Source organism: Cornus florida, unplaced genomic scaffold (genome assembly GCF_030987335.1).
Source record: "Cornus florida cultivar Cherokee Brave unplaced genomic scaffold, ASM3098733v1 CherokeeBrave_3.0.0_Hap2_Chr03, whole genome shotgun sequence".
Lineage (NCBI taxonomy): Eukaryota > Viridiplantae > Streptophyta > Magnoliopsida > Cornales > Cornaceae > Cornus > Cornus florida.
This window is the reverse complement of record NW_026775573.1, coordinates 49,868,442-49,940,530: the sequence shown is the minus strand read 5'-3', so window position 1 is coordinate 49,940,530 and position 72,089 is coordinate 49,868,442. Positions and strand designations below refer to the sequence as shown.

General features: G+C 35.2%; 3 protein-coding genes across 4 annotated transcripts; 1 reads left to right on the top strand and 2 right to left on the bottom strand.

Annotated features, from left to right (window-relative positions):
* The first annotated feature begins 32,539 nt into the window (after positions 1-32,539).
* LOC132300480 (probable sodium/metabolite cotransporter BASS1, chloroplastic) lies at positions 32,540-45,456 on the top strand. Of its 2 annotated transcripts, none has more exons than XM_059797575.1 (7): positions 32,540-33,161; positions 33,860-33,976; positions 37,751-37,906; positions 37,999-38,120; positions 38,241-38,402; positions 43,564-43,624; positions 43,879-45,456. In XM_059797575.1, exons 1-7 carry the CDS (start codon positions 32,700-32,702, stop codon positions 44,071-44,073), a joined length of 1,275 nt encoding a protein of 424 aa, XP_059653558.1. In that variant the 5' UTR covers positions 32,540-32,699; the 3' UTR covers positions 44,074-45,456. The 2 variants fall into 2 exon arrangements, with proteins under 2 accessions (XP_059653558.1, XP_059653557.1); XM_059797574.1 differs by having other exon boundaries at positions 32,541-33,161; positions 33,836-33,976.
* A 951-nt stretch (positions 45,457-46,407) lies between these two features.
* Positions 46,408-49,424, bottom strand: LOC132301586 (glyoxylase I 4-like). Its single transcript, XM_059798825.1, has 3 exons — positions 49,219-49,424; positions 47,487-47,821; positions 46,408-46,499 (listed from the first exon to the last, which is right to left on the bottom strand). Exons 1-3 carry the CDS (start codon positions 49,422-49,424, stop codon positions 46,408-46,410), a joined length of 633 nt encoding a protein of 210 aa, XP_059654808.1.
* A 9,462-nt stretch (positions 49,425-58,886) lies between these two features.
* LOC132300479 (uncharacterized protein At5g49945-like) lies at positions 58,887-70,596 on the bottom strand. The gene is made up of 3 exons (XM_059797573.1): positions 69,454-70,596; positions 59,639-59,842; positions 58,887-59,552 (listed from the first exon to the last, which is right to left on the bottom strand). The coding sequence occupies exons 1-3, from the start codon at positions 70,516-70,518 to the stop codon at positions 59,325-59,327; spliced, it is 1,497 nt and encodes a 498-aa protein (XP_059653556.1). The 5' UTR covers positions 70,519-70,596; the 3' UTR covers positions 58,887-59,324.
* Between the last annotated feature and the right edge of the window lie 1,493 nt (positions 70,597-72,089).

Here is a 72,089-nt window from a genome sequence, read left to right as displayed (position 1 = left end):
TCCACCTTTATCAAGAATGAAAGCTTTCAATGCACTGCTAGCCCAATTGGGATATAACCAATTCAATAATCAACAAAGCATGTACCCCACAAATGAATGCTAGTGTGCGCCTGTGCTAGTGTAGAATCCTAAAGTGAATCTCAAAATAATCACAAAATCAGGATGATGTGGACCACAAACGTAAGCAAGATATCAATCTTTCAAAAAATTTACTCCTAAATGGCATCCATAAGGCATACAAGGAGTATTGGACTCTCAAGTCAAGCAATATAGTCCTCAAAAGATCAAAATCATAGCTAGTCATGGACCAATCATGGATATATCCCTCAAATACACAAGTCATGCTCAAAAGATATGCAATTTAAAGCAAACACTGCAAAGCACCATTCCCCCCAAACTTAAATGGCACAATGTCAATGTGCAAAGAGAACAAAGGAAAGAATATACCAGTGCAACTAAGGCATAAAATGATCGGGACTTGAAATATCCGAAGTGGGTGGCATTACCCCCCAAACTTGGGATGAACTGTGGTCCTGAAAATTGGCACTTGGATAAACTCATCAGATAACAAAATGGGATAATCAGTGCACAGTGGACATGCAAGTGTAAATGGGATAATCAGATAAAGAGTGAGAGAGGTATAAGGGTGGTCCTGAAAAATAGGGTAGCACTCACTCACTGAAGTCACTGGAATGCACTTGATGGAGTCAAACACACAGATATAAGAATATAAGAATATAACATCCACAGCATAAATAAAGAAAATAGAGTATACAGTACATCAAAAGAGTAAAGCCGACATATCCGGCTACAGAGAATATACAGTGACAAAAATGAAATATAAAGCACAGAGGTGTAGTATGAAAAGATAGAAGAAACTAGGAATCTCAGGATGATGAGGTAGGTCGGGCTCCGCGGATATCTCTGGATAGATCTCGAAGTATTGTCGTGACCTCCGTGCGAAAAGTAGCAAAATCAGCTCGGTGGGCCACAAAATCAGATCTATGGGCTGTAAGATCAGATCGCATAGCAGCAACAGTATCCTCAAGAGTCTGCAGGCGTACTCCAAAGCCAGGGGTCTGATCGGGAGACTCAGGTATAGAAGAATCAGAAGAAAGATCCTGAGTCTGCTCCTCCTCATGTACTAGTGACCTAGCTGGAGAATGCTGCTCTGCGTCATCTATAGGTCGCTCGAAATCTATATCCATATGCTCGGCAGCCGGATCGACTGGTGCGTCGTCCGCTGCTGGATCTGCTGCTGCCTCTGCCTCCTCCTCCTCAAGCTCATCTGCAGCCACTACTGCGCGGTCCTGCAGTCTCGTGATAATGGCATTGTAGCTCTTATCCCAATCCTTCTTCACGAAGAAACATGAACCTCTCTCAGGATACTCCTGAGGATGAAATGGATAGCGTTGATCAATCAATATCTAGGTGATGAGATGGCCAAAAGGAAGAGACTTAGTCCTTTCGAGCTTTTTCTTGCTGATATACTCATCATATAGTTTTCTCATCACGCTCCAGATGAGCACGGGGATAGATACCCAGTGGCCTATATAAAATGCGTAGAGGGCTGTCAAATAGTCTCCTCGCCGCTGTATCTTGTAGCCAGACATATAAATGTTCCGAAAGAGAACGGAATCAATAAACCACAGGTCATCTGGAAGATATGTGCGGGTGGCGAAAGTCTCGCCATCAGCATGGTGTCCTGTCAAGAAAACTGCCATGTCGGCATAAGAAGGCCTGTGTAGCCTCGGATATAGCTCCTGTAGTTTCGGAGGGCGTCTGTGTGGACAATGGCATGATCTGGAAAGTGTGTCCACAGTGATAGTAATCTGGTGGCCATCAATAGAAGTGACTAGCTCTGCCCTATGACGCGGGGACGGTCGAAGGTTCTGGAAGAATACTCGGACTAGCCTCGGATAAACTGGCTCGGTAATTGGGGCAAGAATAGCTACAAGGCCCCTCTGGATAATGTCATGGTAAGCTGATCGGGTCAGCACTGATCTGGAGAAGAAATCTGTATCAAACAGTGACTCATGGTCCACTGCCATACTCCCATATCTAGGCGTAGGCCTATCACGCTCTCGAACTGGCTGAGCTGGCTGATGTGGTGGAGATGGAGATGGTGTAAACGCAGGCTGAGCCGTAGAAGTAGATGGAATATGATCATCCTCAGTCTCATGAGATGGTGACTGAGGTGATGTAGCCTGGGCTGACTCCTGAGTATGAGAGGGCTCTGCTGGCTCCTCTGTCCTAGGCCTGACACGCCTCTGCTGTCTCTGATGTCTCGGAGGTCCATGTCGCCTGTTGGCAATAGTCTTTGTCCTCGGCATGGCCTGTAAAATAAAAAGAAAAACTTACAATGGAAGTTAGTGCTAAGATAAAGAATTAAAAGCACAATATAGAAACATGTAAGTCAAATAAGATAGACAAATCACAAATGACATGAATCTATGTAGGTGATAGAGTATGAATCATGCTAAGCAATATAAGTATGAAATGCATTCAATGTGGAATATCACAGGCATTGGGCATAAAGAAGATAGCATGAATGCAAAATATGATGAATGAAGTGTATGTATGAGATCTGTGAAATTCGATCGATCATAAAAAGAAATGAGATCGATCCATGTTGGATCGATCGAAGGTAAGTGAGATTGATCTCACTTAAATCGATCAAGGCACAAGTTCGATCGATCGAACTGTACGACGATGAAAACAGAGAAGTCACAGATCTGTGACGATGGAAGCATGGGGCCCACACGAACGTGTTCGTGGGCCCTACAACACAACAAATCAACAACAACAATCACCCAAACATGACCCATACTCCAAAATCGAACAAAAACATAAAATATATACAAATATATACACATATATATTCACATATATACAATGCTTCAAAGCTTCATCAATGGAGGATTTAATCTCTAAAATAGCATGGATTAATCATCTAAAGCATGAATAATTAAGATTGAAGCTTAAATCTTCATGATGGGGTTCGGATCTTACCTCAACCGAAGAGATAAGAGATGAAATATGAAGAGGGTGAATCCGAGATGAGAGAGAGAGATTTCGAACTTGGATCTCGCCGGAGATGGTGAAGACGATGGTGCTCAATGGCGGCGACGAGAGAGAGATAGGGTTAGGGTTTGAGAGAGTTAAGATCGATCTTTAGAATCGATCTCATAACTCTCAGATCTATTTTTAAAAACATTTTCGACATAGTTCGATCGATCGAATCTCAACTGAGATCGATTGAACTTCTCTCTTCAAAGTATATATATATATATATATATATATATATATATATATATATATATATATATATATATTTTGAATAATTAAAAACTAGAATTAAAAATTAAAAATTAAAATTGAAAAATGGGAAATATTTTTGGATTTTTGAAAAATAAAATAAAATCTTTTTGGTATTTTTGGAAAATAAAATAAAATAAAATATTTTTGAATTTTGCATTTTTGAAAAGTCAAAAACAAAGTCAAACAATGAAATGAAAACTGAGATCGATCAAAACAAAAGTTCGATCGATCACACAGAGAACGAAAAATATGCAGGTTTTTGGCTCAGAAATTTGGCTAAGTGTTGGAACTTGAGATCGATTGAACTATGAAGTTGGATCGATCGAATGTTCTATGATCAATCTCAGAATGAATTCGAACGATGGGACAAAGAGCTGAAATATGCAGGTTCTGCAGGCTCAAAAATATTCTAAGTGTCAAAACTCAAGATCGATCGAACAGGATAGTTGGATCGATCGTATAACTTCAGATCGATCTGGAGATGCTTTCGATTGATCTAACAGAGAGGTGATTTGGATGCATGTCGAAATTTTTTCTAAGTGTTGGATGCAATCCACAGTTCGATCGATCGAACTCCAATTTAAGATCAATCGAACTTGTGCCAAATGCTCAATTATGACATGAAAGCTCATGCAATCCTCACCAAAGTTCCTTTTGATGCATATGAACCAAAAACAAGTATCTAGACTTCGCAAGAAATGAAATGTAAGATAGAAATGGGAGAGGAATAGGGTTTTGACACCCTACGAATGCTTTTGCTAGTCTTTAACGTCTCTAGCAAGACATTGGGCTCTTTTAGCCCGGATCAAAGACCTTGTTATGCATCCCCTCCTTATTGGGGTGATAGATGTCTTGAGTTCCACCAAATAAATGGTTCCTGGAAAAAATTGTTGGATCAAATTCAAAAGAAGATTTTGTTCCTTTGTCAATGCAATCTAAATTTTTGGGCTTCCATACCCTTTCAAAGCAAGAATTTGAAACAATAGTCTTAGAATGCAATGTTGAAGATGGTCCCTTTGAAATTTTAGCCTTACCTAAAAGCTCAAGTTCTTCACAAGTAAGATCATGACATTTTTCCACAACATTAACCTCTCCTTCATACTTGTCAAATGAGTTAGGGGTTGGATTGAATATATTCAACTTCATTTTCATGTGGCCAAAAGAGATCTTCATCACCCCCGTCCTACAATTGATGTTGGTATTTGAGGTTGCCAAGAAAGGACGGCCAAGGATAACGGGAATTTGACTCTTAGGATTGGAAACCGGTTCAGTGTCAATGACAACGAAATCAATGGGGAATAAGAATTTGTCAATCTTAATCAAAACATCTTCAATGACACCCCTAGGCTTTTTAATGGATCGGTCGGCAAGTTGTAAAACTACCGACGTCGGTTTCAATTCTCCCAAGTCTAGTTTGACATAAACCGAGTATGGAAGAAGGTTAACACTTTCTCCTAGGTCAAGAAGCGCCCGATTAATGATATGCTCACCAATGATGCATGATGTAGTGGGTGAACCGAGGTCCTTAAACTTTGGAAAAGTGTTGTGTTGCAAAATTGAGCTTACTTGCTCGGTCAAAACCACTTTCCTTGGTGTTTGGCTTTTGTTCTTCCGCTTTTGGGTGCAAAGATCTTTTAAAAACTTCGCATAAGCCGGTATTTGCTTGATTGCATTCAAAAGTGGAAGATTAACTTTCACTTGCTGAAACATTTCCAAGATTTTATTGGCTTTAGCCTTTTGCTTTTCTTTTGAAATGGACCATTTCAAGGTGTCCGGAAAATGGAGCTTTCTCAAAAACTTTTTCAGAATTTTCTTTTGAACTCTCTTCAACACAAGAAGTTTTTGAATCTTGTTTCAAATCATTTTTCAACAAAACTTTTTCAACATCATTTTTCAGAAAATCTTTTCCAAATTCATTTTGCAAGACTTCCTTCAATGAATCATTTTCAAGATCACTTTTCAAATCACATTTTGAAGCTTTCTCATTCATATGGTCATGCATGTGCAATGAAGGAGGAATAAAATGTGAAACGGGACAGGTGACAACTTGTGGTCGCACCGATTCACTCTCTTCATTGGACACTTCAACTTGATTGTCCACAACCCTACCACTTCTCAAGGTAGTCACCGCATTGACATGTTCTATGGTACACCCTTCCAATGAGGATTGGGTTTCCACAACGCATTGTTGCTTTGGTGGGGCATTCATGGGCATCTTTCCCTTCTCTCTAGCATTAAGAGTGCTAGCTATTTGCCCTACTTGGGTTTCTAGCTTTGCAATAGATTGAGAGTGAGAATGAAGCAATTGTGTGTTTGCCTCAAGAGTGCCTAAAGCATTCAAAACTTTTTCTTCAAAGGTGGGACTTCTAGAATTACCTTGGGAATATGATTGATTGGAAAAATGAGAATTCGAGAATTGATTCCCTTGTGATTGATATGGCCTATAGCCTTGGGATCCTTGGTTTTGCATTGGAGGTGGAATGTATTTCCCTTGAAAACTGCCTTGGGAAGGGTTTAAGCCTTCCCCTTGATTTTTCCAAGAGAAATTCGGATGATTTCTCTAACTTGGATTGTAATGAGTACCATAACTATTGTTCCCTTGATTCATAAAAGTTGCATTGACCTGCTCATTAGGTTCATTTTGCACTTGTCCATGAGGACAATGAGAAGTAGAATGAAGAACACTAGAACAAGTCATACAAGATTCATTGGATGCACGATGAGAATGGTTAGGGTAGGAAGATACTTGGTTCACCGAGTTTTGGTTGATCAAAAATTGATCAAACCTTTCAGATAAAGATTTCATCTCGGCGGCTATGTCATTAGAGTTGTCGACTTGATGTAAGCCAACACTTTTCCAACCTTGTGTATTTCTACCATTCTTTGAAGACAATGTTCTATGCAATGAATTTTCACTCATGCTTTCATAAAGATGCCACACATCATCCTCATGCCTATCAATGTAAGAACCACCCATGGAAGCATCAACCATGCCCTTATAATTGTCCGATAAGCTCTCAAAGAAATATTGAACTAATTGCCATTTTGGCATGTCATGGTGTGGACACTTCCTAAGCAATTCATTAAAGTGTTCCCTTGCCTCATGAAATGTTTCCCCATCCCCATGTGAAAACTCTCTAATTGAGGTTCTCATGGCATTGGTCTTTGAAACCGGATAGTACTTCTTCAAGAACTCTTGTTGCATTTCTGCCCAAGAAGTGATTGAAAAAGGCCTAAAATTGTTGAACCAATATTTTGCCTTGTCTTTAAGGGTGAATGGAAAAAGTTTAAGCCTTAAGACTTCTTTCGGCATGTCCGTGTTTTTCACAGTAGAACAAACTTCAAGAAACTCATCCAAATGCTTGTAAGGTTCTTCACTTGGAAGTCCATGAAAGCTAGGAAGCATTTGAATGGTTTGTGCTTTGATTTCATAATGATGTGCTCTAAATGGTGGAAATTGGATACATGTGGGTGAATTATACTCATTTGGCACATAATGGTCTCTTAAAGCAATTGGTGGGTTAGCAACTTGAGGTGCAAGATGAACACCTTGATTTTGAATTCCTTGATTTATGATGGGAGGTTGTGGAGCATATATTGGCCTTGGCATTCCCAATGGAACTTGGCCTTGTTGTTGAGGTTGGTGAATGTATGGTCTAGGCATGCCTAGTGGTACTTGCACGTTATCATTGTGCACATTAGGATGGAGGATACCTTGTTGATCTATGTGACCAAGGTCCTTAACATGATTATCATTATGGTCATCCATTGATAGATTGGCTCTATTTGAACTTTCTCTTCCCCAAGGATTTCTAACGGTAGATTGAAGATGCAAGTCTAAAGGGACAAGAGTAGGTCTCAATGAACGACGACCATGCATGCATAATGCTAAACACAACAAATGATAAACACTATGCCTTCACAACAATGCAATTAGACTTCTTCCACAAACACAAATCCCATGTGTGAAACAACAATAATGTAATGCCTCCACACGGGCTCACGATTTAACTACAAATGAAATGCAATGCCTCCACGTGGGCTCACGATTTAACTAAGAGATTAAGTCAAGAAAGTCTCACAAAGGTCCTATAGCACTTCAACTCCAAATTAATAGCTTAACTTAGCAATTTTTTTATTTTTAGCTTTTTCCTTTGTTTTGTTTAGCTTTGCTTGATTGCTCCTTTGTTTGGCTTTTCTTCAACTCAATGCACCTAGTCAAGTATGAACAAACACAATAAGTAATCGAATGAAAAGTAAATTAAAATAGAATAAAAACACGATCAAAAGAGTACTAATCCTAATTGACTTCCATAAATTTGACGTTGCCAATCAAATCAATCAATCAATCTATTAATCAATCCCCGGCAACGGCGTCAAAAACTATGGTGTGTCGCCGTACCACAAGCTTAAGAGAATACAATTTAGGCGAGGGCCAAGTCTTACATTTATAAAGCCACTACCACCTTCACTAAAAATATAGTTAGGGCAAGTAGGGATCGTCCCAAGGGATTGTGTGTTGTGCTGGGTCGAATTTTGTCGTGGAAATGCAACTAGGGCTAGTAGGTCGAATGATTAAACAAATGGTTGATTGGTTGATTACACTAGAGAGCAACTAAATTAAGCTAAGTATGAATGCAATTACGAGTAAGTAAAAGAGATAGAGAGAGGTCTTGGGGTTTAGAGGTCACCACCAAGTAATGCATTTCTATACCATTCACAAGTGACTAATGAGGGTAAGGTGTGTTGCAACATTTGTGTGTGTGTGATTGGTTGATTCAACAAGTAAGGATGACCAATTGAGCATGTATTGTCTAAACATCATGTGAAAGGCACAATATATCTAATCAATTAAGCATATATTGTCTAAACAACATATGAAAGGCACAATAGATCAAAACAAGTCATTAATCCTTTCATTAAGCTCACAATCCAAATACACCATAAGGGTAGAGATATATGCTATTTTCATTCAAAAGCATGGAACATCAAACAACAAGTATGGATTGTCCTCCCATTTATCATCTACACTACAACTACACTACATCTACACTACTAGCATGAAAATAAACTAAGAGAGAGGCACAACCCATCAAGAAATAAGTATGAACCATCAATTAAACTACAATAGCATTCCATTAAGCACTATGTCTTGACAATCTCTAGATCCATAGCATCAACACACATAGACATGTATTAATAACACAAAATCTAGAGACAAGCACATGAACATCTATTATAGCATACATACATATGGATAGAATGAAATGAACAATTGGAAGCATTAAACCATACAAATCATTGAATAAACAAGATTTATATAAATCAAAGTGTCAAAACATGTATTACAACACTAATCCCTCAATAATACACAAGATTAAGGTAAAGAAAGCATGCTTGGGGCTAACTCTACCCCCAAGAGGATGTCTAGCCACTCATGGTGATGCTCCTCCAACCCTCAAGGGTAAGCTCCATGGATGAAATCTGCTCCTTGTTGATGAAGAACTCTCCAATGGTGTCTCTAGCCTTCTCCTCCTTTTCTTCTATACTAAGACTTGCCTCCCTTCAATTCTCTCCCTAATGTATCTCTTGTATTGTCTTGTATTGTATATCCCTCAAAAAGTGCATCATATTCCTTTTATAGGTAGGTCAAGTAACACACCAAATGAGCTGGGGTCGTACACCCAATATTCTCTATTGATTGGAGAGAGGACAACTTTAGTGAGATGGTGTTTTAACTTTTTCGCACTGGAGGAAGTTCGATCGATCGAACCTTGTACTTGGATCGATCGAACTTGGCTGAGATCTATTGAACTAAGGCTGGATCGATCCAACTGGGTGAGGTTTTTGGGAAAAGAAAAATCTGAGATATTTTGAAGATATTTATGGGGAAAAGGACAAAAGTGGTAGGTGGGTGGATAGCTGTGGATAAGATCAATCATTTGGATGAGGACAAAAGTGTTCGATCGATCGAAGTATAGTGTTGGATCGATCAAACTTTGGGCTTTCTATTTTGGGTCAAGGTTTGGATCTATCTTGAAGTGCTGAGATCGATCCATGTTGGATCGATCGAACTTTCATCTTGGATCTATTGAGAATCTTGAATGACCACCTTTCTTCCTTTTTGCTTCTTTCTTTCTCCACTTTGCTCCTTTCTTTGTTTAATCTCATAATTGCTCCTTTTAAGCTCTTATTTGGCTGAGTTAGCTTATTTTCGGGATAAGTGCCTGAAAATAGAATTAACACGAAATTAATCTAAAATGGTAAAGTAAGATAGATAAATGTTCTAGAATACCTAAGCTTAACGGGTTTAAATACGCACTTGTCAGTGCTCGTCAACAACTCATACCTCACATACCACCGGTCAAGACTACTCTCAAAACAAGTACCACAAAAACCAAAGATTCCACCTCCCTCCATGGGAGTGATTTGACTCATTCAACCAAACATTTACCGGTGAACTCTAACAGCACCACAAACCACATACGAGTCAGCCCATCTGCGGACGCGCACAACTCCTAGATAGAGGACAAGACATATGACCAACGACGTCCTTGTCAGGACTAGAACAAATGGAAGGGTAATGAACCCCGCACTTACCAGAAACTGACAACTCGTACCCGAATGCACCCGACACCCTGTCATGCGCTACTCACTAATCATCCAACCGTGGACACCCAATTTCACTTGAGATGAACTAAACTCCTTACACACCAGGGGAAGAACCAACCGAATACCCATACAAAACTACAAACTCAAATCTAGGCGATCTCACCACTAACAGACCGTCATACACTATCAATACTAAAACCTCGCACATGAAATTTTAAAATGCTAATGCAAAAAGAATCAAACCGAACATACAATACATGCGCACCGAGTGCCAAGAATGCCATACACAAATAAAATAAAAGAAAATAATACAGTATAGAACGAAATAAAATAAATGCTCCCACGTAAAGGCATCAACATACACAACGTAATAATGCTGGGAAGTAACTAATACTACCCAGGATATCGTATCCTACTCAATTTAAGGAGAAGTCCCTCTCAATCTCCATCACGTGAGAACGATGACCTATCGTTAATCCATGCCACTACAGCTCCCCAAGGTAACCTCAACACCTACACAATGCACAAATATTATGACATTTGTCACGACAACCTACCGACTCCTCATAAGGAGTGGTGCGCCTATGTGGCAACACCATCCTAACCAAGTCCAAGCAAAAATGACAAGCTACAAATGTCACCATAATACTAAACCACTTCACAACCTCACTATAGACAACAACCAATCACTACTTCCTACCCGAATACTTGGGTCACCCCTAAACCAACTTACTCTTCAATACAAGAACCTCAAGTTCCAATACCCCCATGATCGTCCTTTCCGAAATAACTGCATAACTCCAATCCCCTGGAAACAACGAGCCTCCACTAACCAACCTCTCCCCCTAAAGTGATGCAAACTTGACATGAAAACACATATCACTCATGATACTTGACAACATGATCAATAATCCGCTACAAAAATAAGAATCCTACGTGGCAATGCTACAGGAACAATCCCTAAGAGGGACAATAGACACCACGCCAAATGGCCAATCACATAAACTGCACTTTATAGCAGCTACAAAACAATGGACTATCATTGGTAGCTAACTGGACATTTGGGTCATACATCCTAAACAATCTACCCGACCAAACAGAAGGTCGTACAACTCCAACGCCTCCATCACTATCCTTTCCCAACTAATCGTCATGACTACCATCCAACATAATGGGATGTCCACATCGATTTCATCTGAGTTGTGTGCCCGTAGCTCGCCCAGTGTGGTAGCCTTCCATTGCCACCTGCACACGCTCGCGCATACCCGCCCACAGGGCCACAAAACAAAGAAATCAAATAGAACAGGCCACCAAACCCAAGAGGTCACTCCTTATACTGGCTCAACACCTTCTGTGACCCGCACTCTATGGTCACTAAACAACATCACGCCAAGCTTTTACCTTCCTCACTTGGGATCAAAACAAAAAGGTGCAATCTACCTATGTCGTCGCCAACTCAAGGTCAACCTCTACTCTTACTCCCAAAACGGCAATCTAAGGGATAAACTCGTGACCTTAAACATCAATGAACTTCTAAATGAAAATCCAAATACAAATCTTGCTCAACCCGCACAACACATGTACCTCACAAGTCATACACCGCATACACTACCTCACGTCCCGTGACATCTATTCAACTCTGCTCACATGAAAGGAACCTATGACTCATACACTATACCCTACTAGTCTATCATCCCACGAGTCCACTCATTATACCGAGGGAACACAACACAATCTCTCGCCCGTGCAAGAAAATGAGGAATTTCGTCCGGGAAGACACCTAAGATCATACCCTATCACCGTCACTAGTCTCTAAGGGAAAAGACTCTTAATGGAACAACGCGTCCAAAACAAACCAAACTTAAAAGATAGTACTATTCACGTCACCCCTACTCACAACGCTGATACCTTTCCTAGTCATAGGTGATAACTCACAAAACTAATACCATATAGAGACGCGCCTACTATACAATTACATACCGAAAACATAGCACCTACTCATGGATTATTTAAGTCAGTACAACACACATATAACACCTAAGCATGCATGGTACTTAGCACATAGTCATACTCGTCATATAACATATTTCATAACTTTAACACATAGTGGATGATTCTCATACTCAGTTAATTGTCATCTTAACAGATATAACATGCTTGTACAACAATAAACAACTTAGCAAATAAGCACATAATCTGGTAAGTATACCCATATACATGATAAACAACTCAATCAATAAACACCTTGTCATTTCAGTATGCTTTAAAAATTTTAATCATGGCATTAATCTCATAAATATTATCATTTATTATGAAATAATTCAAGCATGCTTTAACTCAATAAGTAATTAACACATAAGCAAGTAAGCAATTAGTCATGCTTCTCAAAAAAAAAATTTAAACACTTAGAACATAAGCATATAAACATGCAATTCAACTTCCCATGCAATCCTAGGTAGGCCTCTACCCGTCGTCCTAATGGTATTCGAACTATCGCTTTGATATCAAATTTGTAACGACCCGAACCCGTGGGTCCGAACCATTAGCCGGGTCCTTACCCGGACCTAAGGTCAACTAAGGGTACAACTATCATTTTCTATGTCAACACGAAGCAAGAATCTCATCCATAAGTTTATAACCCTCCCAAGCCATGAACATCAATAAAGGGTCTCAACGCATGGTGGATGTGATACCCCTGAATTTTTGAATGCGGGTTGGCCAAGCCCACGCCCGAATACCTGTGGATATAAAAAACACATCAGTAATAATCGAACATAGAATATAAAAAGATAAATGAGAATAAATAAAAATGCTGAAATGAAACTAGAATGATAATCCCATAATCCAATCATCAAAATAAATTTCCATTAATAAATAAATTCTTCTGATACAATTAATCCTCCAAATAATACAACTCGGGAATCCATACTATGTGAACCCCAAGAAAATCCAAAACGGAATAATCAACAGTAAAAACTGTCTACCTCAAAAAATTGAAACATAAAAGAATATCCTAAGTAGAATCGGAAGAATGAAGTAGACTGATCCCAGCTCAGCACGAACAATCTCTACTCCTGACAAACACTTGAAAAAAATAATGGGTCAGACCCACAAACAAGTTCTACTCTACTACGGTCCAAACATAGATCCGATACACGTATACATCCTAGTCAACTCAACAATAACTAGTAGTCTGTATATATATATATAGATACACACTAATGGACTCTAACTGGATTACAAGGCGGTCTCAACCTGAATAGTAGGCAACATGCAAAACGCACCTGAAGTGGACATGAGTACCTATACCTAACAGGGTACACCACTAAGCATCATAATCCAGCTACAATTCCCATTGCATATATGCTCCCTAACCACTGATCCTGAGACTCAAGCTCATATCATGGCATATATCTATACATATATAAAATCCGTCTAAAACATAAAACAAAATGTCATCCAATTGATACAGTGGCCTGACACGAATATGTAGGACTTAACCTTTTAGTTAATCTGTCCCTAATAAACACAAGTAGGTAGGACTTAACTTCTTTGGTTAATCCGTCCCTAGAATAATAGAGGTAGGTAGGACTTAACTTCTTTTGGTTAATCCGTCCCTAATATGCCACCGTCCCATACCGGTGCATATAATGCATACAATCTATAAATGATGCAACTGATATAATATTACATCAAATAAATCCAGAAATAAGTATAATAGAAATCAGATATGTACATGATCATATTATGCATCCAATACAAGATTAAAAAATCATATCACAGTCATTTAAGTTGCTAAAATAATATTAAGCAATTAAATCCTCCATATCCATTAACAACATGTAAACTTGTTTAAAATTTCATATTGTTCCAATCATTAGCATATAGATATAAATTATGTATTATGGGATTTTAATATGTCTTTAAAAATCATTTAGAACCCCTATAATCAATACAAATAAGTTTTGGAACCCCAAAACATCCAAACAGTACCTTAAAAACCATTCTATACAACAACACAGTAAGGGAGCATACTCTCAATTTGTGAGAGCAGGCTTTGTCACAAGGGAGCCGACTCCTTTCACCATGGAGCCGGCTCTGCGCTGAAGGAGCCGGCTCTCTCCCTCTCTGAGAGCTGAAATTAAAAAAATAAAAGGGAGCCGGCTCCAACCCCAAGGGAGCCGGCTCTATCCTTGCTGCGACTCTTCCTCTCCGACTCTGGCGGCCTCCGATCACTCCGTTAATGGTCCTAAGCCTCTGTTCTATGTCCCAAACAATCCCAAATAATTATATGAAGTCCATACACCTCTAAATCACAAATTAAAACTAGATTTCATGCAAGAACAATCAAAATCAAGAAAATTCAATTTCATTAATATACTCCCTGTTTTAATCTGATTTAGCATGCATACATGATCAATTTAATGTCCATTAAATCCTAGAATCAACCTAGGTATATATAGAACACAAATCTAAGGGAGAGAGTAGGAGAAGAACTCGCTTCAAGGGTTTTGTATTAAAACCCATCTGCTTCTTCTCTGATTTTTCGGCAACCTTGATTGCTGTCGAACTCTTTGTTGCTCTGTCCCTGTCTACGAGCAAGCCTCCCTTCTTTCCTCCTTGGTCCGGCCTTAACTTTTGGCCGTGCCTTTCATTCTCTCTCTCTCGGTTTTTCTCTCTAAAACCCTATCTGTTACTTTCTTTCTTTGTCTCTACAAACCCACGTAAAAACCCCAGCCTCTAGACATATAACATATATATATATATATATATATATACTACATAATATACAACCCTAATTCTATTCCTTCCCCAACTTTGCTAACTTAATGGAGAAGAAAAGAAAATAAAGAATAAAATAAAAAGGATAATATATATACGTATAAGTGACACACCCCAACTCAATTTACACTACTTAATAAATTGAACAAATTGGAATGTATCTAACCATCTGCATTAACCTCATTCAACATGACATCGTCATACATCAAAGTACCTGCTTTACAATTTACAATTTAAAACAAAATATAGACCTGTTATACAAATTCTGACAAACTAAAGCGTTAACGACAAACTACACTATTAAACTCTACTACAATATTTACATCTTAAATAAAAGATATTCCATTGTTCTTTTCTCCATTTCTACTCAAGATTCTAGACCTGGCAGTAACGACCCAACCTTGTACCTGAAAATATAGATATGGAAGGAGTGAGCTTAAAGCCCAGTGAATGCAACACTATTACATCAGAGTAATATAAACAAATATTATTTGATAACTTCAATTAAACTTCATTAACATATTATATGTATTAAAATATAGTACTCTCCTTCTAGGCAAAAGTATGGACCTTATTTAAAGATGGTACTCTCTTTTCAGGCCAGAGTATGGACCTTATCTATTATAGTACTCTCCTTCTAGGCCAGAGTATGGACCTTATTGAAATATGGTACTCTCTTTCTAGGCAAGAGTATGGACCTTATATAACAAGGTATATATAAATATATATATATATATATATATATATATATATATATATATATATATATACATCTTCATTTCACATAAACAACTTCAATACTTCAATGTAACACATTCAAGTGTAAAACTTTTAGTGAGTACGCTCACCTTGGTTACTTCCCAAATTATTTATTTTTCCCCTGAAAATGTCGAAGTTGTCACGTCATTCTCCTTGCCTATACAACATTATAACCATGTCATATATATTTCTGGAAAGAATTAAATAATAAATCACAAATTTCATTTAAAACCATGACCACAACCATTTATGTGAAATTTCAACTCCACCATTCCAATTAACAACTATCTCCACTCAAAGTATTCAAGTGAGATAACAAAATACAAATAACTACAATATATACACAATCAATCAACCCACTTATCCGTATATAAAAAGAAATAAAAACATCCAATAAGGATAAAAAATAAAAATAAAAAAAATAAAATTCACCTCCAGTACCTCTGTACCAAAAATCACATACCCAGTTTTCTTTCCTATTCTTCTACTTCTCTCTCCTTCAATCTCATTTCTCATTCGATTTCTATAATCTCAGATTACTAACCATATATATATATATATATATATATATATATATATATATCAATTTCACCCTAACAATTTCAACTACTTCATAGTTCCTTCCATTTTAGAGAACTGCATACACCTTGACAATTTCAACTACTTCATAATTCCTTCCATTTTAAACAATTGAAATACAATCTATCTAATGAAATAAATAGAAATCCACCAGATTAATACAAAACTCATGAACCAAATTATTCATGGTAAGTTTAAACCTCAATATAGAAATTTAGAAAAACAATAAAAATACAAAATATAAAATCCTTACATGTAGAGTATTTCTTTTCCTTTTCTAAACTTTCTTATACTTCTTTTTCTTCTCCAGCCGAAAACAAAAACCCCTTCTCTCTTTCTATTTTATTTATTTTCTTTTTCCTTTTCAATTGCAGTGTATAAAATATTTAAAACTTTTCAACTTACCATGTACAGGTGTATTGCATGCGTGTGTGGTGCTTGCAGCATCTCCTTAATGAATCACCACTAAATTACTATATAAATATCACTAAAAGATTTCCACATACACATGATAGCATGTCGTGAACCGTCACACCAAATTATTCTCACCCACATGGCCCACAAGTATACTTGTGACCTTTTGGTGTGCACATATGTAAAAAATATATATAGTCAGGTTGAAAAAATCAAGCCTTCTACAAGAAGCTTTACTAACTAATATAGAATATACATATGATATATATCCATATGGGTACTGATAGTTTCTCTAGAATTATATATTCATATATAATTTATGACTATATATTTTATGTGTGAGTCAATATTGTTTACCCACATCAGAACTTTAATTAACCTCATCCACTCACAAGTGCTTCTTACTACACTACATAGTTTTATTTCCTCTTTCCATTTTATTGTTACAAAACACACCAAGTTCACAAAACAACCCACTCCATTTATATATTCATATATAAATCATGTCAGAATTAATATAAAATTAAGCTAATGTAATTAATTTTGTATCGGGGTCTTACAATAAGGGTATGTATGTGGATACATAAGTGTGTGTGTGTGTGTATATATATATATATAATTAAGTTATAATGTATATATATAAATTAACTAATATAATTATTACTACTATTTAATAATAATAATTAAATAAACATAATATCCTTATATGCATATATACCTATATATATGCACAATCCTTCATGGGTAATTATCCGTACCCACTAGCTTCCCATCCAAGTAGTTTAAGCGACCCATTGGGTTGGTCCATTACTACTATCCAAATTCAATTCCTTTTAAAATTAAAATAAAATAAGACAAAACAATTTCAACATTTAACTTAACAAATAATTACAATTAAACACACATCATTTAAGCAAGCAAAACACCTAATTAAATCAAATAAATCACATGAACAAAACACAAATAATACGCAAAGTACACATTAAACACATAGACATCAAGCCACATACCACATAGACACATAAACACAAAAATACAATAAAACAAATAATTAAATCCTTTTTATATCCTTTTGAAAACTAGGGGTATTATAGTGGAAAAAGAGAATCGGCCGGCTGGCAGTCTTATGTCGGCCGGCTGATACTCTAGGTTTGGTCGGCTGACCTAAATGATTTGCCGGCCGAAACGATGCACAAATGTGCATACTCTCGTGACTTCCAAAGAATGGCCTCTTGGCCGACTGGAGATTTGGGGTCGGCCGGCCGAAAGAGAAGGTTCAGTTAGCTGACGAGGTTCATCGGCCGGCCAAAACGACACTTTCAGAGACTCAACTCTCTGGAATACCCAAAACTGCACTGTCTGTGGGCTGAAACTCCTTGTCAGCCGGCCGACAGGCCCTGGAGTGCTGCTAGCTGTAGCTGAAAACACAAGAAAACTGGAATCATTAAAAGCTAAACCTAAAAGACAATCAATCCCGAATTTACGGCAAACGTAAGTAGTGTTCCATAGACATGCATTGATCAACTTCCCAAATTATAACATCATTTTCCCATTCGAAGCATAATATAGACATAGTACCAAATGCATCAAAATACTATCATCAGTCCATTGTTACATTGTGTAAACACCCTTTACAAAATGGATACATTTGCAATGGTATGCTTTACAAAAAGAGAGTGGGATCACATATACAAAAGACAGTAAAATAACTTCTAGTCCACTAAGCTTGTGGTGGACTTTCTTCCGCCACTTCCTTTCCATGCCCTAAAAATATTAAGAGAAGGGGTGAGTATAAAGCTCAGTAGGTCTAAGACATTAGTTTTAGACTCCCTTGAGCCGCGTAACATATAAGGAAAATAGAAAGAAAACGGGGTTGTGCCATGGGAATCCAAACGACAATATGCACATAACAAGTAATAACCATGAACACAAGCACAATTTTATAATCAAAGTGCATGATATGATATGAGATGCATCCCGTCCCAAACTTGGTCTATACCAACCCAACCTTCACGTTTAAAAAAAAAAATCTGCTAACTGACATTACCGAGGCGAGGTTGATAACTATCCCCGGTTCCAATTCTGACAAGGCTTGGCAACCGTTAAAGGGCCTAGTATTAACTTTTTCACGCCCTACACCGGGCTACGCTCCCTCTAGGTCAATCTAGCCCCGGACTCACGAAATTCGGTTCATTTTAGAAAAATATCCCATTTTAAACAACAACATTTCCTTTAAAAGTCATTTTTAAACTTTTTGTAAAATTTCCCTTTCCCTTGCAATGCATTGTAACATCGATGAGATCAACATGACAAATTCTAGATAATAGGCATGATAAAGCATTCCATTTTCATATTCAATAACAATATTGACATGCTCATGATAGAATTACTCACACAACAAGAATTACTCAATTCATAAGGTTTTCATACACAATTCTTCGCATACTTCTAATACAAAATAGAAAGAAATCATGTCCTCAACATTTAGCACATCTTTTACATATTTAAAACAACATTTCCAAGTCATAATTCAAAACTTCAAACATAGAGAAAAGAAACTCAAATTTTGCTCAATTAAAGTCAAAACTTAGACATTAGGGAGACCCCTACCTCAATTAGAGATTAAGCCAAGCAAAGCCCCAATTTTAGCCCAAGAACCCTAGAATTTGAAATCCCCAATGGTGGCCAAACAGAGATTGGCTTCGATCAAAACGAAGATCTTGAAGTGCTCACCAACTTTGCCTTAAGTGGTAACACCAAAATCTCAAAGGCTTGAGAGAAATCAAACTTAGAAGGTTGTAAAAAGGAAAAAGAAAGGGAAAGTGAAGAGAGAGAGAACCTGCCGAGAGAAAGAGAATTTGAGGCTAAAATTTGTCAGCCAAATGGCTTTAAAGCCACTAAAAGGATTATATGTGGGTTCCACCACATAAAAAATCTTTTCTTTTTAATATATATATACTTATATACACAAATTACTTCACCACCACATCATTAATCATTTAATTATATAAATAAGCACAATAAAATAATGCATGACATGCAATGGACCCATGACACAACCCTCGTGTACAACAATCCCGGTAGCTGGTCCCACCTGGGACCTCCCGGCCCGAAAAACAGAAAAATACCGAAATGACAACCAATACAATTCCAAGAGTCCTGAACTGAAGGAAATGTCCCAAACAACTCTTTGACACATCCGACACACCCCATGGTGTCCAACACACAAAACGAAAAAAGATGAAAATACCCTCGAAAATCAAAAAATTCTAGAAAATAGAAAATGACAAAAATCGGAAACATTACAGCATTAGCAGAACTGATCGAAATTTGTACATCTTAGGCAACAATTCTATTATTCCCTTTGGATCTCTGCACTGTAAAACCTTCCATATCATCCTGCACCACACCATTGGGACTTGCATTATCTGAACGTTGATCACTCACCTCTTTTCCCTTAACAGTTTTCTTCACCACCCATTGTTCCTTTGATTTCACAACTTTGGCCTTATTCAGTGGACACATATTTTCATTGTGTTCCATTTTCTTACATATACCACATACTTGTGGTTTCCATTCATATTCAACATGAACTTGAAGCTGTAATCCATGAAGCCTTGTTTTGATAGTTTTAGGGAAAACCCCATCCACCTCCATCTCTGCCAAGACACGCACATATAAACCTTTCTCACGACTGAGAGTAATTGCATCCATATAAAGCGGTTTAGTAATGTTTGACACAATCTTAGAAACAGAAATCCCAGTTTGCCTGTCGTTGAAACGTATGGAATCGTGATAATATCTTTATCAAATCCTCCTCAGATGGGAATCGAACTTGAAAGAAGTCGTCCTTCATAGAAACCACCACAGCGTCCTTGTGTTAGCGTTTCTGTATAAAAGCTTTGAAATAGGGAAAATATGGTTTGCTTCCCAACACATAACACACTACTGAATTTTCCCAATACTTCAGTTCATCCGCAATATCTTCATCATCTATCTCAATGCACTTTTTGTTACAACTTTCGCTATAATATGTCAATGGAGTAAAGTTTGTAGATGTAGAATTCACCAAAAGTGAACTCCATGTTAGGCGAGAAGAGGATACAGTGACAGGGGTGACACTACTCGCGGTAGAGGAGGGTTGCCCCTCCTCCATGGATTTGTCTTCTACCTCGTTAACTCTAGTTAATGTATTGCCCTAGCCAGAGAGAAAAGGGTAAAAACGTCTAAAAAGTTTCTTGCTCGAACTTTTTTTTACCCCATTGTTTTAGTTAGTGAGTTCTAAAGAGGTTAAAAAAATTAATTCCATAATTTAAATACGTCAATTTACAAGTCAAAAGATAACAATGTCAACTCACCATTGGTGATAGTTGGGGTGTCTTTGTTAATTTTACCACAGTGATAGCGTGTTTTTTTTTTTTTGTCTTTTTAGAGTATGTGTATTGGCCTCACAACACACGAACCATTCAAGTCAGGAGTGCGATTTGAAAGCGAGACCTCAAAGACTTACTTTTAAGATCCCTGTCAACGCCATTATGCCCTGGGGCCTAATTTACCCTTTTTAAAGCAAAAATATATACAAGGGTCCACCAATTGACTCAGATGCTACTATATGGAGAGTGTAAGGTAGACTCTAGCAAATGGAGAAGCCTATGCCAAAATTTTTGATTGGCCACGCCTCTTTATATCAAATTTAATTCTTAAGGTGAATGTTTGTTCAAAAGTAAAAGTAAAAGTAAAAGTAAAAGTAAAAATAAAAATAAAAAAATGGGAATTTGGGAAGATGATTATAATCATTTCATTAGTATTTGAATAATTGACCATCATAAATGTATTTGCATGTTTAATATTATCGAATTACTTCATAAATAGAGTTGTCAGTCACATAGCGGACAATGAACTAAGAACCGATGTAATTGTTGTAGTCATTTTTAATTTCAAAATATATAGTATCACAACCATCTTAACCCCTTCGTACTCTTCGGTCGTTTTTTCTATAACAGTCTCTTCCTGCTCTCTCAGAAATTCTCCATTTTTATTTTTCTAAAAAATGAAAATGGAGATCCAGCCTATGTAAATGTATTTCAACGTGCACCGCTGGCAACTTGACCATGTAAGGTCCTTCAGCAAGTCCTGTCATAACCCCAACCTTATTATATAGGTCAGAGCCTTATGATGAATGGCTAAAATCTGTACATGTATCTACCATCTAATGATTTGGATGAGGTTTTAGAATGCTTCAAAGAATAATCATTATAAGTTTACATTCTAAAATGCTATAGAATGCTCCAAAGAGATGTGGGCTTCAATTGATTAATTGGTTGTTGTTAATTCTATAACTTTTTTTCTCCAATTCAATATTCTTTGGGTAAAAAAAAAAAAATAATTAATAAATAAATAAATACCCGCTATATAAAAAATTTACAAGAAACAACCCATTTTTTATAAAGTGCATATACATCTCTTTTTTGAAATTTGTAGCAAATTGACCTAATCAACAATTTTGACAAATTTTTTTAATAAAACCCTCCAAAATACAATTTTGGGTATTTGTTTTTTGAAAATAAAAATAAAAATAATAAATAAATAAATTAAATTAAACAAAAAAATAAAGAGTTAAAAATTCTTCTAAGGTGCGATTATAGTGCGAGCTCTGGGTGGACTAGTTATGTATGGGCTTGGGCTGAAGATTTTCTATATGGGCTGAGCCCGAGATGAGTGCCCAACCCGCTCGAGTTACAGTCCTAATAAAAATGTATGTTTTGTTGAGCATGAATCACAAAATCTTTATATGAGAGACTGTCTATAAACTCAATAATTGGAGCAATACATGTGAGGGTATAAAAGTTGAAGGCTAAAATGGTATTTTGAAATAGTGAATAAGGTTTATTTGGACATTTTGCAACCAGGAATGATAGTTTTGGCATTTTATTTTTTAAAATTATCTGACTTTTGACATGGCTACCGGTCAACTAACATAAACAGGTGTGAGGACAAAGTAAACCAAACCTGAGAGAGGAGGTTTTGGCTTTTTTTGTCACTAATTTAATCTATGAGCACTAAAGCAAACCTAATAAGGTGTTACTTGTCACAGCATTTAACCGAAAAATAAAAGATAAAAACAAAATAAATAAGTAACAAAATTGGGATTTCTATATATTTTTATAAAAATGCCTTTATTTATTATTATTATTTTTTATCACTAGCCAACATGAAAAACTACAAAGAAATAGAAGAGAGATGAACATAAATGAGATTGAGTAACCACTATTACCACCTATGAAGCACGGACACGGACATGGGATACGGGTACGACACGACACGGATATAGCGACACGGCAAATTTTTAAAAAATAAGATACGGACACGGCGGGGATACGCCTATAAAATAATATAGGGATAATTTCACTTACCTCCCCTGAGGTTAGGCGTAATTACAAGCGGTACCCCTTACGTTTCAAAAATTACACCGATCTCCCTCAAGGTTAGGTCCAGCATAACACTTTCCCCCTTCCGATGAAAGTCAACGCCGGTCAATGCCTTTTTTGTTGGCATCATTCAATTTTGAACATGAAATACCATTTTTGCCCTTACTATAATTACTTTTGAATTCATAATTACCCATATATCCTCACAATTAATTTTTTTTTTTTTTTAAATTCAGAATTACACCTTTCCATACAGTATATACATAATAGACTATATATATATGTATGCAGCAAGTCACCATCTGTTGATCTGCGGTTTATTATGGTTGCTTCTTCTTCCTCCATGCCTTCTTGGTTTGAGTTCTTACGGATCTGGTCTCTGACCCACTTCTTTTTCAGCTGGCAACAAGAAATTGCAGATCTCGTATTCTCTAATCGACAAGAACTCGGCGACGGCAATGAAGAGGATGGCCGTCGCGGAGGTCCTCATCGCTGCATTAACAACCACCATGGATGGTATTCCATCCTTCAGGTCGATCGCCACTCCGACAAGGTCGATCTCACCAAGAGGCAGTACCGTCTGCTCGCACTTATCCTCCACCCTGACAAGAACAAGTTCGCCTTCGCCGACTCCGCCTTCAAGCTCGTAGCTGACTCATGGGCTGTCCTCTTCGATCAGGCGATAAAATTACTTTACGAACTAGAAAGAGAGAGCGGGGGCTCAGATTTTGGATTCAGACCATTTTCTAATGCCAAAACACTTGCAAGCCTCCGTTACGTGCCGGAGATGTCGCTACTTTTGTTCCATGCCATCATCGGAGGTAAGTAATTGTGTTATGGCGGTGGTGGTGGCTATGGCCGTCGTGATAGCGGTGAAGATGGTGGTTTTGTTGTGGCAGCGGTGCAGATGGTGGCTTTGTTGTGGCGGTGGTGAAGATGACATATTCTGCAAATTGCTCAAGAAGGTTAAACTTCAAGAAAAAGAAAAAAATAAAATAAAATAAAATAAAATAAGAGCTCAATTTTAGAGAAAAAAATGTTATTAGGGTAAAAGAGTAATTTAACAATTAATTATCATTATTAATATAATATGGGGGCATATTAGTACATTCACAAAAATTTCTAACATAACTAACCGGCGATGACATTGAAGGGAGGTCAGTATAATTTTTGAAACGTAAAGAGTACCGCCTGTAATTACGCCTAACCTCAAGGGAGGTAAGTGAAATTATTCCAATAATATATATAATTATATATTCAAAATATAATTACTAGAACCTTGCACATTCATTTTCCTAATAACAAACAGATGTATATATATACAAAATTACAAATAAAACAACAACAAATAACAGGACCAATTTCAATAATTTCATCTGTGTTATAAGAAAAACATAGACAAGGTAAAATAGAAAATAAATGAAAAATAAAGTTAATCCAAATTCCAAATGAAAATGTGCAGAAGAGACATAGCTATAATGGGTTAAATATGTACTTGAATAAACATATATACTTTCAGTCTTTCACAAAGTCTTGTTCATGTAACTTAAAAAAAATGTCTTGTTTTTTTATTTTTTCAAAATTTTACTTTTAAATTTCTAAAATTAGTAAATTACATTAAGTACCCCATTTATCTTTTAAAAAAAAAATTACAAAATATACCCCGCCGTATCCCCCACGTGTCGTCCGCGTGTCCAAGCCGTGTCCACCCCGTGTCCTCCGCGTGTCTGAGTCGTGTCCACCCCATATCCAATAAAAAATAATTTCTGGACACTTCACAGAAATGTCGGAGCCTCGGACACGTGTGTCCGTGTCAAAAAAGTGTCCGATATTGGTACAGACCCTCGTGAGGAGTGTCTGTGCTTCATAGATTACCACATATCTCACCTTCTGCCTCCATGTTTACATTTAAGAGCCCGCTGACGAATGCAACTTAAAGTCTTTATTCTAATTAAGAAGTATACATTTGATATCTTCAATCACTGTATGGAGATATTGTCATTTGGAGAAAGAGCCATAGCTCCTTGACAGTCTCCTTTAAGTTCCACATCTGAGTAACCCGAATTGAAGAATTGTCCTTATTTGATAAACTGGATGCACATCTCTAAATAATAATAATAATAATAATAATAATAATAATAATAATAATACGTCGTGAATTAAAAAATTAGCAGTAAATGCATTCTGAAGCAAAACTAAAAGTTGTAAAATTTCAGCCTATGATTAATTTTTGAATCTTTTGGAGACATAATGCTAAAAAGTTGATGTTGATAAGAGATTCCCTAACCTGATTGATTAAGGCTCATTGTACCCAATCATATATATACAACCCTAACCAAATCTTAGATATATATAGAGAGAGAATCGAGAGCATGATTGAGAGGGCCGTTATTTCATAATGTCAAATTGGAATTAAACTTAGAGCAATTTTACCCTTGTACATTAATTAAATCTATTAGCGCACACAAGATATCACATGTGGCTCTGTTTGGGGGAGCTTTCTAGTTCTAAAATTCCTTCCATTTGAAGGTCTTTGCAAAATGTCTCTCAATGAAAGGAATTTAAAAGAAAAAATTGTTTGGTAGATGCATTTTTTAAATTCTTTATATGCATTCCGTCTAAAACAACTTTTGTGCATAATTTTTTTTGTATCTTTTGTACCAACATACATACACACACATGTATATTTAAACAATAGATTGTAGAGAAAGCGAACCTTGAAATTGAAAGTTTTAGAATCTAAGGGTTGAATGTAGATGCTACAGAAAAATAATTGAAGAATCTCTTACTATGTGACTGGTATATTGATTCAGATATTTATAATATGTACAATGTTTATGGAATACAAATCAAGGGGGGATTACACTGCACTAAATCTGTAATTTACAAATATAGAAAGTTGTACGATGATAATTCACCCAATAATTTAGCCTTTGATGTTTCAATATGTTGTGTAGTAATAGGAGGAAATCTTGGAGATTTGCAATGAATTCTCGTGTCTATTATCACATCCCTGTAAGGTGATAGGTCATTCACGAACTGAAAGCTTGGTTTTAGAAATCGGAACCATTGTGAGGAGAGACCATTGATGAAAATATCTGCAACTTGATCCTTTGTTGTGATGAACTGAATGTCTAATTCTTTCTAAAGAACCTTTTCACGAACATAGTGGTAATCTATTTCAATGTGCTTAGTACGAGGAGGATTGTTGGCCAATGAAATTACACTGATGTTATCACACAAAATTATGTGCGCACTCTGGAGAGGAATACAAAGATCCCGTAGTAGCATACATGAGACGTCAGCGGTTATATGTGGAAGACAATGATACTCCGATTTAGTGGAGGAGCGAGCAATTGTGGATTGCTTTTTAACTTTCCAAGTTATTAGCAAGACCCAAAGTAGATACAAAACCCATTAGTGGATCGAGATCCCCCGGATTGCCTTCCCAATCTGCATCACAATAAGCAACAAGGCGAGGTGACCCTCGTTGAAGATAAAGACCAAACTGTAAGAGGTTCCTTTAAGGAAGTGGAAGATTCTTTTAACTGTTGCCACGTGATCTATTGTTGGAGCATGAATATATTGGTATGCTTGATTTACAGCAAACACAATCTCTGGTTGAGTCAAGGTAAGATACTGAAGTGCACCAACAATACTTTGATACTCAATTGGGTCAGCCAATGGAGCTCCCAAATCTCGACTGAGCTTGATATGGGGTTGCAACATGTGATGACACTGGTTTGACACTAAGCATTTTAGTTCGAGATAGAATATTCAAAGTGTATTTGGTCTGGGATAGGATAATTTGATCAATTGTGCGAGTGACTTCAACACCCAAAAAATAATGTAAAATACCAAGATCTTTCTGTTAGCACAAAGGTTTTCAACCTATGTTTTTCCCACAAATTTGTTAATAACAAACATTGAAGATATAGCATATAATATTTTCCATAAGCTTGTAGTATTAGGAATAATCATGAAAAGCAATCCAATCATGGCAAACAGAACAAAAAGGAAGGATTCACATCACAAAACTTCAAGACAATATCAAAGGGTAGTATAGACTGGTGAAAGCTAGAAAATTTGTAAACCATTGACTTATATCACTCGATACAAAAGCTCAAGATCAAATCATCTCATGCATTCATCTCCTAGGATCTTATTTCTTTGATCTAAGGGCATAAATGTCTTTTCACATTAAAATCATACTTCTCATAATCATCTAACCGATCAGATAAAAAGAAATAATCAATCAAATGATCTAACCGAGCAGATCATTCGATGTAATCGATCAGATGACCAAAACAGAAAGCATGTAATCTTCATTTGCTATCTAACTGATTAGATTGGACCAAGTAACCGATCAAATGTTACCATTTAATCGATTAGATCGCTTTATGTAGTCAATCAGATGACCAAAATAGAGAAAACTCATTTATCCATTAGTCATCTACCGAGCAAATCATATCATGTAATCGATCAAATTATGCCAAGTAATCGATCAGATTAATTCACGTAATTAATCAGATCGATGAACAAAAAATAGAGAATATATCTTTTATGCAATTCATCATGTAACCGATATGATACCCCTCGTTTCTTGAGCCACGGGTGATCAAGTCCGAGCACAGATCAGAGGGATACCAAACAATTAATATGTAAACAAGTAGGAATAAAAATTGAATTAAGAATAAAATAATAATGCGTTGAATGAAAACTAAAATAAAAATCCTCAAACTTTAAATAATAAATTAATATTATTTAAATCCTTCAAATCCGTACAACTCGGGAATCCATCTAGTGGACCCCTAGTAAATCCAACTGATAAATAAATTTACAAAATAAAATCCAAACTAAAAATAAGAAAGAAAATCCTATACAGTCGGAAGAGTGAGTGACTGTATCTGCATCACCACGATCAAGCCCTAAGCCTGGTACTCACGAACACCTGAAAAATAAAGGTGGGTCAGGCCCACATGCAAGTTCCATCCTACTACAATCCGTACATAAACCCGATACGCAGATACATCCTAGATAGCTCGGCAATATCTAAAATAGTCCATATATATATATACACACACACTATAGGATGCTCACTAGCCTATAACATAGTTCAGCCTGGGTAGAAGGTGACATATAAAACACGCTTTCCAGCGGCCAAGTACCTAGATCTACCAGGGAATATCAGTTATATCTAGCTATCCATCCAATGCAATATACACACCCTAACCGTGATCAGGAGACTCAAGCTCGTATCACGGCACCATAAGTATATATATTTAAATCCTTCCTAATACATAAAAATAAAATAACCATCCGTTATGTCGTTCAATTGTTTTAGTTAATCCATTCCGTATGTATGAAAAGGGTAGGACTTAGCTTTTTGATCTAATTCATCCCTGATATGTCATCGTCCCATATCGGGACATATAATGCAAATGATCCACAAATGATGCACATTCATTAGAATATCAAATAAACCCAGAAACCAGCATAATAGAAAACAGATATTATTAAGATCCTATTATGCATCCAGTATATGATTATAATCATTAATCCTCCAAATAAATTGTTAAAGTATTGATAAACAATTTATATTATCCACATCCATACAATTGATAAAACAGAAGTTAAACAGTTCATCAATTAACATCCATAACCTGTTATAATGATCAGACAGAAATATAAACTAAATACATTATACTAGATATCCCAAACCATCCTCTCATACTATATTATTTAAATTGCCAAATCAAAGACTAGTAATGAAATCCTCCACAATCCTTAACGGCATGAAAGTTAGCATTTACACCACATGACGTCCCTTTGATCCTCTACTCCAAAACCTGTGCCTGATATAATATGACACTCTGAAGTCCAAACTGCTCATTATATGAAACCCCAACAGTATTCCCATACTAGTCCATTTAGTTCGCTAAACCAAAACTAGCAACTAAAATTCCTACCACTCCTGACAGCATACCATTTAATATCTAAGTTAATAATGTCTATGCCCATGTCCTACACTGAACTTTCTGGCCTCCATTAAAGTATATAAATAATTTATATAACATCCCAAAAGTAATTCGATACCAGTCAGTTTAAGTTATTAAAACAAACTTATTAACTTAAACATTCATCCTTCCTTGACAGCATGCCTATTCCACGTTTCTGTTTCCTGATGCCCCTTAGGATTAGCACCCTAGCATAAACCAACTATTTAAGGGTCTTAATAGGCTAATTTTAACATATTTGAAACCCCCTTTAATTTTTAGTATTTGCGTTTAACCCCAGAACTCCGGAAAAATTGCAGAAAACACCCCGTAGGGGTTTTTGTTCAAAGGAGCCGGCTCCCCCCCATGGGAGCCGGCTCTTTACCTTCCAGGGCCGGCTCTCCCTCATGGAGAGCCCGCTCTACATGCTTGGGAGCCGGCTCCCTCACTTAGGGAGCCGGCTTTCTCCCCCTGAGAGCCGCCTCTGTTCTGTTGCTTCGTCTCTGCTTCGTCCGGTTGCCGTCTATGCTTCAGGCGAAGCTTCCTATCCTATCCCCAAACCTTTGTAGCATCTTTTGGATTCTATTTAAGTTTCTTACAGTTTTAGAACCCTTCAGCTTCCAGTATAAATTCATCGACAAAAATCTAAGCCGAAAACAACAACAGTTTATGTTTCCACTGTTCGTCTTCTTTGATTCCGGTAAAGTTCTATCCTTTGTTCCAAAGTTTTCTTAAAGTTCTTAAGGTTCAAGATAAGTCCCAACAGACCTAGAAACTCCTCAATTTCTATTATGAATTGATTAACAGAAGTTCAAACCAAAAACAACACAATTTATGCAAGAAACAACAGTTCGAGTTTACAAGAATGCAACAATAGATTACAACCTAATCTAACATGCATACAGTTCATTTTAAAAGTTTAATTAAATTCCTAGAGTCTATTTAGAATGCACAGAACACAAGTTTATAGGAAGGAGATAGAATGAAACTTGCCTTTAGGTTTCGGTTTGAAACCTTTCAACGCCGTTGCTAAATTCTCCGACGAACTGTAGACTACCGGCAACTCTCCTATTGCTCCAGTTCTATCTCACCATCAACCTCTTCCTTCCTCTATAGTACACCTTTAGTCTATAGCTGAAAGCTTAATTGATTCTCCCTGTGTCCCTCTGTGTTTTTCCCCTCAAACCTTTCTGTTTACCTCTCCAGATTATTACGTAAAAAGGGTGTCTCCAAAACCCTTGCAGACAAATATTTTTCTATATATATAGACTCATGCAAAAACCCTAATCCTAATTCCAGCCTAAGTATAAGTCGGCCAACCAAAATACTTAACACCAAAACCCTAAACGTAAATATAACTACAACCATATAACTTAAATCAAATAAGTCACACAAACCATTTAAAAACACGTAATAATAAAAAAAATACCAATTAATCAAATAAATAAAATAAATCCCAATTGCACATAATTAAGTTAAAATAAATAAACAATATAAAACAAATACACAATACCAATTTTAAACAAGTAAAACAATTAACCACTTAGCCATATAATCATATTTAAATGCACACAAAACAAATAATCAATTTATCAATTTAAAATGCACATAAATAATTAATTAAATTCCCATTATATCCTTTTGAAAATGAGGGGTATTACAACCGAGTAGTTCACTGATCTAATAAATCAGACGATTCAAAGTAACTGATCAGATTGAGCATGTACTTGATCACATGGAGTTTCATATCTGATCTAACCGATTAGATCATGGAATCGAACTGATCAGATGAAGTTGAAAATTTTCAGATCTAACTGTATCATCCACTAATTGACATATTCCTCATTTTATGACTAGTGGGTATTTTCTCGTAGGCAATTGTCTAGCGTGATTCATTTCTCCCATACATCTGTCTAGTGTAATTCATTTCCTCAATAGAAATGTATACCATAAACTTCATTCAGATCCTATATATCTCTTCATCACTAAACACAACCGTTTATATATGTCTCTTCATCACTGGACACAACCATTTATATGTGTCTATTAATCACTGGACACATCCACTTCAAAAGGTTGCAATGGTTCATATTGAATATGTTATATCTGTTGGTTTTGAGTTGTATCTTTTCATCCCACAACCAACCAGTGATCACACATATTCAGTCAAAGGCATCTGTTAATGACTGATGAAACAATTTTTATTCAAAAATTCTAACAAATTCAAATAACAGCACATATAAAGAGAAGAGACAAGAATGTGTAGGCATAGAAGAACAAACATATAAAACCTATCACCAGCTTAACTACACAATTGAACTCGGTTATATCCAATTGTTTCACATAACGAAGACCTAATTTTAGAATTATTTACACATTGGAGTTGCTCTTATAACCTATAATAATTCGAAAAATTTATGTGACTAAATCAATGAACAAAAATGAAACAATAAATTTTACAAGTCCACCAAGCATACAGAAACAAATGAATCAAAGCTACCATATGAAAAAGTAAAGCAAACACATATGATCGTGTTAACTTGCCAAGCGAATTGCCATCCTCTTGCAAACGACACAACACAACTCAAGTTTCAAATCTATATAAAACATATGTAATAAATCAGTGGTGCAATCTAAAGACTTGCATCAACATGCATTAATCTTATGTACTGTATAATGCAAATGTATTTAGAAACATAAGATTTATTTATTTTAAAAAAAAAAAGGATAATGGAAAGGAATGTGGATGATATGAGGTTAATCTATTTATGTAATGGTGAATATTTATTAGCGACTTTATTTACTGAGATGATTGGAGAAGGATGGAAGAGAGAAGGAATGGATGAATCTTCTCGTGTTTAGTTAAAAGTAAGACTTTATTTACTGAGATGATTGGAGAAGGATGGAAGAGAGAAGGAATGGATGAACCTTCTCGTGTTTAGTTAAAAGTAAGGATTTTTTTTTTCTGGAAAGTCAAGCAAATTGTATGTATATATATATATATATATATATATGTATTTGTAAAGTGTGATATTATGCTTCAGCCCAAGCTGAAGGATGCTAGCCAGTCCCAAACAAGTAACTCAAGATTAGGAAAGCAAGCACAATAAGCGGCATTCATCAACGACATTAGGGATTTGTGCTTTGTGCCCTAACGAATCCATCTGAATGAATTATCAAATTTATAATCATTTAATTTTTATAAGTTTAATATAAAGGTTAAGTTGGTAATATTATAAAAGAAATATTTCTTCTATCCTATATTAAGTGTCCTCATTGATAATTGTGACTCACATTAACTTAATTTGGGATGAAAAGATTAGTATATTAATTTATGAAATAATTATTTTAATAGGAATAAAAACGGGTTTCACATATCCCGCAAATACTAATTCATAATGAGGGTGTGGTGCTATCCCAGTGGTAGGAGACCGCAGGAGATGTAGTTTTAGGGTCTTTCGCCCGTGTTAGAAACCTAATTTCCCTTCCCTTGTAACTCCCTAACCACACTAATCATTAATAACAGATCAAAAATATATATACTAATTCATAATTTCCTATCATCAACTGGGATTTTTACTTTGCACAATAGTCCCACCGATGCCTTGTACTGGACGGTCAAGATCATCCAACCGGATTAATGGGTCGTGATGTGGGCCAATGAATTGAGCTCCCGTCAAGATTTTCTCTCTGACTTCCACGAAAAAAACAAAAACAGAAGAGAAAAGAAAAAAAAACAGTGCAGTGACTTCGAAAATTTCAACTGATACACGAAGAATCACTCTCCATACCTGTAGCAATCAATACCATGACTTCTCTATGCTTCAGTCCCTTCACTCCATACCCACAAACCCACCCAAAAATTTCGCCTCTAAGACCCATCAAACCCACCATTTCCATATTCACTCCATACCCACAAACCCACCCAAGAATTCCCTTCCTCAGACCCATCAAACCCACCATTTCCATATCACCAAAGCTCCCAAAATCACCCACCATCAAATGTGTTGGTGGAGCTTCTGATCACCCCCCATCTGTGGCTCCCGCGAAACCCAGATGGGAAAACATGCTGTCCACTGCAGCCAGTCTGTACCCTATCTATGTCACAGTTGGAGGGATTGTTGCTTGCTTGAGACCATCTACTTTCTCATGGTTTGTGGAGAGAGGCCCAGCTTCATATAGCTTGTCACTTGGGTTCATCATGCTCGCAATGGGTCTCACATTGGAGCTCAAAGACTTGCTCAATTTGTTCATGCAAAGGCCTCTTGCTGTGAGTTCCTACAATACCCAATACGTAATAGGGTTCGAAATTACAATTTTATGTTTGGGTTACATATTATAAGGTGTGTTGTTTTTGAATTTTAATTTGGGTTCTATTGTGATTTGGGAAAATTTCCAATAATTGCTCATTTTATTGTAATTAATAGATAATTTTGCAACAGGATTCCTGTATTACATGTTGATAGTTGAACAATGTTTTGTATTTTTAATTTCCTCTTTAATTTTTTTATGTGAATGCCTGCTTATAATAACAATGTGCTAGCAATTCTATTCTACTTTTAGGTTAATCAATCTGTATTACCAGAACAAATATTTGATTGTTTGTTTGTGTGTGTGTGTGTGTGTTTTTTTTTTTTGCTGCTCAAGGAAATTTCATTAATTGAAATGTATATTTAAGCAATAAATTCTTAGTTGATATAATGTTGTTCTATCCTATTCTAGAGATGTGTGTGCCAACTGCCAAGCCCTTTGGCTGCCTTTTCTTTTTTCAGATTTAGTAAAAAATTTCCTTTGAACTTAGAAAAAATGTCACAAGTATTTCAAAAGAATGAGAGACGGAGAGTTTGATCAAAAAAATTATAACTTCTTCATTCTTCTAAACAATGGTTTACTTGAATACAAGTTACCCAAATTCATTACTTTCTTCTTTTTTGACCTAATCAGATACTTTTTGGATGCTTTGCTCAGTATTCAATCATGCCAACTTCTGCATTGATCATTAGCAAATTCTTGGTCCTCCCACCTTCTGAATCAGTTGGCTTAATACTGCTTGGTTGTTGCCCTGGGGGTACTGCCTCCAATGTGGTATGATCAATTTTTTAACTATGTTATTCTTTTTATTACAACATATTTATTGAATTTTTTTCGTATGTTATTCTTTTCATTACAACATAGTATTAAATATTTTTCTTTGATCTTTTTTCTTTCTAGATGCAGTTAATTTTTTAATTTCATTCTCTCAATATTCTGGGATGATTTAGTATGTAATAAAGTTGATAATAATTGGTCACAGAAGGGCCTCAATCTTTGACTTCAGTATGTTAATATGCGAAGTACCTGACATTATATTAGCTAGATGAGATAGGCTAAAGCTCGAGAAGGTGGGGAGTAGGGACTCAGAGGCAGTGCAATTTATTTGGAGATAAGATATGTATTGGGGTAGTATGAGTGTTGTTGTAAACAATTATCTTGAAAAGTTTGACCTTGACTCACTTGGTGATCAATTCTATGACCATTCCATAGTTATTATCACTGCTCCTCCCTTTCCAGGTTTTCTTCTTTTGCAGGTTGTAGGCTTTTAAGGGGGCATTCGGCCTGTATACTGATAAATTATTAGAAAAGTCTAGTAGCAAAATAATCAAATATCCAGAACGCAATGTATTGAACATTTAGTTTCCTAGTTACTAAAATTGGAGTTAATTTGAGTAACCTCATGGGAGCTAGGACTGAAGTTTTATGTCACCTTGGAGATTTCATAATTGGTTACAGGGGAACTTCTATGAGGAGCAGTTTCCTTGTCAGGTATATGTTGGACACTGACGCTTTTGAACACGGCCCGACACAACTTGGATGTTTCTATAGTTTTTATTTATTTTATTTTTACTTTTTAGTAATATCAGACCCAAGGTCTACACATCTTGGACATGTAATAAGATTTATTTTAGCATGGAAAAAAGTGTATGTATATTACATTTTATTAAAGTTTGATCATATTAAAGTAAAGGAATGGGAAGGTTCCATTGAAGGAGTGAGCATGCAAACTAGAGAGGACTCATCAAGTTATATGTGTGTGTGTGTGTGTGTATATATATATATATATATTTACATACGTATACAAGCACATCATCGTCTTCATCATCCTTGCCTTAATTCCAAACTAATGAGGTCGTCCGTAATCCATATGAATTCTCATTTTCATTCTATGGATCTTCTAGTCATTCCATCATCCATCTCAACATTCTAATTTCAACTATATGAACACATTGCTCTCTCTCTCTCTCTCCCAATCTCAACACTCTGTCTCGTGCAAGATTGCTGACCTAATAACTTTCCTAAAGAATTTATTTTTATTTTGTATCTTTTTTACTGTATATGTCACCACTAACTTGTCTCCATCTTGCGAGTGACATCATCATCTATTTTCCTATCTTTTCGTAGTATTGATCCTAAAGATCGAAAGGGTTTATATTGAGTAATCATTGGATCTTGGGTCATTATTTTTATATTATCATTTTTGAAACTTTATTAAATTTACATTCCATGTATTCTGCTTTAGTCTGAATAATTCTTAACCCTTTTGCTTCTAATGTATTTTTTTCCATATTTCTGATTTTGTTTCTAAGACATCCTTAGATGTATCCAATAGCATTACGTCTTCAACAAACAACATGCACCCTAAGTTTCTTTTTGCATATAGTTTGTTATATGATCTAAGGCTATTGTTAATAGGTATGAGCTTAGTATTGATTCTTCATGTAGTCACAGTTTTATAGAAATATCTGTAGTTTCTTCGCATATGGTACGAGCTCTAATCTTTGTCTTGTTTTACATATCTTGAATGTTAACAATCATCTACTCTAAAAGCTTAAGCTGTTAGAGAGGGTGTAACTTTAATTTTAAATCTTTCAACATGCCCCTCATGTGTGGCCTTCATTTTGGTCCAACACGGTGCTTCAATTTTAATTATTAGGGTGTCGGTGAGTTTGAACACAAGACCTTACTTATTCTGATACCATATTAGCTACCATCTACTCTAAAAGCTTAAGCTGTTAGAGAGGGTGTAACTTTAATATTTAAATCCTTCAACACTAAACGATATTTATGTTTTAAAGAGATTATTTTATTATTATTATTTTTTTTTCTTGAATGGGTTTGTGTGTTTATAAATATGAGAGAAATATAATTACAAGATATATAGGGCACAAACCCTCAAGAAAGGTAGCATGGAATGGAAAAAGTCCATTTCCAATGCAACCAGAACATCAACATCATGAATAACAAAAAATATATCAAGAATCAAATAAGACCAAGAGGTCTACTAAATTGAGACTTAGGGAATGTAGCACATCCCATAGGATAACAGTAGCAGACTGCTTTGGCAGTGCCATGTTGTAGTGCATCATTTCTCTGCAACCAGATTCTCCAAATAGTGTGATTGAACACAGAACACCAAACCTTAGCTTTGAAGGTTTGACCCTGAGTATGAAGCAAGAACCGATCAGTTAGATCACTGAAAGAATGCACACTAGGAAGGGAAATCCCAAGCCAATCAAACAAAGATACTCCAGACATTCTTGGCAAAGGCACAAGATCAGAACAAATGCTCATTTTGATCCTCTTCAGCCTAGCAAATTTTGGCATATGGCAGAAAGGCACATACCTCTCCTTCTGAGATTAAAGAATGAGAGATTCTTATTATGTAAAATTATTGTAACCAGCACAGCTACTCTTGGTCTACAATGTTTCCAACACAGAGAAGACCATCTGACAACTAGCCCCTAAGAAAAAGATACATTCCAAACAGACTTCATAGAGAACTGGCCATGATTCCAGGTGATTTCATCCTTGCGTGAGAACAGCTGAATACTTTCCACAGTCTGTAACAAAGCAGGAAGATCAGCAGGAGGGTTCCATGCACCATTGACTAGAACAGATTCAACCAACAAACCTTTGTCCAGTCTTCTGAAGCAATTCAAACCAAACTTTCGAAGTAGAGAAACACCCTCACACCATATGCCTTGGTACTCTGTCATATGCCTTCTCTAAGTTTATGCAAACCATCTTTGGATCTTTTGTTTATTTCTACAATCTTCTATTAATTCTCTAATTAAATAAATGCCTTCATAATGGATCTCCCTGGCATAAATTTAAATTGGGTAAAAGATACTGTGGATTCATTTCTTAATCTTTTTTAAATGACCCTTTCCCATGATAGAGGGTCATGTTTGACGATTTTCGTGACTATGTTGACTTTCCAGGATTTCATTTTATTTTTTTTCCGTAGTTGGTACTCACACACACATGCGTCCACTGAGGCTCGAACCTCCTGGGCCATTGGCCCATTGGTGATTTCGTTTTATTTTACCTTGTACCTTGTACCTTGTACCTTTTATCTTTTTTAGTTTACCTTTTAAAATTGATTTGTCATTTTATATTATTGACGATATTATGGCCTTACAACTTTTCTTATACAAAATATCCTCTTTCATTGATATCGACAGACGCTTTAATTATAATAGACTCACATGATTTGAAGTCCTATATACATATATATGTATGTTTTTTGATAAGTAAAGTCCATTTTATATTTGCTAAACCTCTGAATCTGATAAGCATCAAGGCTTCTTGGGAAAAGAAAAAAAAAAAAAAAAAAAAAAAAAAAAAAAAAAGCAAAATAAAGAAAAAAGAAAAGAAAAAAATTTGGTTCTTGTATAATCCTGCAATTTTCAAGAAACAGATGATATTATGTTGTAGGTCATTGAAATTTAATACAGTTGAGTATTATATTAGAACATCCAAACGCAAGGTATCAATGTTCACAAACCCCCATTCATTGCTTTTTGTGAAATAGTCTTACAGGTGACCTTAATTGGTCGAGGGGATGTTCCGTTATCTATTGTAATGACAATCTGCACCACCCTTGGAGCAGTGTTGCTCACTCCTATTTTAACCAAGATTCTGGCAGGAACATATGTTCCTGTGGATGCTGTTCAACTTTCCATCAGCACTTTGCAGGTAAATTTAAATTTATACCTGAAACTTTTCAGTGTACTGTTTTAAAATATACTATTTCTGAGGTATGATGACATTCTTTGTTTCCTGTCAAGGTGGTTGTTGCTCCAATTCTGCTAGGTTCTTATGCACAGAGCACATTTCCTGGAGCAGTGAAAGTTGTGACGCCTTTTGCACCACTGCTTGCTGTTCTAGCTTCATCACTGCTTGCATGCAGGTTTTGATCCTATACACTTTGATTTGTTCTCATAGAAAATGGTGCTTTTGGATATTATGTGTGTGTGTGTGTATATATATATATATATGATTAATTTCTTTCTCTTTTGGCTGTTCTCAGCGTATTCTCAGAAAATGTTGTTCGTCTGAAATCCTCTATGCTTAGTGCATCATTGTCATCTGGATTGTCCCCTCTCCATCGTGCTCAAGCTATATTTTCTGGTGAACTGGGTGTTATAATACTTTCTGTGCTGTTGTTGCATTTTGCTGGATTCTTTGTGGGGTATGGTTTCCCTTCCATTTTTTTTTTCCCCTCTTGTTACTTTAATCTGGTAAGGCACATTTTTATACTTTGAGAGATTTCTTTGATTTTTTTAGTAGACTATGAGGTTGATCACTTGATTACCTACACAATCTGTAATCCTTTCTTTTACTTTCCTGTGTTACACTAAATGTGCTATGACATACCTCAATGGAAGCTGAAATCAATACTGGTTTGGGTTTACCACCAAGAAACAACCACTCCATTTGGATTCAAATGAATGAATTTAGGTTCAAGTATTTAGTATAGTTTAAATTAAAATTTAATATTTGAAATTTCAATTTTAACAATATCTATGATTGATTTGGTAGGGGCATATGTGTGGATAGCAAATAACAAGGTACAAAAGGATTATTTGAAATCCATTCTGACGAGGATTTTAGCTGAACAAGAATTTAATAAACCGTCTCTGATTGCAACTTCAATTTCATTGAAGCTCAAATCTGTTGAATTCAAATCCATTCATTTATCCAAATGAATCATTCCAATTAAATGAACCTGTAGTTTCTCAATACCATGCTCTAGTCCTTTGTTTTGCTTTCAGACTTCTTTTTGATCTAGCATTAATGAAGATGCAGTACTTATATAAGGTGCATTGCTTTACCTATGCATTCTGAATTTCACTATAAGAATCTGCAGCTGTTTATTTATTTTTTGATAGGTAAGATTTTCACAAACGCACTATTACCCCCCTGGGGACTTGAAATCTCAACCTCTGATGTAGGAGGAAGAGGAGATATCACCTGAGCTGAAGTGTTGATGATACAACTATTCAAATTGTACAAGGCTTTTTCTTCCATTAAAACCCTTGTGCCCATAAATTGTTATCTAAACAATGAAAATCCTATTAATCTTCCTTCTATTTTCCGTAAGACCCTTTACTTGGTCAGTTTGTTTCTTTAACAGTACACTGAACTATGTGTCACGCACGCCCAAGGACATTTTTTCTTGAATAAGACTTGGGTTGGCAATTTTTGTTGATTAAAGGTAGAGTCTGTAATTTTGTTTCTTATTTCTAGATTAATAATTTGAAAAGATAGTGTCATGATTAGTTACCTCTTGGACAAGGTTGAAGACAAAATTGAAAGCGTAATATTCTACATCAAAGGTAAAAAAGTAATTTGACACATTGGATGCACTCGCCAAAATTAGGTTTCATGAATACATGCATTAGGGTTTCAAATATTTCACGATTTAATATGATTCATAAAACGCCTTTAGATATGCATGCAAGTGTTTTGGGAACTTCTTAAATTGTTTTTTTTTCTTTTTCTTCTTTTAGTACAAAATCTGCAGAGTGATTCGGTTGATCAATCTGTTGATTTAAGCTCTCTGAATCTGGTTCGACTGATCAACCAGTTTCCGATCTATCGATATAGAGGCAAGTTAGAAGTACAGAGAGAATAGGATTTCCAGTGTTCTAATCTGAAAAGGAAACTGGGATCCAGAGTAGATGTTATACACAAAAATAGAGCATACACAGGGCATATAGAGAGCATGTTTGTGTATTCTTGCATTAGAATTGGTGAGTTTGCTCCTAGTGGGTTGACATCATCACTTTGGAGATATACGGATAAGTTCAATTCCAATAACTAATCAATTCATCAAGAGATTGGTTTGGACGCCTAGTTGGCTTAAAATTGAATTACTGGTTGGGGAGGCAGATTCGTATGCTGTGTGCACATAATCCAAAAAATAAGAAAAAATAACCTATATAAGTAGTGATGAAAACTAATATGAAAAAAAGAAAAGAAAAAATAGAGAAGAGGAAGTGATAAATTACTGCTAAAAAATAAGTAAAGAAAAAACAATTTTCAAGAATTAGAGTTTATTCAACAATTGTTTCAATTTTTAAAAAATTCAATTTTTGAAAAAAACAATAATTTGATTACTTAGATTCCACTTTGAGAAAAAATATGTCATTATTACCTTGATAAAAGATTAAGAGAAAAAAATGTAATAATTTAACTAAACAATTTTAAAAAACTTGAACAAAACACATTATATTTTATTTACTTATACAAGCAAGTAAATATAGAATTTGTCATCTAGCAAGTGGCAAACTAAAAATATTAGCATATATAATAATATCATTGTTGTTGGCATTCTTTCTTTTATTTTTTATTTTTAATTATAGTAAGTTTGTTGTTGGGATTCTTGTCATCTTATTTTCGCAATAGTTTTACTTTTTTTTTTTTTTTTTTTCTACTTCTCAATACTCTAGATGATTGACAAGGAAGGATAATGCATTTTTTTTTTAAATGTGAAACATTAGTGTAATTTTTATAAATGTTAAAGAAATTAAGATATATGGTTGTAAGAACTACCATAACAATGAACTTATATTTTTTTTCTTACCGTAAGAACTTTGAAATGTACGCTAAAATGGTTGGCATTGAAATTTTTTATAAGTTTTGAGAGGATTAAATTATTTTTATTTCTAAACTCCTTAACTTGGGACAAAAAGCAAAGATGGTGATGATAATGAAAATCATAAATATGGAGTCCACCCCTAGATGGTGGGGTATGACAAAGGGGTTATGATTGGGGTTATTAAAGATGAACAGGGACAAAAGCAGCGGAGTTTGGGTTTGACGACAGTGCGTTTTGATTGTAGGGGTATTTTAGGGGTTGATGAAATCATGAACAGCGGATGGTTGATTTGAAGTGGGATCAGGATCGGGTGTAGGTCCAATATGCTATGTGATACCGATCTGATGTTTCCTAGGCACCAGGGCCATGGTCTTACCAACTTGAGCCAACCCCTTGGGTTTTACTAAGACTCTGGGTTTTTTTTGGTTGAGGTGAGCATAAACCCTAAAAATACAAAAATACTAAAAATAACCTAAACTAAACATTATCAAAAATGATAATAATCATAAATAGGTAACCTTAATTTACAAAACTCCCTAATTATATTTATCTTTTTTTCTGCTCGAATAGTAGGTGCAAGTCGTATGCAATTCAAGGCTTCAAGCTCTTGGGTTGTCGTGGTCTTCATCATTGGGTAGTCAAATGGTCTATGTATTCTATATATATGGAATACACAAAATTGAGTGTTTAAAAGCTTGGGATGATCATCTCACTAAAATTCACATTATCATACTTTCCTTGGGTCTTTGTGATATGCTCCATTTCATGTTGCCTACTAGTTCTATACTTATTGATCTTTTTTCCTGTCATCTCTTTCTAATTTCCCAAGTGATTTATAAGTACAGATGAAGTTAGTGATATATGATGAGTAAACTTAGAGGCCTTTTCCAGTACCATCAGTGTGATATAATATATATAACTATGACGATACTTATATTTAATATTTTAGTTACCAAGGGGCTTATAGCCTAGTGGTATCTCATCTACCTTCCAAAGTGGATGGTGAGGGTTCAAGTCCCCATGGGGCCAATGGGTGCATGAATTTCTTGCCAATGAAAAAATATATATTGGAGATAAATATACATATAACACACAATTACATATATATTAACTTATGTCCTCTCTAGACATAGAAGCTTCCTGAGTAATTATTTAAACAGGATCCTTAATGGTAAATTTAGATATCACAGGTGCAAGTATACTAACTTCATACACGCATCAAATACAAAATTGACTTCCCAGTATGTTGTTGATCTGTGAAGAGTGCGATGTTGTGGCCCAAATTTGGTGTCGGGTCGCATCTGACCCTTTTTTTGCTTGCAGTCTTGGACTCTAATTGGTACTCTCTTGTAGCCCGATATATAAGGGTGTTTAAGATTTGGAGTACAATATTGAGAGACACAAAAAATCGCAGAAAAAGAGGGTGAGAGTGAGAGCTAGGGTTTGGGACTGAAACTTGTAATCTCTAAATTTTCGCATACTGAAAACTTCCGCCGGATCTTCACGGTGGATGTAGGCTTTGCCGAACCACGCTAAATCGTTGTGTTCTTTGTGTGTGGTGTGTTTACTTTCTGTTGTGTTTCGTGATTGTTGATTGGGTTCGCTGCATTTGTCATAACAAAGAGCATGTCACCGAAGGGGGCTGTTGTATAAGAAAGCAAGATGCCTAGCTAACAATAATATTTGTGGGAGCTAGGAAGCACGAACACGCCAAAATAGGCGAAGAATCCGTGTCGGACACGGACACTCGTCGAACACGTCCCGACACGCGTCGGACACACCAAAAAACGTGTTTGGAATTTTTTTTTATTTTTGGACATGACACTGACACGGACACGGACACGGAGACGTGTCTGGAATTTTTTTTTTTTTTTTTTAATTTTTAATGCTGATATGTTCTGTTTTTTATATGTACTACCTTTTTGGTATTGTAAATGGTAAAAGTCCAAGGTCAAATGATGGATGGGAAGATATGTGAGTACACTGACTTGTTTTTGTATTTTTTTTGGGGACTAGCCTTTAGGTTTTTGTGAATGTTAAGTGCTAACAGTAAAGTCCTAAATGTTAAATAGTCATGAATGTTAATAGTCCTTTCTGTCTATGCTTTTGTATTTGGAGTAAAGTTGCAATGATGATTAAATGATACTAGTTATTATTCTAATTCTTGTTTTTTATTTGGTTTTATAACTATGCAACATTGTTCTTTTATAGTTTATTAGTTATGAGTTATGATTTGTGTTTTTTTTTCATTGTGAGGTTGATAAAAAATAGTCACACGGTAATTTTTAAAGTACTACATCACACACACACATATATATATATACCATTCGCCGTGTCCCCGCCGTGTCCGTGTCCTAATTTTCTTGGATTTGCCGTGTCGCCGTGTCCGTGTCGTGTCGTATCCGTGTCCGCGTTTCTTAGTGTGGGAGTAAATAGCTACCAAATTTTGAATGCTTTGAGTTTGATGCTTGATTAGCACATGATGTCACTGTTCTTAAAATATTTTGCAAGATAGGTTAATATCTAGGATCAAAGTGACATTTCTTTCATTGTTCATTCTCTCTGTTGTTCTTCCTCTTTCACTAGTGAAGTTAGATGTAGACAGATTACCACAAGTGGTGCTTCCATAAATGTGAGTTGATTTTGACATAGATAGATTACTAGAATTATTGAGATGTGAATTAATTGTGGCAGAAGGGATTTTTGTGATATAATATAATGTTGTAAAATATTGGGTCATTATTTTCAGGTACATATCAGCAGCTATTTCAGGATTTAAAGAACCCCAACGGCGAGCAATATCAATTGAGGTAATTGATCTTCTAGATTCAATGAAGCTTTAAATTGGTTGACAAATCAGTTTGAACCCTAATCAAAAGTGTAAAAAGAATTTAATGTTTCAATATCTTTTGCTTAAAATTTGGTTAAGTTTTCCGTGAGTTTTGACTTGATAAAACAGCAGACATATTGAAATCAAAATGTTATTTCAAAATTGTGTCAATTTGACCTTTATCGTGGGAAACGTTAGTCTGTCACTGACTCGCTGTGTTTCACTTCCTTGCAGGTTGGTATGCAAAATTCTTCATTAGGTGTGGTTTTGGCGACCTCTCATTTCACTTCGCCAATGGTTGCATTACCTCCTGCAATGTCGGCTGTGATTATGAATATCATGGGAAGCAGTTTGGGTTTCATTTGGAGATACATTGATCCTTCAAATCCGAAAGAAAGTAGTCCTGAAGTTGACGATCAGCGACAGTGAGACCCTGTCCCATTTTATTGTTGATTTCTACGAGTGAGCAGCAGGCAGGGTTGAACCTTAATACTTGAGACAAGTAAATTTTCATTAAATTAAATAGAATTTTATAATCAACTAATTACTTTAAAATACTATATTAAGATTCTAATAATAATTCTTTAGAACTTGAGTAATTTGCAATGTAGTGATTCTAGCCAGTACTTGCAATTTTTCTCTCCCTCTCCTTTCCTTTTATATCTCCTCACCTCTTACCCTATTCCTCTTTCTTGATGAACACGTCTGGGATCCGGCCCATTTCTGATCTGGGCCGGTCTTGACCTTCTGTTTCTGTTGATGATTGGCCTTTGTCCTTTTCTTTGGGCTGACCTGTGTGTGGCCCAGATGACTCTTCCTGCCACGTGTAGCCATTTGGGTGGTACATGTGCTAATGAACCATTGGAGGTTATTTTGACTCTTCAGGAGTGCCTAAAATTAGTTCCGGATCATCTCAGAATCAATAGGGATTGATTTAGGGGAGGACCATGGCCATTGCACCTTGGGGGTACCCATTTTTCAGCTTACAGGAAGTTTCCACCGGCTGGTGTATATTAGCCGGCTGATAGCCCATTTTTAGGCTTGGCAGTGAGTTTGCATCGCTGGGGGCATGTTTTGGTCAGCTAACCCTCACATCAGCCAGATGAAACAGCACCTTCGGCTGGCTGATGGATAGTTGTCGGCCGACCAAATCTCTTTTTTATCAACTGGGACGGTTTTGACACACCAAATTTTAACGGCCATAACTCACTCATCTTAGATACAAATTAGGTTATTCTTATGCTCAAATTGAATGTCTTGAAGTCAGCCTTCCAATGGTACCAACCTCATTCGAATACTTCAACCACAGTGAGAGATATAACTGTTTTAGTGAGGCTTGGTCATGATATCTCCAAATTGGACGAAATCATTCCTCTTGGGTTTAGAACCTTATAGGATGTCTCCAAGTGTTTAGTATGACCTAAATGGACTTCGATTCATCATTCATGCTCACATTAGCCATGCGAGCTAATGCGGGTTTTAGCTTCCGCATTTCAAACTGTGCATCGGGTCCGTCTGAGTTTTACCCATTTATGCACCGATTTATGGAATTTGAGGCGTGACACTAGAGGCATGATACTACCACTTGGATCTGTAACCTACGTATTGATGCTCACGATCTCAATAGCAATATTGGTAAATTGGAGGAGATTTCTTGAAAAGTATTTAGTACCCATTTCGGTTAACTCTCCATCATCCTTCTTTGGTTGAATGGCATGTATTTTTTTTTACGTTGGCTCGTTTTTCAATATCGAATTCCCTTTTATGGATTTATAACTATCAATTACAAAAAAATCTATTATTACATGTAAATACTCAATAGCCAAGTAGGTTTACAAAGTGGATCTTAGTCTGATGAATTGCTCTCTTAGGTTTAACTCAAACCTTGCTACTGATATTTATCTCCAAAATAATTGGAGACCTTTTTACACACACACAAAGGGTTTACTTTTTACTAACATAGTTTACCTTATGTTTTTCTCTAGATGCCTGTTTCACTCCGAGTATCATAGATTGTGTCAAGGAAATGAATGCATTTTCATACTATGAAGTTTTAAGTAAGTTTCCGGTAACAAAACCTGATTGATGTGGTAATTAATTAAGATAAATGTCTAAGAAAGAATATCTATTCTTTTAAAATGCTAACAATAATTTTTGTTGGACTCTATTTCACGCAGCAAAAACCGATTAGCTTGTGTTACCCTCCAACAGTTATATTGGGTCCTACCTACTTGCATAATCCAACTAGGAATTTGGTCCATATTATTAAATGTGTTTTAAAAAAGCAAAAAAATGCTATCAACAATTTGTTGGTTTGATGATTACGTACACTTCATTAAATCCACGTAGAATTGGGTCCACATTTTAAAAATATATATATATTAGAAAACAATGCAATTTTTTCATTATTATTATTTATTTATTATTGAAGCCATCAACAATTTGCTGGCTTACCCTTCATTCTGTGTGTCTATCTTATTGAAGTCATCAACAATTTGTTGGTTTGATGATTTCTTACACTACATTAAAAAATGACCAAATCCCATTAATTACATAAACTCTCAAAGTCTTAAAAAAGAAACAATGTATTTAAACAGGGTGGGTCCAATACCAAATGACCGAAAAAAAGAAAAAAAGAAAAAAAGAAAAAAAGAGCAAAACTAACGAACCTAGTTATATTTCACACATTTATCACATAATTCACACAATCTCTGAACACACTTCATGCATCAACAACTTTGGTGGAATTGAATCGCAATTCTCTCAAAATGAAATGTCCATCATGTCCACTACCAAGTTCTCCATCATCACAGCCTCCATTTCTCCTGAGCACTGCATCTTTAACCGTAGCTTCTCTGCAATTTTTTTTCCATTTGATCGTCAGAACGTTACTTAATGGACAATTTAACCTAACTCAAGCACACACCCCAAAAAATGATAATAATAATAATAATAATAAAAGTAGTCAAATCTATTTCATTGTTCTTAATTACAAGAATAAGAAACTATACTAAAATAATTACCCTACTTCTGTTAGACTGGGTTTTGAAGTGAAATGACCAAAATACCCCCGCATGCCAACACTAATGTATAGATCGACTTATTCACAGCATATATATGCACTGCTGCATTTATGCCATTTGTAAATATGGTAAACTAGTGTGCTAAAAATGGTATATCAGTCAATCACCTTTGCTAAAATTTGTGAATAAAATTATGCATTGATGTTAATGCTGAAAGAAAGTTGTGAAATGGTGCCAAGTCATATGAAGAAGTTAAGCAATGAGGCACGTGTTTGAGAATGTGACTACTGTAAGTTACAAAAAAATGTGGCTGAAAGTTAGCTTCAAATTCTAGAAGTCAAGATAGAGAAAGAACATATATGAACAATGTTTTTTCTCACCTTCGTAAATACTTTTTCTAACTTGCCAAGAGTCTGTAGTCCAGTGGCACTTTCTTGCCTTCAAACCTAGAAGGTCAAAGGTTTAAGTCTCCACCGGACGCTATAAGTAGAAAAGTTTCTTACCTGAAAATAGAGAGAGACAGAAAAGGGGACATGCTTGGTTCAGTTTCATAAGAACAGATTTCTGTTTTTCTGAAAACTGTATAATATCTACTTGGTTGACAGTTTCTGAGAACTGTTTTCTGATAAAAGACCTCTTTTCAAATAAAAAAAAAAAACCGAAAAAACTACCTTTTTATTTTGATTCCAATGAATTAGTTATGTAGATTTTTTTTTTTTTTTTTTTTTTTTTTTTTTTTTTTTTTTTTTTTTTTAGGACTTCAACATAAATATATAACAAGAACTGAAGTGGAGGATAGAGGATGAGAAATTAACCTACCATAGAAGGAGGAAGTTGTTTGGTTGATATTGGGAGTAGGTGAGTTGTTGAGTACTGGGCATGAATAGAGTGGAAGAGGAGGGAGGTTTTGGCAGTTGCAGATTTCAATCATGTATCCATCTGGGTCGTGGAAGAAGAGCTGATCCACCGTCACGCCACCTTCCTTCACCACCGCCGTCACGTACTCGATCTTCATCTCTCTCAAATTCTGCATTATGAGTTCCACGTCCGAGCATTGGAAGGAAATGTGGTTGTTTTTTGGATTAATTACGCCATTCTTCGTCGGAATATTGTCCGCTTCGAGCAAGTGGATGCCAATTCCATGGTTGAACAACCTGAAAAATGTATCAAATTTTAGTTCATTTTAGCTTATTATATTTTTTGTCAAAAATAAAAAAATCGTGAGCAGACGTCATTGCTATCATCATCATCTTTCTTGACCTAATTTTATATGATTTGTGGCCAATTACATGCATTCAGAGTTCACAAACTATTTGAGAGTTTAAAATTAGAAATGCGTGAAAAAAAAAAAAAAAAGAAAAAAAAAACCTTCTAACATAATTGAAACTACTAGTTAACTTTGATTCATAGGCTAACCAACGGACCAGTGGTCTAACTTTTCTTCAATTTCATCAATTCCAATTCTAAGATTTCAATTTCATGCCGCCAAATATAACCTTGTATCATTTTGGATTAAAGATAAAAATTATGTTACATATGGCAGTCTATCGTTAGAACTTTTTAGACTGTTATTTTTATCAAATCAACATTGGCTATTATATATATATATATATATATATATATATATATAAATGGTACTAATATTGTAAACATCTCTACCAACCCTCATTGCTTTTTATTGAATCAACGTACACAAATCTGTATGTTTGTGTGTGAAAAAAAAAACCTTCTAACATAATTGAAACTACTAGTTAACTTTGATTCATAGGCTAACCAACGGACCAGTGGTCTAACTTTTCTTCAATTTCATCAATTCCAATTCTAAGATTTCAATTTCATGCCGCCAAATATAACCTTGTATCATTTTGGATTAAAGATAAAAATTATGTTACATATGGCAGTCTATCGTTAGAACTTTTTAGACTGTTATTTTTATCAAATCAACATTGGCTATTATATATATATATATATATATATATATAAATGGTACTAATATTGTAAACATCTCTACCAACCCTCATTGCTTTTTATTGAATCAACGTACACAAATCTGTATGTTTGTGTGTGTGTATATATATATATAATTATATAACAGGAGAATCATACAAGATTAGTGTGAACTTCTTTTCAATCTAGGGAAAAGATTTGCGGCTCATGGTTTGAGAAGTTTGCTGCTCCACCAATTCTCATAGAATTCATTTCAAGGAAAAGGTATTGAATACCTCAAGCATAGTACAATATAAAATGCTATATTTTCAATGAATAAAGTGTTGATACGAATTTACGATTCAGAGTGGGTGGTCTTTTCTAACAGAAGTGATGACGGGCTCAGCTGAGTGTGAAAAAAGCTCCTGACTCTAAATGATGCATGATTTTGCATCAATATAAAAAAAGAAACATGAAATGAACTTCTTAGAACTAAAATTATTTATTTATAATTTCATGATAACAAATCTAGCATGAGTGTTTTTTTTCTTTCTTTTTTCGTTTTTCCCTTTGGAAAGGAAAATGCAATGGACTTATTGCAGTTAGAAAAAGAGGGTGGACATACCAAGCTCCTTCAAAGTCGAAGGAAGAAGGGCGTTTGATGAGGACGAAACCCAATACATCCTCGTAGAATCTAACGGATCTGCTAACGGATTTGCAAACGAAGGATACATGATTTAACGACAGAAAAGGCAGCTTCTGTTCCTTTGATGGCCATCTCCCCATCATCTCCTCCTCCACTTCTCCTCCATTCAAACTGTCTCTCTTCATCTGTGTGTGTGTGTGTGTGTGTGTATATATATGAGTGTGTTTGTATGTTTTCTGATATGTTTTGTGTAGGCGGGGATGGAGCAGGACACTAGGTTATGTAAGACGGGATCTCGGTAGAGAGAATGTACACAATGTAGAGAGAGAGAAATAGACATGAAGGGAGTAAGCAGGACACTAGCTTATATAAGACGGGATCTCTATAGAAAGAGAATATACACAATGTAGAGAGAGAAATAGACATGAAGGCAGTACGTATAAAGATGGTGGGATAAAGAGTAATACTATGACGAGGTCAACCTTAAGATAGATGTGATAAGTTCTCTCTCTATTTTTACTTTTTTATAAAATAGGTAAAATTATTAAAATAAAATCATCTCAAATAATTTTATTTTATGGTATTTTTAGCTTTATATTTTTGTTTTACTCTTGAGTTTTACCTTTTTCACATCGAGGGTTGTGCACAGTGTAGTAGTTTATCAGTGCCTTTTATTTTTACCCACGACACACTCGATTACAAGATCACCACAATCACACTTCTAATAATGCCTTTTATTTTCGTCCACGGCACACCCGCCTACAAGATCGCCACAATCACACTTCCAACTAAGTCAGATTACATATTGTTCGCTTTGAACGCCAGCGCACACAATTTTACTCTTAAATTTTACCCCCAAAATATCTCTTACTAATAGGGTGTACAAATATCACATATATAGCATATCCCCTTTCCACACCCATACAAGCCCAGTACGGTAACTTACTGCCATACTGCTAGTGTCTCTTGCTCTCGCCCATAGAGCCCCCCCCCCCCCCCTATCTCTTGCTCTCGCCCATAGAGCCCCCCCCGCCGGTAAATGCCTTGTGATGATGCACTAATTTTTGTGTCAATCTAAAGGAGAGTTTATAACAACTATTATGGAACCCAACTCATACTAACATTACTCTTGGGATAAATCATAATTGTCCACCTCAAACCCACGTAATAAACACATAACATAAACCCTATGATTGCAATTTTCAACTAGTTAATGGCATCTTATCCATACCCTTTTACTTGTCGCTGTGTGTATAATTTCTCCTTGGACGTTTGACTTGTTTGGATCTTAATGCTTCGCACTATTTTGTCCTTTTACATTGATTACGTGTTAAGTTCTATAAAATTCTAATTAAGACAACAAAGTCCCACGTTTGGTAAATATTTCCAACTAAAAACTTAATTCCGCTTGTCAACAATTTTTTTCCCACTATACCATTTTATTATTGAATATTTAATGTCTTTTTTATTAAAATAAATTGTGAAAAATTGTACAATTTCGATGACATATTCTCAAATATAAATCTTTCTAATTCATAATTAAAATTACTTGTTTAATATATATATATATATATATATATATATATATATATATATATATATGAAGTAGAAAAGTTTAAAATAAATTAAGTCATTCCTTGAATTATCATGAATATATCACATGAAAAAATTAATATTTATAAACATTTCTTTTACAGATATATTAAGTTTCATTGTAGATAATTAAGTCTAAATAATTATTTAATCATTTTAGAAAATTGCTAAGTTTGGTGGTGGTTACAACTATGTGCTTTTTAGGACTTATTAGTCATTAGAATTATAAAGTAAGACTAATTTTTTATTTTTCCTTTCTTGTTTTAGTCAAATTAGCACAAAAATTTTCTTCATTTCCCTTTGTAATTTTCAGGAAGGAAAATTGGTATTTTTGTCTCACAACTAGCTAATATATATATTCTTATATATACATGAATATATTTGCATAAAGAATACCTACTATTTAGGAATGGAAAAATGGAGAAAAAATTGCTTGAACAATAAAGAAAACATGAGTAGTTTGATATGGACAAGCATATTGCTTAATTCTTCTTGCATTTTCCAACCAATAAATTTTAATGGCACTTATTTGTCAGATCAAGTTATTTATTTAAAAATATATATATAATTGTTGATAAAGTTTGCTTAGTCAAGTTTGAGAGACACGAGATTTAATTAAGATCCTTACACAACTACTAGAATTATATAGGTTTATTGATGTCAGAAGAAATAAATGTATGGATTATGTGCGTATGGGCGTGGGAAGTGGAGGAAAAGAATAGTAAAATGTGGGGAAAAAATTGTCTATATATGTGTGTATTGTGATGAAAGGAGTATCCCAAAATAAAGTAGTAATACAAAAGCTCTCCACTTTTAGACTCATCTCTTCTGCTCTTTTGTTCTTGCTATAGATATATTTTGTTCTATATTTATAAAAATTCATACATACTACATCACCTTTTCAGCCGACATCTATTTAATACATTTTCCCCTTTTGAAATATCAAAATTGGCCATTTAATATTTTAAAGATCCACATATTTAGTTTAAGAAAGGTTTAAGAGTAAAAGATATTGCAAAAAATATACAATTTATTTAAATTGATTTTTTAAATGGAATATGAATTTTGGAATCCAAAAATGAAAAGGTGATAGGTTAAGAATTTTCAGACGAAAAGAGTACTTATAACAAAAAGGATTGTCTCGTACCTAGACATGCTTTAGTTTAATAAATTTAATTTAATTTTAAGTAGAAAAATGATTCTTAAGCTGACTTGGCATAAACTGACTCTCCAAAATACCCTTGCAAGAGAGTTAGGTTATGCCGATTAGACTTTTTTTTTTTTTTTTTTTTTTTTTGTCATAATTAGGCTTATTCAACATTTTTCAATTATGTAATGACCCTTAACAAACATAAATTTAATTTTCAGAAAGTTGCTTCTAAGGACCTATAAGGATTGAAAATGGCATTGTTCATGCTGTCTGGCGTATAAGGATTAGAAATTTCAGTATACCATCTAACAACCAATATGAATAGTTAGAGATGGACGTGTGTGTGTGTGTGCGTGTGTGTATACATGCACCAATTCATTATTCCACTTCTCAATTGCTTCTTTCTTTAATACAACTGCACAACACATATATATTGATCATCAAGTGAGTGGTTGCTGTGGGGGCATATATATATTGCTTAATTCTTCTTGCATTTTCCAACCCATAAATTTATTTGAATATTATTTTTTCAATTGTTGATAAAGTTTGCTTAGCCATTTTTGAGAGACACAAGATTTAATTAAGATTCTTATGCAAATACTATAATTATATATTCTTTGAATGGTTCAATCATCTCACTCACTTCGTCATTTCAGATCAGCTCATATATATATATATATAGACACATACAATCACACGCATACATACATATATTTTAATCTTCCAATCCAAATACGTAACTTGGTGTTGGCCTTTTGAATTCATCATATACATTATATGTGTAAAATAAGAGTGCATCATATATCATAACGTGTATTATCTATTTCGATGTGTTCCTTTCATCCACCACTCTCAACATCATCTATTAATATAATTTCTTAAGTCGATCTTTCTTGCAACTTATAAGTAAGATTCAGTCGTATTAAACTCACCAAAACCTCTTATAATAATGAGCTCTGGTCTTCTAATACCCACACCAGAGCACAGTATATAATACATAATGAATTAGGAAGTACAGATACTTATAGAAGATCGACATGCCCATCTCAAATACAAGTGGGATATCAAGTAGGCCATAGGTCTTCCATTGTTTACCCTTTTCAACACCCCAAGGCTATGTTTGGTACAATGGGAAAAAAAAAACAGAAAAAAGGACAACATAAGGTAGGAGAGAAAAGAAAAGAAAAGAAAGGAAGGGAGCCGGTTTGGTTGATTAATGAATAAAAAGAAACTATTTTAATGAATTTACTATCAAACTTTTTTCTATAAATTTTGTTTTTAAAAGATAAGGACAAATTTGCTATTAATAAAGTTTCATAGCATTTTATTCCTTTAAGTTTCATTTCCTCCCATTTTTTGAAAGGATAACAAAATCAACAAGTCATTCCTAATTTGTATCCTTCCTAACCCCTCTATTTTCATTCTTTTCTTTTAATTATCTATACCAAATATAATATTTCATTTCCATCCATTACTCTTTTTTTCTTTTTCTTTTTTCATTACCATCCAACTAAACTGGGCCTAACATAGGCAGAACTTGCACCAAGAAATGACTTTCCTAATAAAATGATAATAGGAAAAAGAGCTTTTTTTTTTCTTTCTTATGCTTAGTTTTCCATGCAACCAAACTACTTTGTGAAATTCTTAGGCACCATCCATATCTTTGGAAGCTGAGGATCAATAGAATGGAATATGTGAACTTCAGAAGTGATTCTAGAAAATTAATGAAAATGATCAAACTTGACAAAGGTTGTCAAAGCTATAGAATTATAAGTTGGTCATATGGATTTTTTAATTTAATTAATTTATTTATTTTTATCATGTTAAGAAACTCACACATCCACGTATAAAAGGACAATTTATTTTTCGAAAACTTACACTCTCGATTTTCTATTTAAAAGAATTATTGATGTGGATTTGACATGGCTGGTGACTCGTACAACTATTTACCAAATAATTTAATACTTTGACCATGACCAATAATATCATTGATTATAGTTCTATAATTGTTGTTTTAATTTGTAATCTAGCATTTTTGGATTGTCTGTACAAATTGTACAATTGTATGTTGGTTAAGCAATGTTCAACAAAACTCCACATAGTACGTGTCTCCACGTGTATCGATTACATTGACAAATTTTGTGCCCCTAAAAACTTCTCATCACCCCATTCGTGTAAAATTTAAATTAATGAGACACAATTGTACATAAGTATTAATTAATTCATTGCTATAAATTATTAACCAAAACAAGTATGCGATTTATCTAACTTGATCAACCAAAGAGTTTTAGTGAATGGGATTTTGTTTAAAAATTATCGTGACAACTATCAGTCCTTATTAAGTGAACAAAATGAATCTTGTGATTATAACGTTTAATTTCATTCATTATATGTGGTGGATTTCACATTATTAAATAATTGAGACAATTGTTAGTCTCATAATATTTACTTCTTTAAAGCAATCTTACACTAATATATATATATATATATATATATATATATATATATTCACGCGTTCAAATGTTCTAGATGTGAACTACATATTGGTGTATGAGATTTTTGTTTAAAATTGTCTTTGTGATTCCAACATTCGGTTTCATCCGGTGATTTTCACATTGAAATTACTTGTTTGCAGTAATCTTAAATAAATATATGTATATATGTATTTATATATTTGTATTTATCACGTGTTCTTAGATGTGAAGGATTGAATAATTATAATTGTATACAATAAATGGTGATTCAATGAAAGGGAAGAAATCCAAAATTTGTGTATGCATGAGATATACGTGTTTTACATGCAACTATTTTCAAAAAAATAATCATTTTATTGTATTTTTCCATTGCCTTAAAATTAAAATATATACACTAATATGACCATTGCAAAAATTTTGTAATACTCCTCGTTGGTAAAGAAAATTTATTTCTCCATTGATAATATGATTCGCCGTATCATTCGATACGTGACTTTTTTTTAAGTTTGATATGCGATTCGTATCAATCAATTTACATTAATTTTATTTGAGTCTATTATATCGCGACTGTAACTAATACTCCGAACACAGTAGTCCACCTTCAACCTACCATAATCAATGGAAATTGTTGAAACTATGTTTTCAATTATGATGCCACGTTGCCCATATGAAAAAAATTTCAAAGATCTTGCAGAAGCACTAATAAATAATTGAATGGCATCATAACATATACACGTGAAAGATGATATAAAACATATCTTTGGTTCAATGATCGTATGGGCCATACAGGTCAGCATAATAATATCTGACAAGGATTCTAGTAGTTTTGGATAAAGATTGATCATTTGCTGTGAGGGCTGTGACTTGGAAGTGTTCCACTAACATTTTCTATACCAACGGGAGAGGTGATGACTTGTCCTTTCTTTTCTTTTCTGTTTTTTAATTAACTAGTCTAACTCGTTAAACCAACATACATTTAGTGAATATATATTTACTGCATTGTGTTCTTCTAAAATTTCAAACCATACTATTGAAGTTTAAGTTCAAATATAGACGATTATATCACTACGTCAATAGCTTTGTGATATAAGTCCCTACTTTTCAAAGAGTGATTAGGAGTTCAAACCTTAATTGAGAAATGTGTGTGTGAGTAATTAACTAAAATATATATATATAAATTTATATTATTAATTGGGAAAAGTTTTCAAATGTCAAAGATATTTTTAAAAATTTAATAATCTTTTTATATTGACTTTTCAAAATGAAACACGAAATTTGGGACAATCAAAAATAAATAAAAAATTGAAGAAGAATTTTGGAACACAGAAAATTTTAAAGTAGAGAATGAAATGAGTAAACTACACTTAAAACACTTGAAAAATATTATATTGAGTAAACTCTAAGGGATCCGCTCAAATGGTAAGTCACTTGGTCTTGGTGCCTCATGAAGTATCATGTTTAAGGTTCAATTCCTCTTAGATATAAATAATTCCTTAAAGGGGATGTGTGAGTATCAAAAAAAAAAAAAAAAAAAAAAAAAATTGTTATATTGAGTAATGATTACATTATCTTCGATTCGATTATTTAAACTTGGTATGAAGACTCCATAAGTAGATATTGGGTGAGTTAGGCATACCACATTATTAATATGATGCATTTTTATCGAGTAGGCATACCAAAACCGTTTTATAAAGCCAGGTTTTGTCACTAGTCTTCGCTTAAGTACTATTTGTGATCTCATTGAAGTGGTCGCAAACAACAATGACAACAGCAAGAAAAGAGGGAAGGTATAAACCCTTCTCATTTACATTGGATGATGCATTTTCATGTTAGGATTTATGTCTCAAATTCTATTATAATTAGGTTTCATAGAAACGTATTTTGTATGAAATTTTTTTGTAAGGCAATTCTTGGTCACTAAAGAATTTCTTGCAAGACAAGTCTTGGTCGCTAAGAAATTGTAATCTTTCTCTAACAAGGAATTGAGTTTGGCTTTATAAATAGATACCTAGGGTATTGTCGAGAGCTATGAGTGGAGAGATGTAGCCCATGGATGATAGCCTCATGAGGGAGTTGTGTGTGCAAGACGTGTAAAGGGAGTTTGTTAGAGTGGTAAAGAGAGGACTGATGGCGAGAGGGAGTTTCATGAAGTGGTACATGATGTAAGGCTCGAGTATCAGCCTCTATACCCTTGGAGCATGAGTACACAAAAAAACTCTATGAATAGAGTTGGTATACACGGTCCGATGTTAGAAATTCCCACTGTTGTAATATATATATATATATATATAGGCTCAAACCCCTGACCTCTCTTTGAGAAGTAGGAGCTTGATACTACTAAGCTACTAACATGTTGGTCTGTTGTAATATCTCCCTATCATTATAATGAATATCTACTTATTGGTAGACGTAGCCTAGAATTAGTGTGAACTACATATATCTTGTGTTGTGGTTTGTGAAAGATCTTCTTCTTGTTGGTTGTTATCGTTATTTTTGTTTCCGCTATACCTCAACAAGTGATATAAGAGAAGATAGTTTGGCTTGGGATGTTTCAGCCTTTTGTTTGAAAAAATTCTAAAAAAACAAAAAGAAATTCAACAAGTGTTGCAATATGGTTACAATTGCAGGTGGAGTCGACAATCAATTGGCTTATTTGGTTACGATGGTTAGTAGGATTCGCTCTCAACCCCAAAAAGAGTAGGTTCTCTCTCAGCCCGCAAAAGAGAAAGTCCGTTCTTAGCCCTGAAAAGAGTAGGTTCGGTCTCAACCCGTAAAATAGAAGGTTCGGTCTCAACCATGACAAGAGTTCTCTCTCAGACCACAAAAGAGAAGGTTCTCTCTTAGCCCCGAAAAAGAGCGCATTCTCTCTATGCCTGTAAAAGAGAAGGTTTGCTCTCGAGCCTGCCAAAAGTACATTATAGCAAAAACAATACACATACAAAGCAAAACAATCAAACAAAATTAATATTATATAATATAATATTAAATATGCTATTAATTTTTTTATATAAATTAAAAAAAGTACATTATAGCAAAAACAATACACATACAAAGCAAAACAATCAAAACAATCAAACAAAATTAATATTATATTGATTCGATCAAAGCAGACATAAGCATCAATCTATTGCAGAACTAGCATCGACCGATCGCAGAACTAATCAAACAGTCTTAAGAGCTATTTTCAAGATCGAATGGTATAAATAATCTAATCGAGGTAAGATTTTAAGGAATTTATGATAAAATGACACAAGTTTCATCATTGAAGCATCAAATTGATTTTTTTTTTTTTTTTTTTTTTTGTAAATAGCATCAAATTGAAGTTTTGGTGATAGTAATATGAATAGCTCATAAATTGGGACTTGGTGTCCATGATCAAACAATCTAGTGAAGCCTGTGTTCCAATGGTAAAAGTAGCTCGAACGAATATATATATATATATATATATATATATATATATATATATATATATATCCAGGGCTTCTATAAAAAAAATGACTTTAGCATGAAAGCATCAAATTGAGTTTTTGACAATGGTGGGATGGTAGTTTTAGAAAATGGGAATTGGTGTGGGCCAAAAAATCTTACTCTGTGATTTCTCGAAATTGGGTCAATTAGGCAGGGCGGTTCAAATCGAATGATGCAATTCAATGGACAATGACCCAAAATGATGTTTGAATCATTTGATTCAGTTAATGAGGGATTATGAGATTCATATATATATATATATATATATTTAGTTGGTACTCAACTCCTGACCTCCTTATGAAAAGTAAGGGTCTGATACTGTTAGGCCACTAATCTATTAGTAGTATGAGATTTATTTTTCTCTACACACTCATCTTGTTCTCGAGTTTTACAGTACACAAGAATTTTCTCATTTTCACTTTAAAAATAAAAAATCACAAATCACAAATCACAAATGTTGAAGTGAAATTTTAAACAATATAAATGGCCTCTGCAATTTGCATTTATGTGTATACAATAAAAAATTAGTTTACACTGGAAAAATCAATTATTTACCGGAATATCTAATGTATTCCAATTTCGATCTAGACATGGCGCATGCTCTTTAATTCAGGACCAGTCTGAACAGCTCCATCTGCACATTTAATTATTGTCAGATTATGTTTTGCCAAATTATTTCAAACAACCAATGGAATTTTTTTTTTTTTTTTTGATAAGTCAAAACCACCAATGGATTTCAATGCTTTCTATTGCAACTCTGCTCTGTATAATCTTGAAGTTAGAAGAGCACACCTGTTTCAATCAATGAGGCATGGACATTTTAAAATAAATTATAATTACAACAATCAAATAAGACTATTTCTCAGTTTAGAATCAACTAGAGTATTATATACAGTGAAATGGTCCAGCTCCCGAACGAGTGCGTTCGTGTTCAAGTCCCCCTCCCTGGTTGGTCAATCATGTAAGATAATAATAGAAAACAGTTTCTCAGTTTAGAGTCAAAAGAGTTTTACATAAGCAATAACAAATTTTGGCAGAAAAAATGAAAACAGCCAACAATTGTTACCTTAATTGCCACATTAGTTTTGACAAAGATATTCAATGATGTCATTAAAATTACAGTAAATGACTACATTCAAAAACCACAAAGTTGTGCTAATGTAAAACACTAACTATTGGGACAAATAAAGTACACAGTGGGCAAAATCCACAATCATCTTGGAAGGAAAGCGAACCCGACTGGAAATTGTGGACTGAATTCAAAAGCCAGAAAGTTGTGGTAATGTCAACTACTGCAAACAAATAAAAGTACACAGGAAAATCCACAATCATCTTGGAAGGAAAGGGAACCCAACCGGATATTGTGGACTGAGTTACAACGCGCAAGTGCTATTTCAGAACTAAGCACGGCTCATCTTCACTTTTGGCATCGACTTCTTCATCTGGCGAGCACGCTCTTTTGCCTCTTTTTTGCGAATAGACTCTGCACTGAGCTTTGCCTCGGCCTCCTCCACCATTTTTCTCCGTTCTGCCTTTCTTTTCTGCATGGCTTCTTGCCTATCCCTTTGATATTCTTTGTGCAACTCCTGGGCAATCTTCAATCTCGCTGCTTCAGTTTTTGATCGAGCCTGTGTTGTACAAATTGCAGTTTAAACATTTACCAAGATTATCAAGTTCGAAGACCAACTGTAAAGGTAATTATCATATGAGTTACCTGTGAACTGAGCTTGTATCGCCCAATTAAATCAATGTAATAGGGAACCAGAGCCACCAACCGGGTCATGTCAGCCATATGATCGGCATCAGGGAGAGCAAACTTGAACATCAAAACCTTCTTTTGGGTGCTCAAGTGTTGATCAGAGAAATGCATTGAGATGAAACCCTTTCCAAATTTCTCAAAAGCTTTGTCACCAAAGACCTGCATAAAACCAAATGTAAACCATGTAAAACAAATCTAAAAAGAGAATTATCTGGGAAGATATTTACAAAGAGCAAGAGCCCCATGAAGTTTCACAGAATTTGATTTTATATCACACTGTCAAATAGGTAGTAAGGGCACAGATCGGAGATAACTGGGCCAAAAAATGAAATGCCAAATGAACAGCTCTAAAGACGTTTAAATTACAAGTGTTAGTTAGAAACCAAGGACTTGATCCAAAAGGATTAAGGGAGCATTAAAAATTAAAATGGTACAGTACCATGTTTAAAAACACTGCAGCTTAGGGTGTCAACTGAGGAACTAAACTGTGAACGTACTGCAGCATAGGATGTTATAACTGAAGCACAAAACTGTAATGACATCTTGACTACTAAAAGACAGTTTTTTGGGGGGACAAATGACTACTAAAAGACAAAGTATAACTCTACATAAAAATGAAAGATGGAACATGAACTACAAGATGTTAGCAAACACTTTGTCCTCAGTGCCCCATCCCACTCCCCATTGATACGAGTCTGATAGAATCTTATACTAGTTACTTATAATTTGAGGAAGATGGCTCAAGGTATCAATTCAAAAGGTTAAAAAAATCCACTTCAATTTTACTATTAGAATCATTCCTTTGTCCCAAGGCTATTCATGTGTTAAGCTGATTAACGTATGAAAATGCTCCACGGACACATTATATAGAAACGTTACTTGATATTATAACATTCAGTTTTCACTAGCATTTTTAAAGTCTCCTTCAAATGCCTCTAAAAGAAGCCCCGAAAAGGTAGCTGAGTTGGATACCAGAGATCATGTGTTCCAACTCTTGGAGACATCAAGCCTCTGCCTTGGGCTTAATCCAACCCCGTGCTTTGGGGATGATTGTCAGTATCCGAAGGGAATAGTCCCACCATCGACGGACAGCTTTTAAAATCTCATTTGATGGTTGTGGTGACCATTTTTTTCAAATGGTCTAAGGTGCCCAACACATTCCCTAATTTTTATGGTCATGGTTACAAAAACTAGTTATGAAGTCACTATTTCAAGTGGTCTTTTCTTATATACTTCTTAAAATAAAAACCCATTTATAAGAAAAGCTCTTCTGAAAACATGACTTGCATTTCAAAATCTTTTTCAAAGATGTGATCCAACACATCCTGTGACGTCCACCGGGTGGGAGAAGTTGTTGGCACTAATAAGGGTGATGTCTCCTGCTTGTGTAGACATGTTTTGAAAACCGTGAGCGCCGAGAGGGTTACAAGGCGGACAATATCTGCATATCGCGGGCGGGTCCTGACAGATGAAATAGCCAGAAATTAGGAGAGCGAGCACAAGCCCGTGAGAGTCAGGCCAGCGATGATAAGAGGGATGCCTCCTACTGGTATAGGGAAGACAATATAAGCACAACATGAGGCAGGGCCTGACATATCCAATTCCTTACTCAATATTAGGAGTGATGATTATCATTACTAACCTACAAAGTCCTAATCACTTGAGCCTCATCTCCAGTTGTTTCACTAGAGAGATTCTTGGCAGTAAAATTTGATGACTGACAACTTCAGCTCCGAAAGGAATTAATAGTGGACTAAAGCAAAGCCACTTATAATTTCTTATAACATTTCTCCTTATCAAATTTCACTTTCACAATTGCATCTTATCCATTCTCTTCCTGTATTTCAATTTACATATTTTTAAGGGCAAATTGCGAAAAACCCCCCTTGACTTGTCTCCATTTGCAATAAACCCCCCTTTAGATTTGTTCTTTTTTTTTTTTTTTTTTTTTTTTTTTTTTTTTTTTTTTTTTTTTGGCACTGAAAGTAGAGCAGCAACTCCTTTCCTTTATTTTCTAGACATTTTGTTAAATCATCGAATCAATCCGTGTTTTAGTAAGAAAGTACCTGCTGATTTAAGTTTAGAAATATATCTATGTATTTTAAATATATACCAATGTATATGTGTGTGTGTATCCTCAACCACCTCTCGTAAAGGAAAGCCTTAATTATTTAGATTTAAGTCTCTGGATTTTAAAGCATTACAACATATAAATCAACATTCAAAACATATGTTATTATAAATCAAACATTCAATACAACAAAGAAAAAGGGAAATTTTCAGATAATTAATATGATTTTTTTACAATTCCTGCCATAAACATACCAAAATGTCATTAGTATAGAATTTATATATACATAATACATATATATATTTTATAAGTAATTTATATATGTAATCAACGAATAAGACGGAAAAAGAGAGTAAAATGGAAGTGACCCATCTGTTTTCTTCCAACAAAAACTTGATACCTTTTTCCTTTTTATTTATTTTTATGTTTTCAAACTATTGTCGGTTGAGATCGAATGAAGTAACAAATCAACCTCTTAAGACCTTAATAGCCAAGAGAATAGTGTTTTCCTAGGAAAGTTACCACTGAAACGTTGCATACTTCTTCAAATCCCAACTGCCCAATTCTAAGCATCCAACTTTAATTCCGATAAAGGAATAAGGAGCAAAATAAAGAATTAAGGGGCATTTTTGTCTCAAAAATAGCTGAGCATCCCCCTTGTTTGGTTGAGGGGAGTTTTGTGCAAAAAAAACTCTAAAGGGGGGTTTATTGCAAATGGAGACAAGTCAAGGGGGGTTTATTGCAAATCGCCCTATTTTTAATAAGTTATTTCAATTTAGATTTAAAAAAAAAAAAAAAAGGAAGGAAAAAGAAAACCTGATATGTTATTATCCCCTTTTGTTTTAAACAAGCTTTTGGCCTTTCATCATGGTAAATTAAGACCAAACATCCAATAGTTCACTTGTACACATTATTGACTCTTTTTTTTAACTTTAGACTTAGATAGGACATATCTTTGCATATAATCCCACTCGGTAAATTTTCTTTTGTAGGTGATAAATAATCACTCTTCAGATTTGCATTTTTCTATAATTTATTTTACGTGATTCTTTAGTTATCTTTTAAATATGTTTGAAAAGGGCTATAAATATTACCGTTGTCAAATTTTTGGATCCCTTATTTTAGTAATGTAATTTCATGCTGGATCATGAAAAACTTAATGAAATATCCTTATTCATGGATAATTACTAACTTGTTTCAATGAATCTCCAAATTAAGAACTGAAACATGGGCAGTTAAGATGGACTGAATGCATGGACAAAGGCAAGATATCCTACCTTAAATGATTGCGCTCCTATACATTCCTTTTAGGTCAAGTAACCAAGGTACAAAACCTTTTATACCAACTTAGGTCAATCTGAAAGAGCTATTCAACATCTCTTGCTCATCTCTTTCCTATGATCAAGAGACTTGGATTCTGCCCTCCCTCTTAGAATTCTTCATCCTCATTCCCCTCCTCATTCTCAATTCTCTCTATTTTTCACTTCAATGAACTCTATAAGAAATTATATCAGTTCTAGTAATAGAAAATTCTTTATTTTCTTCCTATATGAAATCATATTCTAACATTTGGTACTAAACTTGACATATCGTCATATCTGTATGGCAGAGTGAGTACCAAACTTATATCAAAGAAACTCAGAAATATAAACTGAAATTAATTAATCACTACTCTCTACCATCACCAATGTCCAATGAACATTAAGATCACAGATGTATAATTTAATTTCCTAGTATAATAGCAGAAGACAACTGTAGCAGTTAAAAATGGAGGAGGATTCAAAGAAGACATATGTTAAATTTTCCAAGATATATATTAGGAGGAGTTCACAGCTAAATCCCAGGTTACAGTTACAGGCCCTTTCTCTCTAGGTGGATGTAGTCTGCATTTTCTATTCCACTAAGCCTCTATTTGGGGCAGTGCCTGTTGGAAGATAATTTGTATGAGCCTCTCCCCGAGAAAATTGTAAAGCTACTACTTTGGGTCTTTTTGTCCAGGTGGACGTGGAGGTAGTCCAAATCTTAACAGACAGTGATGGAACCAGGATTTTATTTTAGGGAGGGCCTAATGGGCATTAACATTAAGCCAATAATCCGGAATATAGAAAAGCAGTAATGGCTATGTTACCCGGACTCGGGTACGGGTGTCGGACATGGGCGCGTGTCTAGAGGTTGGATCCTTCTATTTATCAAATTATAGGACACGGGGACACGGATTAAAAGTGTCCAAATTTCAGACACGGGTACTTGGACAAGGCATACAGAAACATATATATATATAGTAGGCATGGCATAATTAGTTAAAATGAAAGACAATTTTAACTGACTGTTAAAATAAGTTACCTTTGAAAGCCTATTAGTAATTAAAAGGGTATTTATTGTAAAGCTGTAACTATTATAAATACTTAAGAAATAATAATAATAATAATAATAATAATAGTAAATTGTGGGTTACAGCCTGTGGGGATACGGCTGTAACCCATATATTGATGTGTGGCCATATGGGTTACACGAGTGCCATTGCACTGTGGGCTACAGCTGGTGGGTTACAACTGTCAGTTGAACCATTTCGCGAAGCATATGTCCAGAACCCACACATATGAGATATATATGATAAGAACATACTCGTTGTTTGGTGGATAAGTAGAGAACAAAAATAAAGTTACAAGCGTGAATAACACACCAGCAGATCCTTTATTCGATGCAAAATACGCATGAGAAGGAATCGTCATCGTCTTCTTCCTTTCAAAGCCCTAAATGGAGACTCCAACCACCATTTTTTATTCAGAGCTTCTTCAGATCCCGTGTGTTCGTCTAGCAGACGTATCCAAATACAAATATGAAAGGTCAGACTCATATCCCGTGTCTGTGTCGTGTCGTGTCAACACGAACACCCTCGCTGGTACCGGCGAGTTCAGGTAACATAGAGTAATGGTGCATTAATCAAGATTCAAATAATATGTCATTATTCGCAAAAAAAATTATAATAAATAAATTTTTTTAAAAAAATACAAAATTAAATTCATGAAATAATAATAATAATTTTAAAAAATAAGAGGAAAAAAAAAAAAGAGAGAAAAAGAAAAAAGAAGAGGTTACGGCACATAAGTCTAAATTTTTTCTTTTTTTTTTTAATAAGTAAAGATTGTATAAAATGTGTTCAAAAGGGGAACGCATCCCTTAAAAGCTACACAAGGCCAAATAGGTCCTCTATACCCTCAAAGACTCCCCTGAAACCCAACAAAAAGAGTACTAATAATGGAGAACTTTGTCCAATAGGATTCTCCTTTCCTTCAAAGGATTCCCTATTCCTTTCAAGCCATAAACACCACCAGACGCATAAAGGTGCGACCCTCCAAAAATCACGTGCTTGGGCCCCCACAATACACCCTCTCCAAGCCTCTGGAAGATCTGGGCATAACCCAGTGAACCCCAAACAAGCCCAACAACAAACTCCAACAATCTCGAGCCACGAGACAATGCAAAAGAAGAAGATCAACCGTTTCCTCATCATTCTTACACAAGCAACACCAATTAACCACAATCAGATTCCTCCTATTGAGGTTATCCTGCGTCAATATCTTCCCGAAGATGGATGTCCAAGCAAAAAAAGCCACTCTGAGAGGGGCCTTCAAATGCCAAATAGCCCTCCATGGAAAGGGCGGAACCAGAACATCCGAAAAACAGCGATAAAAAGACCGAACATCAAAGCAACCTTGTGGAGAGGGAGTCCACACACAAAGGTCAGAAACCTCCCCCACAATCTCCTGGTAATAAAGCAACTCAAAAACACCAATAGCATCCCCGATTTCCCAATCCTAGAAATGCCTCGAGAAAAAAACATCCCAAACCGTACTCCCACCATCGAGACGAAAACAGTCGACCACCATGGCATATCTATCTATAGCAATTAGGAAAAATCTAGGAAAGATGAGGGCAAGAGGAAGATCACTACACCAAGTATCCTACCAAAAACGGATCACCTACCATCCCTAACTCGAAATATGTGTGTTTGGAAAATTCATCCCACCACTTACGGATGAGTTTCCAAACCCCAACTCCGCTAGGTACTCTAGCCTCAGAAAAGCACTATCCTCCTCTTGCCTCCCTAAATCTGCTCTCAATCACCCTCCTCCAAAGTATGTGCCTTTCCATTCCAAATCTCTAAAGATACTTTCCCAACAAATCCTTATTGAAAGACATCAGTCTTCTGATTCCCAAACCTCCTTTCTGGATCAAAGTACATACCCGCTCCCCACTAACCAACCAAAATGAGGGACGTGCACAAGCCCGTGAGCTCTGTTACATGGACTCTTCAAAAGTAGTGAAGTACCCGTGTTGGACACGTATCCCTCGGACATGGGTATGGGATATGTATCCGACACTTTCGGTTAAACATGTACTTAAAAAGTATATCCAATCATTCAATTACATTATATTGTTACTTTAAAATAAGTTAAATGCCTATATTAATCATTATATTAGATAAAAACACTACGGGCCCAAAGGCATCCAAGTTTTTAAGAGGGAGAGGACCAAAGCAAGCATGGGTCCAAACCGTTTACCACACGCTCGCGCGCCCGATCCGGGCTTGGGCTTGATTGTGAAGTCCCTTTAATTTTTACCATTTTACTTATCAAAAAAAAATATTAGATAAAAGCACTACTTTACTCTAGAAAATAAAATAAAATAATTAATAAAATGTAATTTTAGCCGTGTTTGTGTGTTCTTCTGTTTGGAGATTTGACACGTCCGACGCATGGATATATACCTGTGTCCAACGCCCGTACCCGAGTCCATGTGACATAGCCCGTGAGGGTCATGCCAGAGAGGATGCTTGGTCCAAAGAAGATCGAGAATCAGAAAACACTTTTGGCCCTTCCCCTTGAAACGTTTCTTGTTCTCTTATTCCCTTCTCTCTTCCTTTTTCTCTCTTATTTGAAGAACCCTAGTGCATGTTAAATCAAGTTTTCCATTAAAGTTACCACATCTATTAAAACTAGACATTTCCATCCATTTGGTTATTTGTCGACCCATAATTATCCGAAGTTGTTGTCCAAATAAGAATGCCATCACTTAAATAAGAATTTGAGAACTACTTTATTATTATTATTATTTTTTTTTTTTTTTTTGGGAAGATCAACACACGTTTATTATAACTAAAAGTTTATTGAATGGTGACCTATATGCATTGTCAGTGAGGGATTCTCATCTCTCTTTGTTCTTGTTTTCTACTTTTTTATCAATATGTTCATTAAGACTCAAATTTCTAAATAACACTTTTCATAAAACTCGATATAATCTAATCTAATGTTACTTAACCTCAATGTCTACACTACATAAAGTGCTCTCATTGTACATTTTTCATTAAACTAAATGACCAATATTTTCAAAGATATATCTTAATCATATCAATATCTAATATTCCTCCTTTGCCTCCAGTGTATTTATGACCCTGGTTCTTTTTTGTTTCTTAAGTGGGGGAGAGAGAAGCTACTTCCCCAAGTAACTATTTAATCAACTTTTTGTCAATTTCTTCAACTTGAACTTAAAAGTAAGAGAAAGAAATTCTATTTAGCCAGTTCAATGTCAACACTACATAATGTGCTCGCATTGTACATTTTTTCATTAAACTAAATGACCAATATTTTCAAAGATATATCTTAATCATATCAATATCTAATATTCCTCCTTTGCCTCCAGTGTAGTTATGATCCCGGTTCTTTTTTGTTTATTAGGTGGGGGGGAGAGAAGCTACTTCCCCATGTAACTATTTAATCAACTTTTTGTCGATTTCTTCAACTTGAACTTAAAAGTAATAGGGAGAAAGAAATTCTATTTAGCCAGTTACATTATTATTACACCTTGAACCCTTCACATCACAAAAATAAAAAGTAATAATAATTACCCCACAAGTGTCCAGAACGTGTCATTACCGTCTAAGCCGTGTCCTAGAAAAAATAAAATATTTAAATTTCAGAACACTCCTAGCCGTGTCCGACACGTGTCCAGTGTCCGACACTGCCACGGCACCCCCCTAGGTGAAGTGTCGGTGCATTTGAGACCACGACAAAGCAACATAGCCACATAGTCCCCAATCAAGCAAGAAGTAGGGCAGACAATTAACTACGTCATATTCATCCTTTATCATGCTTTCAACACAAGTTAAACATCAACAACGATATATGATATCATCCAATACAATCAAACATCCAATCTGCTGATATTGAATAAATGGAGCAAAACTTATTAATTTGAATAATTATTTTTCTCAATTGTAATATTCCTTCTCTCCCACAACTCGAATGCACCATTCTTATTTGTTTCTTCTTACACCAACGGATTGGGAAGAGAGAAAGCTCCACTTCTTGAGGATACTCTTAGTAAGGAGGGGAAGGGTTGTGGAAAGCAAAGTAATTCTAACCAATCCCTTTCCCTTGATACTACTAAAAATCCCATAATAAAGTGCAATAAATGAATAATTACATAACTTCAATTAAAATTTAAATTACCCATTATATTACTCAGATATGCAATTCAACTACTCCTAAATTCATTGCTATAAATATCGTTCAATAAATCATGTCCATCCGCTCCATGAGTTGAGGTAGTCCCAAAACCAATTCCCCGAACTAAGAGGTTTGCATCTCCAAGTCCTCAAACCGCTCCTTTTTCATCCTGTTAGTATACTTGTGTTGACTTTTGTGGCTCACTTCTGATGTCAGCATTTACATCACCCATTTACATCATTCCTTGCTTCATCAACTTGGCAGCCAAGTAGATTGATCAAGAAGCTGTGCGTGGTCACCAAGCAGCCCGGCCCATGTGTGATCAGCAAGATATATGCTTGCTCAGCAAGCATAAATTGGTATCCTTTGGCTATAAATAGCCATGTATCTCATGCATCTAAGGCATCCCAAAAATTGAGTGTGAATTTGCTCATAAAAGCAAAGCAAAGTGTGTGAGAGTTATGGGTGTAATTGGGTTTTGGGTGTGAGCCACTTAGCCTTATATCTCTTTATTTCTATAGTGAAATATTGATCTGTCTTCTCCCAGTGAACATTGGCATAACCAAACCACATAAATCCTTGTCTCGTTTGAGTGTGTGCCTATTTTATTTTTCTTGTCATTTATTTTTCTCTTGTTCTCATAAACTCCTATTCGATCCTTATTTCATAACAGCTTAAGATGAAATTAAAATAGTTGACCTTTTTTATTCCATTTCTTTGGACTCCACAAGAATTTGTCAATATTTCTCAAATTCGATGGGATGTGCTACCTTGTAATTATGTCCCAAAACCACATGCTTGCATGAAATCACAACTACAAAATCCTCACCTTTCTGCTTCTGCTAGCAACTGGTGAAATTTATGGGAACTTGTTCCAAATGACGATTAAAGAGCCTAGACACACTAAAAATTACAAGACTAGTTGCCTCTTCTCCCCACCACTCCCAACTGACTATTTCATTGAACAACAGTTAAGACTGGACAACAGATAAAATCATATCAAACCAAGCAACCTTGGGGGCTATTTGTTAAAATTCAAACCAATGTAAACAATAAAGCGCAAGAATGCAAGTGACTAATAGAAACCCAAATAATAAAAAAATCAGAACTAATGATATAACACAGAAGTAAATAGTTCAACATTTCAATAACTGATCAACCTCCTAACCAAAAATAAATAAAAAATTTACCTGATCAAGCACTGCCTCAGTTATTAAATCTCCGGCCACCTCCTTCGATTCTGAAATAACAGCCAAATCCTCTGTGACCCACTTCCTATTACTTGGTGGGGATACCAAACTAGCAAACCTCTGAAGATCCCTTATCTCTTTCTGCATCGTTTTCGCCGCCTTCTTCTTTGCCAAAGCAAAAACCACCTGATCCATTGCATCATCATTCATATAAACCTCAAATGTCATCTCATCCCTACACCTCACAACCATATTGTACAATCTCGATAGCAAATCGTGCCGACTCTGAAGTTCCATAGTTGCCAACAACCCCTGACAAAACCGCCGCCCACTTGCATAAAACTTGAATACATTCGTTCCTTCTTTCAACAGCAACGGCGAGTCATCACCATCGCCAACCCCCAACAGACTGAAATTTTTCTCAAAAACGGAGTCTTTGGTCGCAAATTTTGCAGCCCAAGCCAAAGCAATGTTCTCATTCTCTCTCTTGCCCATAAAGTAATTGATTGTAAACATAATCAAGAACGAGACGCAGACTATCTCAACTGTGTACGATCGGGGAACAACAACAACATTCTTCGGCTGCGGACTTGCTTCTGAATCAGTACCAGGACCCGCAGGAGTTGCAGTTTCGGTTACTTTTGTGGCTTCTGGGGTTGCTTCTACAGGGAGGCCTTCGAATTCGTCTTCGTCCCAGTAATCGAAGGAGGTCGATGAGGGTTTCGGAGAAAGATCGGCCGGCTGAGATGAATCATCGGTCGTGGGTGGGTTTGGATCAGGAGGGCCATGGTGGGATTCGGGTTCAGACTGAGTTAGGGTTGGAGGCGGTGAAGATCGGATTGGGAGATCGGTGAGTCGGAGCGAGTCGTCTTCTAGGGTTTCGTCGTCTTCGGCGTCGAAGCCTTCGAAGTGTGAGTCGGCAGCGACGGATGAGATAGAGAGGTGGTGGATGAGGAGTGACAAAATGGAGAATAGAGCAATGATGTACCAGAGCGTGTCGCCTCTGGGAAGGAGCAGGGATGAGAGAGGAGAGAACCAGAGGGGTGAGGAAGAGCGCTTCGCCATGAGTGTTTGATCTAGAGGGAGAAAATGGATTTTTGGAGAGAGAGAGAGCGAAGGAGGGGGTGGGGGAGTATTTGGGGATGTGGTGAGCTTATTAGTGTCAGTGTACATGAGATGGTGACGCGAATTTTCGCAGGGGATTCATTTAGAACATTTTGGTAACTTGACTAGAATTACAAAGGGTTATTTATTATTATTTTATTATTTTTTGTTGGAATTAGTCAATTATTATTATTTTATTATTTTTAAAAATAATAAAATAATAATAATTGGCTAATCACAATTCTTTTTCTTTTTCCACAAAATCCAAGGTGAACCTCACCTGTTTACAATAATACCCATTGACTTCTTTACATTGTTCTTCTTTTTTCTTTTTTTCTTTTTTTCTTTTTTTCTAATCTTAACAAAGATGTCAAATTCGATACACACCCTATTTGACCGTCAAGGGATAATATTTCCTGCAAACTCGTAGACTTCGACGAAAGTTATGACACTATAATTAAATGAAATTCATCTAGTAGATTCAAATAATTGGGAAAAAAAATTATTATTGAAAATTATTATTGTTGTACTTACCTACCCACTTGTTAAGAAATGGGTGATATCTCATCATAGTTGATGCGGTTCAATTATATATAAATAATTTTTTTATTATAAAATAAAATAAAAAAATAGAACCACAGTGAACTTCATTAGGTAAAATAGTTCCATGGCACTTCTCATTTCTCTTTCAACCATTCCATTGTTCACATCCTTTGTGATATTCCCAATTTTTAAGCGCGGATTGATCATGTCTACACTCAAAAATCAGGAAATATCAAATAATTAATAATAAGTAAGCACATAAAGAAAATAAATAATACCAAAGGAAATCTAAATAATAATAATAAATTCCATTTATAAATAATCCTCGAATAAAATTTATAATTGAAATAAACCTCCAAGAGTACAACTCGGGAATCTATTAACCAATGACTCCTAATTAATCCTATAAAAACTGAAATAATAAAAGTCTAAATCTCATGGAATAAATAAATAGAGTAATATTTCTACGTCAACGAATCCTAAAGAATGATGAAGATTGTCACTGATTATTATGAGTTCAACTCTAAGATTGGAACTGACAAGAACTTGAAAAATGATAATAAATTGTGGGTTAGACCCACGAGCAAGCCCTCTCTACTACGACCCAATCAGAGAACCGATAAACAATCCATTTCTAGCTAAAACTCAAGTAAATAGCTATACAGTTATACATACATATACACACTAATAGATGGTCACTATGTACAGGGAATCTCAACCAGATAGAGGATGTCACTTACAAATCGCACACAAAGTGGTCAAGTGTCCCCTGTATCCTACCCGGGAAATAAATCTCCTATACAAGCTACACATCTCTGGCAATATACGCCCCAGTCCTAAACACTAATCCCAAGACTACAACTCGTATTAGGCCATATACATTTAATATCAACAATATAGTCATATCTAACAATGACACAATATAATTAAAGTGAGTCTAAACTTATTAATTAGCTCACCTACACATCCCATATATCATAGCCATATCC

Excerpts from the sequence above, each read along its gene's own strand:
- LOC132301586 (XM_059798825.1), bottom strand. The coding sequence starts at position 49,424 with ATGAAGAGAGACAGTTTGAATGGAGGAGAAGTGGAGGAGGAGATGATG. Across the intron at positions 47,822-49,218 it reads TTCGACTTTGAAGGAGCTTG|GTTGTTCAACCATGGAATTG; the intron begins GTATGTCCACCC and ends TACATTTTTCAG. Across the intron at positions 46,500-47,486 it reads AACAACTTCCTCCTTCTATG|AGAAGCTACGGTTAAAGATG; the intron begins GTAGGTTAATTT and ends AAAAAATTGCAG.
- LOC132300479 (XM_059797573.1), bottom strand. The coding sequence starts at position 70,518 with ATGGCGAAGCGCTCTTCCTCACCCCTCTGGTTCTCTCCTCTCTCATCC. Across the intron at positions 59,843-69,453 it reads CTGAGGCAGTGCTTGATCAG|GTCTTTGGTGACAAAGCTTT; the intron begins GTAAATTTTTTA and ends GGTTTTATGCAG. Across the intron at positions 59,553-59,638 it reads GATACAAGCTCAGTTCACAG|GCTCGATCAAAAACTGAAGC; the intron begins GTAACTCATATG and ends TGTACAACACAG.
- LOC132300480 (XM_059797574.1), top strand. The coding sequence starts at position 32,700 with ATGACTTCTCTATGCTTCAGTCCCTTCACTCCATACCCACAAACCCAC. Across the intron at positions 33,162-33,835 it reads TCATGCAAAGGCCTCTTGCT|ATACTTTTTGGATGCTTTGC; the intron begins GTGAGTTCCTAC and ends TGACCTAATCAG. Across the intron at positions 38,403-43,563 it reads TTTGCTGGATTCTTTGTGGG|GTACATATCAGCAGCTATTT; the intron begins GTATGGTTTCCC and ends CATTATTTTCAG.